Genomic DNA, 72,089 nt, shown 5'->3' on the forward strand with positions numbered 1-72,089 from the left:
CTTACACTTTTCCAGTCTCAGCACAGAAACCACCTCCTCCAGATGTTTTCTGTCTATCCCACTTTCCTTGTCTAACTTGTATACCAGCAAAGTAAGCAAAGCACATGCCAAAGGATGAATTTTACTATTTAGTGAACGAAAAATACATGTTGACTTTAAGCAAAATCTACTTTCCTGAAACAACAAAACTCTCATGGTTTTCAAAATATTTCGTTATGGTCTTTACTCTTCACCACAAACTAGTTCTTTTCATAGTCCAAGGACTAGTAACTCAAGAGAGTAAGTGGAAGTAGGTACAGGAGAAAAAGTATTATTTTCTTCTTAATTCATGCCTCCAGAGGCCTAAAGCATTCCATTCCCATTTGCTGGAATTTTTCCTGTCTCTTCATCACCCACCCACCCCAAAATAGCTGATTCTCTTCCCCTTAACAATAACTATACTGACTTCTAAATAATTTACTTCTTAGAATCAGAAATTTACACAGAAGAGACAGTGCCATTGCAAATATTTAATGTATGTTTATACACCCCACATAAATTGTGCCCCTTCTAACTTTCACACAGGAAGCATCTTAGAGGTACTAGCCTGTTGGTTGGAGTGGTCATATTCAGTAACCCAATTGCAATCTAAAATGTGTGGAGTAGGAGGAAGTGAGGGTAGTGGAATTAAAGATTTATCTAACTGCAAGAACACCAAATTTCTGCAGATATTAGAAATATAAAATATTCATGGAAGACTCTGACTTTTTCCCATTATTTTAAAATTAAAGGTGAAGCATTTTCAGAATGTGAAATGCCCTGAAATGCTGGAAAAATTGTAGGCAAGTTCAGGGAGCCTAAGGCTTCTGCTCATAATCATGCAGTCAGTGTCAGCTGATAAGACTGAAATGGCAAGATTCAGTCCTGAAAATGCGTCACCAGTTGTGAAGAAAGCCTTTGATAATCTGGAGAAAAGGCAAATGGGCCAGGGTAAGCTGTAGCAACATCCCACCAATATGAAATTTACCAAGAGAAGAAAATAGCCCACTTGCAGCAGGAGAACTTTGTCTGGACGGCAGTGGTTTTTCCTACAACAGAAATTTCAAGCTTTTAAGTTTGTGAGCTCAACTCTGACGGTGGCTATGTTTTTGCTTACATTAGCAGTCTGGGGTTCAGATGGGCTGGTTCAGCAGCTAGTTTCCAGCTCTCTTATCAGACAGTGGTTCTTACCACGATCATATTAACAAGGTTCTATAATGAAAAGTGAAAAGCTACAGTTTACTTTCAAAATTAGAAATCCTAAATAAGAATATTGTTTATTTGTCCATCTGTAGTATTCTACCTTGCAAAAGCTAGACTATTGGCAAAAGTAGAAAAGTAGTCTGGTGTTTGAAAACTATTATCTGAGACCTGCCCACTGAATTCTTCCCACTAAGTACAACAAATATGTCTACCATTGTGTGTGTGTGTGTGAAAATGGATTGTTAAGCAGCAACTGTTTGTCTTATTTGAGTCATCAGTGAATTATTCCTCTGCATCTAGCAGAATCTCTGTGAGTTAAGAGTTTCATTGAGCCACCAGATTTCCTTCCAATCAGGGATAGGTAGTTTTTATTTCTCCCAGTATACTAATTGTTACCTGTTCATTGAATCCCAAGCTGATATTAGGGCCATTATAATGAACCCTTGAATTGGACTGAGGTATATACATTTTCCTGTCCCCAGAGCCCAGCACAGGACTGTGTCTCCTTTTTAATTTAAGCTTATGTCTAATTTTTTTTGTCTTATTCTCATTGTTGACACAATTTATTATGGCTTTGAACAGCCGTTGTCTTATTTATAGCAACTAAGCCACTGACTTATTCCCGTTCAACTAGAAATTGCAATAACCTTTCTTTCCTTGGACTACCTGGAATAGAGTGAGCGTAGTCATCATTTTGAAAGCAGTCCTCAGTCCTAATAATGCAGAACCTTTACAGTTCTTTGCCCAGCACTTGAGCGAAAATGTTTGTTGTGGATCACAGGGATTATCCTCACATCCCCTGTTGCAACCATGAGAAAACACCACATTGTTATCCAAAATCAAGTCTTAGTCAGTATTGCATTCCCATTGCAAAACAGTTAAGAATTGTAGGAGTTCTGAGATTTTACCATGCTGAGATTTTTAGCAACCCAGCAGGTTCCTTTATTACAGATGCTGTCGTGGAGATGAGACTTTCGGTCAGAGACAGTGAACTTTATCACTCACAGCAAAAGCAGCCAGGGTTACCATTTGTTTCCATTCTCTAATCTTAGATGAATATACAGAGTGATATTTTGTTGCCTACAGAAGCAGTGGGCTTTTAACATGAAGAAAGTTTAAGGCATGACAAAACACTAATTTTATTAGTATCTTTATGTATAATTTATTAGAATCACTTATTTGTTAGTATTTTTACCTAGGATAAGTATATCATGACTCAAGATTTCTTGCTGCAAAAACAATCATGAGAAATGACATGGGAAAAAATGACCATTGGTTTTCCATTTTTTCTTCCACTTTTTTTTGAGATATAATTGGCATAAAACATTGTGTAAGTTTAGGTGCACAGGATAGTGATTTGATTTATAAGTATCATGAAATAAATATCATAGCAACTTTAGGGAGAATTCATTATCTCTTTTAGATACAATTTGAAAGAAATACAACTTGTCTTTTGGTTGTGATGAGAAACATTATGGTCTACTCTCTTAACAACATTCATTTAGCACATAAAGCACTATTAGTTGTAATTTTCATTTTACTATGGGACATCCTTACAACACGTTTATTTTATGGCTGGAGGTTTGTAGATTTTGAGTGCATTAATCAAATTCTCCTTTCCCAACCTCTGCCTCTGTTGACTGCAAGTCTAATTTTTTTCTATAAAAATGTTTCCTTGTTTTTGAAGTGTACTTTAATCTAAACACTGTGTTGGTTTCTCTTACACAACATACTGTTTGCAGTTTTTAATACATTTCAAGCTGCTCACCAGAATATACCTAGTTATGACTTGTTGCTATGTAAAGAAGTTTTATTGTTAATTACTAATACCCATACAGTATATTTCTTGTCCCTGACTCATTTAATTTGCAATTGGAAAATTTTCTCTCTTAATTTCCCTCAACTTTTTCTTTTCCTTACCCCATTTCCCTCCTTCTTGTGAACAACCTGTTGCTTTCTATAACTATAACTCCTTTTCTGTGTTGTTATGTTCATTTGTTTTAAATTCCACATATGAGTAAAATCATTCAGCATTTGTCATTCTGTTTCTGACTTATTTCACTTAGCATATTACCCTCTTGATCTACGAATTTGTTGCAAATGACAAGAAATTATTCTTTTTAGAGCTGAGTAATAACTCATTGTATTTTTATGTGTGTGTGTGCATATATATAGTGCATATAAATATATATTGTGTGCATGTATATATAAATATTGATAAATCTGCATTTAAGTTGGGTAGATATATATACTATAAACACACATGTTCTTTATCAATCATCTATTGATGAGCAATAAATATGCTTCTGTATCCTGTCTATTGTGAATAATGTTGCAGTAAATATAGGTTTGAATTTATCTTTTCTAATTAGTGTTATCATTTTCTTGAAATAATTATCCAGATATGGAAATGTTGGTATATATTTCATTTTTAATTTTCAGATATATCTCCATGTTGTTTTCCACAGTGGCAGCACATATTTACATTCACTCCAGCAGTGCATCATGGTTGTTTTTCTTACATCCTCATGAACACTTATGTTTGTTATCTTTTTGATAATAGTCATTCTGACAGGAGTGACATAAAATCTCATTGTGTTCTGGACTTGCATTTTTCTGATGGTTAGTGATGTTGATCGGTTGGTTGCCTTTCCCCCACTGTATATTCAATTTTTGTAATGGGATAAATGACCATAAGTGTCTGATTTCATTTTGAAGCATTCTTTGTGTTCCATTATTCTGTTTGTTCTGTGCCACTACCATATTCTTTTAATTCTGTAGCTTTTAATTGTAGTTTAAAATGAGGGACAGTGATACACCCTCTTAGTTCTTTGTCAAAGCGTTTGTGTTTTTAGTTTGTTTTCTTTTCTTTCTTTTTTTTAATTGATTTCAACTATTTTGTGTTTACATGTAAATTTTAGATTTATTTATTGTAAATTCTGAAAATGCCCTTGGTATTTTGATAGGCACTGAATTTAATTTGTTTATTTTCTTGGCTAGTACTGTCATTTAAAGAATTTATTTCCTCATCTACCAACACAGTATATCCTTTCATCTGTTTGCATTATCTTCAATTTCTTTTGTAAATATTATACAGTTATCTGAGAACAGGTCTTTTAACTCCTTGGTTGGAAACATTTCTTGATTTTTTTTTGTTTTTTGTAATCCAGCTGTAAAAGTGATATTTCTCTCACTTTCTCTATCTATTAGCTTGTTGTTAGTGTGTAGAAATGCAAGTTTTCTGTATGTTAATTTTACATTCGGAAATTTTACCAAATGCGTTGATAACTCCTAGAAATTTTGTGGCACCATTTTTAGGATTTCTGTTTAAAGTATTTCATCTGCAAACAGATACTTTTACTCCTTTTCTTAATTAGTTATATTTTATTTACTTTTATTTTGGATAGCTATGGCTAGAATTTCCAGTACTATACTGAATAAAAGTGGTAAGAATGAGCATTCTTGTCTTCTTCCTTCTCTTATTGGGGATGCTTTCAGCTTTTAATCAGTGAGTGTCATGTTAGCTGAGTTCTTGTCATATATGACCTTAACTATGTTGAGGTATGTTTCTTTATACCCACTTTGAGGAGAAATATATTCTTAAAAAGATACCAAATTTGTCAAAACATTTTATGACTCTATTGATGTGACCATATAATTTTTATTCTTCAGGTTGTTAGTGTGGTGTATCATACTGATTAATTTGTGGGTATTTAATCAATTTTGCATCCCTAGAAAAAAATGGACTTATTCATATTGTATAATCCTCTGAAAATATTGTTTGATTTGCTAACAATTTAGTGATGATTTTGCATCTATGCTTATCAGTAGTATTTAATCTCTAATTTTTTGAGGTATTTGTTCCAGTTTTACTAGTGGTGTGATACAGAAATGTGGGGTAGAAAGCCTTCCTTCCTCTCGAAATTTTTGGAATACTCTGTGAAGTATAGGTGAAACCTCTTCTCAAAATGTTTGGCAGAAATCACCTGAGAATCTGTGTAGGCCTGTAATTTTGTTTCTTGGAAGATTTGGTTTAATTACATATTCAATTTCATTAGTGATAATCTGTTCATATTTTCTTTCTCATTCCATTCTGGAGATTAGTTCTTTCTAAGAAATTGTCCATTTCTTCTAGGCTTTCCATTTTATTGGCATATAATTTGTTGTATCATCTTATGATGCTTTGTATTTCTTTGAAATAAGATGTAACTTCTCATTCATCTCTGAGCTTATTAATCTGTAACTATCTTTTTTGCTCTTGTGTATGGTTAAAGTTTATCAACTTTATTTATCTTTCAAAAGGCATTATTTAGTTTGATTATATGTTTCTATTTTAATCTTTATTTTATTTAATTATGTTCTGTCCTTTCAGCTGTCTTTCCTTCTAGCAAAAAGTTTGTTTATTATTTTCTACAACATTTGCTGGTAACTATATTTTATAAGAGAGAGATATTTCCTATTTGTATAAGTGGGATTATTTTGCTATAAGCATCCCTATTAATACTGCTTGTGCTATACCCCATGGATTTTGTTTTGGTTGTCATGTTTTATATATATTTTTTCTTTCAATTATTCAGCAATCCATTTGTTGTTAATATTGCATGATTTATCCTCCACACTTTAGTATTTTTCTCAGGTTTTTTCTTTTAGCAAATTTTCATTCTCACAGAATCCATAAGTTTCTTCAAAAAACAAGGAGAATAATACTAAAATTTATACATAAATCTGAAAGACCCAAATTTTCTAAAAGTATTTCGAAAAATGAACAAAACTGTGGGCATTACCCTCCCTGACTTTATAACATACTACAAAGCTACAGCAATCAATACATCAAAATATGGTACTTAAAGAAACACATAGATCAGTAGAACAAAATAAAGAGTCCAAAAATAAACCCGCACACCTAAGGTCAATTAGTCTACAATGAAGGAGGCAAGAGTATACAATGGAAAAAAGGCAGTCTCTTCAACAAGTAGTTCTGAGAAAAGTAGACAGTACATGTAAAATGAAGATGTAAGAGCACTTCCTTCCAAAGTATAAAAAATGAGGTAAAAATGGATTAATTTCCCAAATGTAAACACAAATTTATACAATTTCTGACCAAGAACAGGAGCAGAAGTGACTCTGAGATAAATCATAGCAATGTTTATTTTTGATTTGTCTTCAAATTTCAAGCATAAAGGAAAACTAACAATTACAGTTTTTAGTTTACTGAGGAAAAAATAGATGTATTATGTGACACAGGGATTCTAATTCTTGTATATGTGTGATGTGCAAAACCTTTTCCAGAGCAAAGGAAACCTTCAACAAGACATGATATCAGACAGAATAGAAGGAAAAATTTCAGACAATGAGACCAACAAGATGTTAATATTCATAATATATATATAGCATATTAGACAAAATATTTAATAAACAAAGACCCCAACTTAAAAACAGTTGAAGGATCTTCATGGAAACTTTTCAAAAACAGACATGTGGATGATTTTCATGCACATAAAAAGAAACATATTGTTGCTATTCATTAGGAAATTAAAAATCAAAACCAGAATGAAACATAATCTCACAACAACCAAAACGGCTTTTAATAAAAACTCTACAAATGACAAATATTAATAAGAATATCAATAAGAGGGAACCCAGGTGCACTGTTGGTGGAAATATAAATTGATGCATCCACTATTATAAAAGTGTGGACAGTGCTAAGGAAACTAGAAATAGAAACATTATATGTAGCCACAATTCCAGTTTTTGTTATAAATCTGATAAAAATGAAAACATTAACTTTAAAGGATAAATTACCCACAGAGTTCTTAACATCATCATTTATAGTAGCCAAGGATAGAAGCACAACTCAACTGCCTATCAACAGATGATTGGCTCAAGTAGATGTGAGATATAGATAACATAATAAATACTAAGTCACTGTCATATTAAAAAATAAAACTCTACAATTTGGAAATATGTGAGTGGACCCAGAGATTATTGCACATAGTAAAATAAGTCATACAGAGACAAACACACTATGTTGTCACTTAAATGAGGAAAACAAAGATATAAGAGAAATAATCATAAAAAAACAGAAACAGAATCACGTATATATGTGTAGTGTACCAAGTAGTGGTTTCCTGTGGGGACAGGGAAGAACGATGGAGAAGACAGAAATGTGCAAGATACTGGTAATAAATTAGAAAACCAAAAGGGCTATATTTACAGCACAGAGAAATATTTTAATAATTTAATTGATTTTAAAGATGTTATATGGATATATTATAGTAAAATGTGTATGTGGGTGTAAAAAACATTGAAGAAAAACCCCAGGAAAAACAAAATATTTTGTAGTTCTATGATATTAAAGGATGTGATTTGTTCACTTTCTTTACTGTTCTTATAATGTCCTTAGTAGAATTTAAGCTTTCATTTGAAAAAGTATATACTTTTAAAAGTGACATAAGTTTAAATTATTTTTGTCTCTCCCCTTACATCTACAGTCAGTAAAGCATTCACATCTGAAGAAAAATAACTACAACACAAAGCAATAATCCAGAAGGCATGTGAACAGGTAAAGTTTGATGGACTAAAATACACAAATGAGGCTGAACTAAGGGAAGAGCAGATTTGGTGTCTGCAACCAAGGCCCACTGACTAAGATATCTTAGTCCACAAGTTCAGAGAACCCAGTAGAAACAGAGTCACAGTGGTTCGCACAGATTCGACCTCCAACTTCACCAGTGCTCATGGTCACATGTAATTAGGAGGGACCCACAATGGAGACAGAATTTCCATCCTTCAGACGCTCAGACATTCATGACACTGTCCCTACTCCCCATTCACAGTGGTGGAGACATGTTACCTTGCAATACTGGACATGGCAAAGGCACTTGCCTGATTCCAAATACCCACCTGTCTTTACATGTTTCCTCACTGAGTACACTGAGTTTCAAGGGATATCAAATAAAAGGAAGGGTTCACAGTCCCAGTGACAAGACTGGCATTAACTACCAGAGAAGTCTAAGAAGTGACAATGAAAACATATCTTTATCCAGAAAATAGTGACTGGAAAGTGCCAGTTTGAAATATTATCACAGGTAGCTCAGGTAAGTAAAACAAAATCTGTGCAATATTGCAAACAACCAGAAAACAAAAACAAGGACTCCAACTCAAAATCTGTTATTTAGTGTCATCAGAGAAATAACTTATCAAGACCATGACAAATCACAGTAACATTATAGGGCGTGCACACACACAGATAGACACACAAAGTCACCGACACAGACACAGTCAAACACGCACATGCAACTGCACACACAGACGCACACAATGTCAACCCTGCAGCAAACAAACTTAAAGTCATGGTATATTGCCACATTACTAATAGAGAATCCAAATAGGTGTCATACAGAATCTCAATACAAAAAACAAAACTAAGAAAGCAGTTTAGTGAGCTCAGGAATAAATGAAATGATGATAAGGAATACATTATCAAAGAGACTGAATCTATAAAATAACCAAATAGTATTGGAGGACCAGGAGAATTTAATAAATGAGATGAAGAAAGCAACAGAAAGCATTGGAAGTAGACTGTCTTTGTGGAAGAGAGATTAGCAAACTCACCAATACAAAACTAGAAATGATAGGAGAGGGCAGAGATTCAAGATATTAAAAAGTGAGGGAATTCTACAATAGCCATCAGACTTCTTCAGGAAGTACACATTAGACTGGAATCCTGGAGGGAGAAGAAATTTAGAAGGCAGCTAATGGTTTATTTAAAGAAGTAATAGTTGATAAATTTCCGAACCTGTGTAAGAAGCTGATATACATGTCCGTGAGCCAACACCAATAACTATAAGAAAAAGGGACCTCCTTCAAGATACGTCATATGCAAATTGGCAAGTCAATGACAGAGTAAAATTTTAAAAGCATCCAAAAAAGTTATGATAATCTACAAATGAACCCCCATTAGGCTATCAGCAGATTTCTGAGAAGAAAACATAGGCCAAGGGTAAATAAAATTACATTTTCAAATACTAAAATACAAAATGTCTCACCCATTAATACTTACACAATTATCACTTAGAGATACAGTGAAAATAAAGACTTTAACAGACAAACAATACCTGAATGAGGTAAAATAAACAACCGAGATAACTTATAATAGGTGTAAAAAAGAAGCTTTCCAAGAAATATAAAATGGCAAAAATATGCAAAACATTGACCAAAATGCTAAGGAGAGACCACGAGAAATTTGCAACTGTTTCTTTGGGTATGTTTTTAAATGCTACTATAATATATGGATTAAAGAGAGAAAAATAGGAAATCAGTTGCAATAAATATAGATACTTCAAACTGGTTACATGTTCATAGCAGTAAAAGAAATAAATTGAAACAGTAATCATAAAAGGTAAAGATTAAAAATAAAATAATATTTAAGGAAGCTTCTATCAGCTGATAAAGGACTAAATTACACATGAGATGTTTTATTTTTAATTGAAGAAGAGTAGATGTAGTATATTGTGTAGTTTCAGAAGTAAAGCATAGTTATTTTTACCAGTTTGTAGATTTTATTGCATTATGAATTATTAAAATGATTGTAATATACAATTATTTTAAGCCATTGTGTATAATTCCCTGACCTATGCAGATTATTCTTGTTGCTTCTCTCCTTTATTTATACTAGTTTGTATCTGTCAATGTCCTACCATTAAATTCTCTTTTCCTTCTGCTTTGGTAAACATAAATATTTTCCCATATCTTTGAGCCTGCTTAAGTCTTGTCTATCTAATCTCTTTACCTCTCCATCATGTCTCTGTCTATTTATCCATGTATCTATCTATCTATCTATCTATCTATCTATCTATCTATCTATCTATCTATCTACCATGTATGTATGTATCTGTCCATCTATTTATCTGTCATCTATCAAAAGATAGCTATAGATTGATGTAAACTGATAATTGTTATTCTTTATATTCCACATATAAATTATGTTATATTCTTTTGTCTTTTTCTAAGTTACTTCACTAAGCACAATATTTACTAGGTTCATTCATGATGCTGAAATAACATAGTGTTATACTTTTTCATCACTGAGTAATATTCTATGGCATATTTATAGAAACATCATATCTTCTTAAGTCCATAGTCTACTGTGGACTCTTGGATTGCTTCCCTGTCTTGTATATTATAAACACTGCTTTTGGGAACATTGGTTCCTCTCAATTTAGGGTGTTTCCCCAGATTTTTTCTATGAGAGGCATTACTGGGTCATATGGTAGTTAACTTTTTAGGTTTTAAAGAAATCTGAATACTGTTTTCCATAGAAGTTGTAGCAATTTACATTCCTGCCAAGAGTATACAAGAGATTTGTTACCACAACATCATCTCCAACACTTACTATTTGTAGACTTTTTGATAATAGCCGTTTGACCTATGTGAAGTGATAACTCATTTCAGTTTTGATTTGCAATTACCTAATAATTAGTTATGTTGAGCAATTTTATCACTTGCCTGTTACTCATCTGTAAGTTTTCTTTGGAAAAATATTAACTCAGGTACTCTGCTCTTGTTATTGATTGGGTTTTTGTTTTTCACCTTGTGTTGTGTAATCTAAATACATCTTACATCTATTAACATACATCTATTAACCCCTGGTCACTTGCATTGTTTGCAAATATGTTCTCCTATTACACAGGCAGTGTTTTCACTTCATTGATATTGTCCTTAGCTGTGCAGAAATTTTCAAGTTTGTTTAGGTCCCACTTGCTTATTTTTGCTTTTATTTCTTTTGCCTTAGGAGATTGATATAAGAAAATATTCCTATGATATATATCCAATAGGGTTTCACCTATATTCCCTTCTAGACGTTTTATATTATCAGGTCTTATATTTAGGTCCTTAATATACTTGGAGTTTATTTTTGTATATGATGTCAGGGAATGCTCTCATTTCACTGTTTTACATGTAGATGTCCAGCTATCCCAACACCATCCATTGATGAGACTGTCTTTTCTCCATTGTGTACTCTTGCCTCTTTTATCATAGATTCATTGCTCATAGGTGTGTGGAATTATTTCTAGGCTCTCTATCTGTTTCTAATTGATTATATCTCTTTCCCAATGCCATACTGTTTTTATTACTGTAGGTTTGTAGTATAGTAAGGTGTCCGGGAGGGTTATACCTCCAGATATGTTGTTTTCCTCAAGATCATTTTGGCAATTTTTAATGGTTTCATGTAAAACTTAGAGTTATTTAATTTCTGGTTCTGTAGAAAATACTACAGCTTCATAACAAGAATTGCACTTGATCTGTAGGTTTCTTTGTGTAGTACGGCCATGTTAACAAGACATCTTTCAATCCAAGAGCACAAGACATCTTTCCATTTCTTTGAAACATTTCAATCCAAGAGCACAAGACATCTTTCCATTTCTTTGAAACATTTTTAATTTCTTTGTCAATGTTGTGTAATTTTCAGTGTGTAGATATTTCACATATGTTGCTACATTTAATCCAAAATATTCTGGGGAATGGGGTTTTAAACATTATTGCTTTCAATGTCCATTTTATGGTATTTCTTCATTAATGTGTAGAAATGCAAGAGATTTTTTTACGTTAATCTTGTACCCTGCTCCCTTAATGAAATTATTTATTGTTCATAATAGTCAGTGTGGAGCCCTTAGGACACTCTATGTAGATTTTTATGCCATCAGTACTGGTGAAAATTTGGCCTCTTTTTCCATTTTGCGTTTCTTTTACTTTTTTTCTTTTCCTCTTCCTTTCTTGTATTAGTGTGGAACACAAGTGGTGACAGTAGGAGCCCTTGTCTTGTTCCCGAATTTACCCAGAAGGCTTTCAGCCTTTCCCCTGAGTATTATAAATTGTTATAAATGGCCTTTAGTATGTTGAGAGATGTTCCCATTTTACTCACTTTCATGAGAGTTCTGAAGGTTAATGTATGTTGAATTTTCATGTGCTTTTTCTTTGTGTATTGACATGGTCTTGTGAATATTGTCCTTCCTTTATTAGATAATTGTCATACTGATTGAATTGTGTATGTTGAACCATCCTTGTGTCTCTGGAAGGAATCCAACTGATCATAATGTATAATCTTTTCTATGTATTGCTGGATCAATTTGTTGATGTTTTTTGAGGATTTTTGAATATATATTCATCTAGGATATTGGATTTTCATTTTCATTTTTTTTTGGTATTTTCTTTGACTGGTTTTGTTATCAGTGTAATGGTGGCCTCATAGAATAACTTTGGGAATTTTCCTTCTATCTTCATTTTTTAAAATAGTTGGGGGGAAAGTGGTTTTAGGGAATGCATCCAGGCATTTTGTTCAAGGGGTGTTTTTAAAATTACAGATTTTATTTAACTTATACTGATTGCTCTTTTCAAGTTCTCAGTTTTCCCTTACTTCACTGTTGGCAGGCTGTACATTTCTAGAAAATTGTGCATTTCTTTTAGGTAGTCCAGTTTGTTGTCATGTAAAAGCTCATAGTGCTTTCATAACCGTTTTTTTTTTTGTATTTCTGAAATATCAGATGTTATTTCTACTCTTTCATTTCTTATTTTGTTTTGGTCCAGTCTCTGTATTTCTTGATAAGCCTGGCTAAATGCTTACATGTTTGTTAAATTTTTAAGAAAAATTAAAGATGTTGATGATATGAATTGTAATTTATTTTTCAACTTTTACTTTATTTATTTTCAACTTAATCATTAAAAATTTCTCTTTCTATTGCCTTTGGGTTTTGTTTCTTTTATTTCTTGTTATTTTTGGTGGTATGCTTTGTCCTTTCTATGAGGTTTTTCTTGTTCCTTGTAGAAGCCCTGGCTTCTTCTCAACTTCCCTCTTAGATTTGTCTTTGCTGCAACCCATACATTTTATGAAGCTGTGTTGTCATTGTAATTTGTCTCCAGGTATGATTTTATTACCTCTTTGATTTCATCATTGAACATGTTTTATTTTATTTTTTTAAAGGATGTGGTTTGACCTCATGTTTGTGCTTTTCCTATTCTTCTTTCTACAGTTGATTCATAGTTTCATACTTTTGTGTATGTAAAAATACTTGCTGTAATCTATATTTGCTTAAAGTTCCTGAGGCTCATTTCATGACATAATGTGTGGTTAATTCCTTAGACAACATCCTGTGCACACTTGAAAAGTTTATGTGTTCTGCTTTTCTGATGCAGTGTCTAACATTTCAGTTAGGTTCAAATGATCTAATATGCTATTAAGACCTCTGTTTTCTTACAGATATTCTTTCTGGATGATCTGGCCATCATTATAATAAGGTCTTAAACTCATCTGCTATTATTGTTTTATAATGAATTAATTCTTTGTTGTCTACTAAAATTTCTTTTTATACATAGGATCTATGGTGTTGGGTCCATATATAATTTAATGAGTGTAATACCCTATTTTTTTTATTGATCTCTTTTTCTTTATATAATCTCATGTTTCTTTCATTTTGGCCCTTATTTTAAAATGTATTTCCTATGAGTTGAGCATTGCAATCTGCACTTTCTTGTCATTTCCAGGGAATATCATTTCCATTTATTTCCAGACTATGTTTATCTTCCACCATAAAGTGAGACTTTTTTGGGGGGGAGGCAAAGATGTTAGAGCAGAAGGATGCCCGTAGCTCACCCTTTCACACAAATGCACCAAGACTCACATCCACAGACCCACTCAGCTAACCAGAGGACCTGCAAAACTCTGCCAGAACATTGTCCTCTTCAATAGATAAAGGTGCGAAAAATCTGGTAGGAGAAATGAAGAAAGAAAGAAGAAAAGGCAAAACATAGTGGGACAGATCCCATGGGGAGGGAGCAGCAAAGAAAGACTGGTGCTCATTCACTGTATCTCCCCTCTACAACTTAGAGTTTGGCAGGACGGAAGGGGAGCCTCCAAGGTTTGACCTTTACAAAGTGTAATTTGACTGACAATTCTAAGTTAACAGGCACAGAGGATCACTCTGAAACACAGCCAAAAATGCACCCCAGATGCAGGGGACAGGGCCTTGCTGCCCGAGCTGGGAGGAAGATGGGGATGGCTGCACTGAGGCATCCCAGTGGAATGGAAAAGGCTTTGTGCCATTGCTGTGGGTGCAAAGGGCAGAACAACCTGGGCCTTCCATAAAACGACAGGGCAGATGTGCCCTTTTGGGGGGAAGGGTACTATCCCCATCTCTGGAAATCTGCAAAAAGTTCTAGGTGAAGAGAGTTGGGGCTAAGACACAGCCACCATAACCTCTGGTGTTTTGCACCCAGGTGACAGTGGGGGCAAAACCTGCATCTACACCTAAGAACCTAGATGCCTCAAGAGCCAGATGGAGACTTGCCTACAGCCTGAAGCAGATAGGATACTACTGTCCTGGTTTCTCAGAGATCTTGTCCACCAAGACAAACAAGGAGCTGGATTTTGGCCCAGAACAGGGACAGGGCAGATACTCAGTCTACCCTGAGCCCACTTCTGTTGTGCAAACCCGAGGCAGAAAGTACAGTGTCACAGTGCAGCAGAGTGACCGGCACCCTGAGGGTGCATGTGGCCCCCTACATTTTGGGCTGGAATGCAGCCCCTGACCATGGTGTTGGGAAAGGTTGTGATGCCCAATCCTGCCTTGTCAGTCTGCAACATCTGACTGCAGCATCAGGCAGGGCAGTGATAAGCCAGCCCATAGTAAAGAGAGCTGAACCTGACCCAGTGTTGGGTTTAGGAGCTATCTGCTTGCCGACATGCCCTGGGAGCACCACAGATGAGGGCTCCAATGGAGGGTCTCAGGAAACAGCAGGCTGAGATTCCAAAACAGGATGAATACAGAAAAATTTCACAGTCTCCAGGAGGACACTGACCACCCCCATGTTTTAATCTGTTTTACCTATTCCATTTTCCATTACCCTCCTAATTTTTACTTCTTATGCAATTATATATACCCCCATTTAAATCCCTTTGAAATTTTTAAAAATATTTTTATTATTATTATTTATCAGATTTCTGCTTCAACTTGCTTTTCTATTATTCATTATACAATGTCTTCAAAGCTTTTGTTCTCCCTTCTTTAAAATTCTTCATCTCTCTCTCTCTTTTTTCCATTTTCTAACTTGTATTACTACATAGGTATTAGGTAGATAAACTCTTTTAGGACCGCAGTAGATAACTGATACTCCATAAATCACAGTGCCAGAGAGGTAGGTGCAAGATGAAGAAGCTGAGAAACCATTCACAATTAAAAGAACAAGAGATATCCCCTGAATTAATGATCAGTGAAATAGACATCAATATCCTACAAGATCAAAATTTCAAAAAAATAGTGATCTTATTATTGAAGGAAATTAAAGATAGTGTTTAGAGATATAAAATATGTTTAAAATGAAATGAAAGGTATAAAGAAGAGCCGAGTAGAATTAGTAAACCCATTGACTGAGATGAGGAATGATATAAAAGCATCACAAAGCTGACTAGACAATGCAGAGGAAAGAATTAGTGACTTAGAAGACAGGACAATAGAAAGCACACAATCAGAATAGCTACAAGAGAAACAATGAGAAACAAATGAAAAATGCATGAGATCTATGGGATATTATAAAGCATGCCAATCTTGGTATGATAGAAGTCCAAGAAGGGGAGGAAAGATCAAAGGTGATTGCAAAGCCGTTTGAAGAATTCATGACTGAGAACTTCCCAAACATAAAGAAGGAATCAGATACTCAGGTACAGTAAGCTCAGAGTGTCCAAAACAGGAAGAACACAAATATACCCACACCAAGACATATAATTAAGATGGCCAGAGCCAAGGATAAAGAAATGATCCTAAAGGCAGCAGGAAAATAGCAAAGAGTGAGATACAAGGGAATCCCCATAACTCTCCCAGCTAATTTCACTACACAAGTACTACAGGCCTGAAGGGAGTGGAAAGATATATTCAAAGGCCTGAGTGAAAAAAGATATACCCTAAGATACTTTAATAAGCAAGTCTATCCTTTTTGGTAGAAGGAGACATAAAGAATTTCACAGACAAGAAAATGCTTCAAGAGTTTAGCAACACTAGACCCATGCTAGAAGAAATATTGAAAAGTCTACTCTAAATAGAAAAGAAGCAGGATGCTTCAGAAATGTGAAATTCACAGCTGGAAACGTGATAACTCATGAATTACAAATAAAATATGCACAAAATTTTAAAATAAGATATCCAAATCATTGAGAGTCAGAGAGGGAAGCAGGAAAATAGAACATTTTTTTTTTAGTCTTTAAAAATTCTTTTGTTTTTGGTTAAATGGGATTGAGATCATGTTTCTATCAGTTTAATAAAAGCAGTTATAATAATGGTCTAAAAGACTTATAATGAAGGGTGACAACAAGACTAAAACATATCAGGGAGTCACTAAAACAAAATAAAATTCATGAAAATACAAAGGAAAATGACCAAACCATAAAAGGAAGGTGATATGAACAAAGAGGAAATAACAAATCAACAGCAAAGATAAGGTAAAAATGGCAATAAACAGAAACCTATCATTGATTACTGTAAATGTTAATGGAATAAATGCTCCAGTAGAAAGTCAAAGAGTGGCATGCTGTATAATGAAGCACGAACCTTCAATATGCTGCATACAAGAGAACCACTTCAGATAGAAGGACACATATACATTGAGAGTGAAAGGATGGAACAGGGAATTACATTCAAATAGGAAATCCAAAAAAGCAGGTGTTACAGTACTGATTTCAGACAAAATATTCTTTAAAACAAAGGCCATAAAGAAAGATAAAAAAGGACATTTTATAATGATTGAAGGAGTGATTAAAAAATGAGAATATCCCACTCGTTAATACATATGCATGAAAAAAAGGAGCACCTAAGTACATAAAATTATTACTTACAGATATAAAGGGGGATAGTGATGGGAATCTAATCATATTTGGAGAATTCAACACTGCATTAACATCACTGGAAAGATCACTGAGACAGAAAATGAATAAGGCATCAGAGAAGGTAAATAATACAGTAGAAATATTACACTTGGTGGATATTTTCAGAGCATTGCAACCACAAAAAATAGAATATACAGCCTTTTCAAGTGCACATGGGGCATTTTCCAGGATTCATGATATACTTGGGCACAAAAGAAACCTCAGCAATTTTAAGAAGATAGAAATTATCTCAAGCATCTTTACAGACCACAAACCCATGAAGCTAGAAATCAACAACAGAGAAACAAAGGGGAACAAAAGGAAAACACGGAGATTAAAAAATATGTTAATAAAAAAACAATGGGTCAATGAAGAAATCATAGCTGAAATGAAAAATACTTTGAGACAGAAGAAAATGAAAGCAATACCACACATAATTTATGGGTCACATCAAAAGCAGTGCTCAGAGGGGTGTTTACAGCAATACAAGCCTTCCACAAAAAGAAGAACAATTTCAAAAAAAATTTAAACCACCAGCAGAATGCACTGGAAAAAGAAGAACAAAAAACAACAAAAGGCAGCAGAAAGAAGGAAATCATAAATATTGGGGAGGAAATAAATAAAATAGAGATTAAAAACACCATAGAAAAATATCGACAAATCCAAAAGCTGGTTTTTCAAAAAAGTAAGTAAATTCAACAAATCTCTGTCCAAACTCGAAAAGAAGGAAAGAGAGAGACCACAAATTAGCAAAATAAGGAAGGAGAATAGAGAAATAACAACAAATAAAAAATACAGAATATCATAAGAAAGTATTATTAAAAGTATATGGATAACCTAGACGAGATGGAAAAGTTTCTGGAAACATACTGTCCACCAACACTGAATCAAGAAGAAACTGACCCCTTGAACAAGGAGAGCACTAGAAATGAAATCAAAATAGCAATATGAAAGCTCCCTACAAATAAAACTCCAGGACAGGACGGATTCACTGCAGAATTCTACCAAACATACAAAGAAGAACTCATACCAGTCCTTCTCAAACTCTTCCAGAAGATTGAAAAGTAAGGAATACTCCCAAAGTCATTCTATGAAGCCACAATCACCCTGATACCACAACCAGGCAAAGACACTACCAAAAAAGAGGATTCTAGATCAATATCACTGATGAACACAGATGCAAAACTCCTCACAAAAATTGTAGCAAATAGAATCCAACAACACAGATGAAAGGTTATACATCATGACCAATTGGGGATTATGCCAGGGACACAGGGGTGGTTCAACATATGCAAATCAATCAGTGTAATACAGCACATCAACAAGAGAAAGGAACAAAACCACATGATCTTCTCAATAGATGCAGGAAAATTATTTGATAAAATTCAACACTCAAGTTTGATAAAAAATCTCACCAACATATCTCAGCATCATGAAAGCTAAAGATAAACCTACAGCCAGCATAGTACTGAATGGTGAGAAAATTAAACCTTCCCACCAAAATCTGAGACAAGACAAGGATGCACACTATCACCACTCCAACTCAATATAATCATGGAATTCCTAGCCACAGCAGTCAAATAAGAGAGAGAAGTAAAAGGGATGCAAATTGGAAAGGATGAGGTAAAATTCTCACTATATGCAAATAATATGTTACTATATAGAGAAAACCCTGCAAGATCCAACCAAAAACTACTACAGCTGAACGGAGAATTCAGCAAGGTAGCAGTTTACAAGATTAAGGTTCAAAAATCAGTGGCATTTCTTTACGCTAACGATTCAGATAATGCTAAAGAGCTACAGTAAAAATGACAGCACTGTATTGGTAGGAAAACAGACATATAGGCCAGTGGAACATTATAGAGAGCCTAGAAATGAACCCACAAACTTTTAGTCAATTAATCTTTGACAAAGGAGGCAAGAAAATACAATGGAATTGAGACAGTCCCTTCAGGAAATGGTGTTGGGAAAACTGGACAGCGGCAGGAATATCAATGAAGCTAGAACACTCCCAATGAAGCTAGAACACCATACACAAAAATAAACTCAGAATGGGTCAAAGACTTAAACATAAGACAAGATACAAGAAACCTCCTAGAGGAAAATATAGGCAAAACGTTATCAAACTTACGTCTCCAAAATTTTCTTGCAGGTGAAATATAAACAAGAATAAACATGTGAGACGTAATGAAACTTACAAGTTTCGGCACAGTTAGAAATCGGAAGTGAAACAAAAAGACCACCTACGGAATGGGAAAATAATTTGCATATGAAACCTATAAAGGCTTGATCTCCAAAGTATATAAGCAGTTCATCCAACTGAATAAGAAAAAATAAACAACATAATACAAAAATGGGCAGAAAACCTAAACAAGCGATTCTCCAAGGAAGACATACAAATGACCAAAAGACACATCAGAAAATGCTCAATATCTCTGATTATCAGAGAAATGCAAATCAAAACTACAGTGAGGTATCACCTCACACTACTCAGAATGGCCATCATTCAAAAATCCACAAATGACAAATGCTGGAGGAGCTGTGGATAAAAGGGAACAGTCCTTCACTGCTGGTGGCAATGCAGTATGGTGAAGCCACTGTGGAAAACAGGATGGAGATTCTTCAAAAGCCAAGGAATAGACTTATCATATGACACAGGAATCCCGCTCCTGGGCATAAATCCAGAAAAAACCCTATTGTAGGATGACACCTGCACCCCAATGTTCATAGCCAGCATTATTTACAATAGCCAAGATGTGGAAAAGTCCAAAATGTCCATCAACAGTTTATTGAATAAAGACGAGGTGGTATATTTATACAATGGAATGCTATTCAGGCTTATAAACTGACAGCATAATGCCATTATCAGCAACATGGATGCTCCTGGAGAAAATCAGTCTAAGTGAAGTAACCCATATATAGAAAGAGAAATACCATATGAGATGGCTCATCAGTGGAAACTAAAAACAAAACAAAACAAAAAACAAAAAAAAAACAGAAATTCAAAACAGAAATAGACTCATAAATATAGAATACAATGTTTTGGTTGCCAAGGGGGCACGGGGCAGGGAGAGATAGACTGGGAATTCAAAATTGTAGAATTGATAAACAGGATTGTACTATATAGCACAGGGAAATATAGAAAACATCTTACGGCAGCTCACTGAGGAAAAAATGGGAAAACAAATGTGTTATGTTCATTGTAACTGAAAGATTGTGCTCTTCACTGGAATTTGAGTCAACTTTGTAAAATGAATATAAACGAATAAAAAAAGTTAAAAATAGAAGAAAACATGATCCTAAATATTACAGGTGTAAATATAAATTAGAGAGCAAAAACACTATGCAAAAGAGTAGTAAAACACCAGATTTTGTTTTATGTTTTCTTTTTAAGGTAAGCAAAATCAAAAAACCTCTAACCAGGTGCACCAAGAAGAAAAGAGAGATGCTCCAAAGAAATAAAATAAGAAATAAAAAGAGAAATAATAATTGTTACCTCAGATATACAAAAAAAGGATCATTTTGTCAACACATACATGCCAATAACCTGGACAACTTAGAAGAAATAGGCAAATGTCTAGAAAGAGACAGAGATAAGGAGAAACAAATAATTTGAACAAACTAATTACTAGAAGAAAGTTAGAATCTTCATTTAAAAAAATCGTTAAACATTAGTGCAGATATGAACAGCTGTCGTGGAGTACTGTACAAAAATACAAAACAGGACTTATACTGTTCAAACTATTCAAACATAGTGAAGATGTGGGAAACTCCCAAATTAATTCAATGAAGACTTCATCAATGTGATAGCAGAGCCAACAAAGTACAGGCAAAGAGAATTTCAAGCCAATATATTTGATTGATTTAGTTGCAAAAGTTCTACCAAATATCATTAGCAAACTGCATGCAACAATAGCTAAAATGAATCATGCACTATGATCAACTTGGATTTATTGCAGGGTCACAAGAGAGGTTCAACATACACAAATCAGTTTGATACACCAAATTAACAAAAGAAAAAGTGAAAATGATGTGGTCACCCCAATAAATCCATAAAAAGCATTTCAAAAAATTCAACATTTATTCATTAAAACAACAACAACAGCAACAACAACAACAGCAACAACAACAACAACAACAACAGCAACAACAACAACAGAAACCTCTTACAAAAGTAGGATTCAGGAAATAAATCTCAACATAACTAAAGTCATTAATTACAGACCCACAGAAAATATAATATGTAAAAGTGAAAAACTGAAAGCCAAAATAAGAAATAAGACAAGGATGCCCACTCTCAAGATTTCTATTAAACACAGTATGGGATGCCCTAGCAACAACAATTGGAATAGAAAAAAATGTATTCAAATTGGATTGAATGTAGTACAACAGTCATTATTTTAGATGACATAATAATCTATATAGAGAACTCTAAAGATTCTCCACACCAGAACAACTAAAACTAATAAAGACATTTACCAATGTTGCATGATTCATGATTAATATAAAAAACTGTCACATTTCTTTAACAATGAAATATTCCATAATTTAAAAAACCATATGAAATCAGATGAAAAATGAAAAACCTATTAAAAATCAAGATAAAAAATCATTAGGACACTGATAAAGAAAATTGAAGATGATGCAAGAAATGGAAAGAAATCTCAAGGTCCTAGCTTAGAGGAAATAATATTGCTATAATATACATACTACAGAAATGTGTACAGATATAAAGTGATTCAGATCGAAATACATGATATTTTCCATAGAAATAAAAACAGTCCTAATATATGTAAGGAACTGCAAGAGAACCAGAACTGCAAAAGGAACAATGGGGAAAAGAACAAAGTTGGAAGCATAACCCATAACCCTCCCAGATCTCAGACAATATTACAAAAATACAGTAATCAAAACAGCACAATACTGGAAAACAAACATCTATATCACTGGAACGGAACACAGAGGTAGAAATAAAACATCACACCCATGGTCAACTAAATAATGACAAAGGAAACAAAAATATACAATGCCTAAAAGACAGTCTTCAGCAAGTGATGTTGAGGCAATTAGACAGCTACATGTAAATCAATGAAATTTGAACACTCCCTCATACAGTACAAAAATAAACTCAAAATGATTTAATTATCTGAATCTAACACATGACACAATAAATCTCCTGGAAACTAACATAAGGAAAACAATAGATAAATTGTACTGAGATTTTCTTATCTCACTCTCCCAAGCTGAAAACAATAAAAGCAAAATAATCAAATTAGTCTGAATTAAAATTAAAAGCTTATACACAGCAAAATAAACAGAATGAAAACATGAAATTCCAAATGGGAGAAAACATTTGGAAAAAATGCAATCAACAAGAGGCTAATTTCTAAAATACACACATCGTTTATAAAACTCCATTTCAAAAATCTACAAACAACCCAGCCAGAAAATGAGCAGAAGACAATTCTCCAAAGAAGACACACAGATGACCAACAGGAACATAAAAACATGCTCATATTGCTAATCATTATACAAAGGCAAGACAAAAATAAAATAATGTTTTACCTCACACTAGTGAGAAGGGTTGTCATCAAAATGTCTACAAATAATAAAGACTGTGGAGGTTGTAGAGAATAAGGGACTCTCCAACGCTGTTGGTGGGAATGAAAATTAGTGCAACCACTTTGGAAACAGTACGGAAGTTCCTTTTAATAATAAAAATAGACCTATCTTATGACACAGTAATCCCACTCCTGGGCATATAAAACATAAAACCTGAAAACAACGAATCCTAGGGTAAAACAAAAGAAGTACACTTGACTTAATTTGATTTTTCATATGTCTCCTCTGGCAGGGGAAGCAGAAGCAAAATTAACAAAAGATGATTGTATCAGTCTAAACAGATTTACACTGCAGAAGAAATGATCAATAAAATGAACAGTCAACCAAGACAATGGGAGAAAATATATGCAAGTGATATTTTCCTGTCAAGTGTTAATATCCAAAATATATGGCAAACTCATACACCACAACAAAATAAAGACCAAACAATTCAATTAAAAAAAGTCCATAGGTACTGAATAGATAGATCTGAATCAATTTTCTGTAGAAAACATACAGTTTGCTAAATGACACATGAAAATATGTTCAGAGTTATAAATTATTAGGAAAGTCATAAACCAAAAATGAGACAACACCTCACACTTGTCAGAAGGCTCTCAACAAAAGGAAAAGAAATAGATATTGGTGAGATTGTGGAGAAAAGGGAACACCATGGAAACTGTTGATAGGAATGAAAAGTATTGATTCCATAACATATAAACATCAAATTTTCTTCATCCAGTTTTCTGTCAAGGGATGTTTGGTTCGTAGGCCCCTGTCTGAAGGCTCTAGAGAATAAGCCCATGGGCTGAACTAATAAACAAGCTGTGAGGAGTGTTACATATCCAGGCTGGAAAAGAAATGGCCTATTCAATGTATCCTGTATGGTTGGCTGGATAGCCTATGCTGGATAAGATACTCATAGGAGGACAACGTAAGACAGGCAGAGCCGGCTGGATAAGAGATGGCCTACTTAATGAAGTTCTGTGATGAACTTTAAAACAATCCTTGATCATTTAACATCCTATGCTTACTGCAGGAGCATGGGGACATAAATAGCTTACGATTATTAACATTGTTATAACTTAGATGATATGTGAGGCATTGTGCATGATGTATATAAACCCTTTTCCTAAGAATCAATAAACAGAGAACTGCTTCGCTTATCTCCACACAGTGTTTGTGTGTATATTATATCGTGCCTCTGACAGGTTTAATTTAATTTGTTGGGAGTAACTTAAAAAGATGTTGCATTATATACAATACTCTTTCTGCACCTATTGAGATGATTATGTGAGTTTTATTTCTCATTCTATTAGTGTGGCATGTCATCTTTATTGATTTGAATATTTTGAAGTTTCCTTAAACCCAGGGATAAATCCCTTTACTCATGTATGTGTATGATACATTAAAAGTTTTATTGAATCCATTTTGCTTGTGTTTTCTTGAGAATTTTGGCTTATATGTTCATGAGGGTTATATTATATATATTGCATATAATGTCCTTTCTAGCATTTTATGCAAATATAGCTGGCATCATAAATCTAGTTTGGAAACTTTCACCCCATCAAATTCTTGGAAGATTTGGGGAAGAATTGGTGAAAAATTGTCTTCAAATATATGACAGAATATACCGGTAAAGACTTTTTGTAAATATTTTCTGGTTTCAGAGGTTTGGATTACTGATTTGCTCATACACAGTTTTGCTATATTTAACTTTCTAATTACTTCTTGATTCAGTATTGGAAGACATATTTCTGGGAATTTGTCTTTTGTTCTAGGTCATTCAAATTGTTATCTAGTGGTCATTTTTTATGATGCTATGCATCTCTACAACATCAGTGTTAATATCTTCTCTTCTATTTCAAATTTTATTTGTCTTTATTTTCTTAGCCAACCTAAACTTTTGTCCAGTTTATGTTTAAAAGAATCACACTTAGGTATATTTTTTGTTATCTTTTCAATTATTTCTCTTGTTATTTGCCTTACTCTCATTCATTCAATTTTCTTCTTCATTCTTTCTGTTTTCTCCTAGGTTCTTGATGTGTAAAGTTAAGTAGCGTGAATCTTTGTATTAAATTCATTAGTAAATATTATTTATTTATTTATTTATTTATTTATTTAATTTGTCTATTTATTTACTTATTTATTTTCTTATTTACTTATATATTCATTTATTTATCATTGAACTACTTCCATTTACAACGTGTCAATCTGTGGTGCATAACACAGTGACCCACTTCATGCATATGTTTGCATGCCTATTAAATTTAACTTCACGATATTTAACATGCTGCCCTGTGTCATACAATAGACATTTTGAAAATATTTATTTTTATATATAGTGGATAACATTTATAAATCTACAGCTCCCAAATATATCCTATCCTTGACCATTTCGGCAGTTACCATAAGATTATTATGTAGATCTGCAAGTGTGTTTCATAGTTGTAGATGAAATCATAGTGTTCTCATCCAAATTTTTTTTTTAGGTTTCTCCATGTGTCATGCCATGTATAATTTTTCTTTCTCTTTCTGGCTTACTTCAATTAGAATGACACATTTTGGGAGATATATTTTGCTGCAAATGTCATTGTTTTATCAATTTTTATGGCAGAATATTATTCCATTTTGTAAATAAGGCATAAATTCTGTATACTGTCATCTGTTGATGGACATTTAGGGTGCTTCCATGTCATGGCTTTTGTATATAGCACTGCTAAGAACATTTGTGTGCAGGTGACATTTTGAATTAGGGTCCTCTTTTATATATACCCAGGAGTTGGATTGCTGGATAAGTTAAATATATTTTTATTCTTTTGAGGAATACCCATCCTGGTTACCACAATGACTTCAACAAACTACATTCCTACCAACAGTGTAAGAGGGTTCCATTTCATCATAGCTTCCCCAGCATTTATTGTTTTTGGACTTTTTATTGACGGCCATTGTGACTAATGTGAGGTGATAATTCATTATAGTTTTGAATTGCCCTTCTCTGATAATGAGAGTTAGCAATTTTTGTTCATATTTCTATGTGGCATTTGTATGTCTCTAATGGATAATGTATTGTTTAGGGCTTCTGTGCATTTTCAGATTGGGTTTCTTTTTTTTTGTATTACTATTAGGTTGTATGAACTCTATATTTTGGAAATTTAGCCTTTGTCAGTTGCATCATTTCTAAATATTTTCCTTAATCCTGTAGTTAGTCATTTTGCTTTGTTTATGGTTCCCTTTGCTGTGCAAAAGCTTATAAGTTTAATTAGGTCCAATTTTAATAATTTTGCTCTTACATCCATTACTTGGGTAGACTGTACTAGGAGATCATTGCTGAGATTTATCTCAGAGTGTTTTGCCTATGTTTTCTTCTTGGAGATTTACTCTGTCTTGCCTTACATTTAAGTATTCAAGCCATTTTGAGTTTATTCTTGTGTATGGAGCGAAGGAGTGTTCTAACTCCATTGCCCTGCTTGCTGCTATCCTGTTTTCCCAACACCAGTTGGTGAAGAGATGGTCTTTTCTCAGTCATATTCTTGGCTACTCTGTCAAAGATTAATTGAACATAGGCCTGTAGATTTATTCCTAGTCTCTCAATTCTGTTGCATTGGCCATATGTCTGTTTCTGTACCAATATCATGTCGTTTTCATTATTGTAGGTCTGCAATAGTGTATGGAGACCAGGAGGGTTATTCCTCCAGCCTCTTTCTTTGTCTTCAATATTGTTTGGAAAATTATAGATCTTTAGTGTATCTATATAATTCTTATGATCATTTGTTTCAGTCCTAAAAAGAAATGTTTTGAATAATTTGATAAAAACTGAGATTAAGTCTGTGGATTGCCTTGGGCAGTATGGCCATTTTAACAATATTATTTCTTCCATTAAAAGACCATTGGTTATCTTTTCAATTCTTAAAATCCTTTTTGATTTCCTGAAACAATGATTTCCTGCTCTCCATGTATAAGTCATTCACCTACTTGGTCAGAGTTATTTTTAAGCATTTTATAGTTTTGGGTGCAGTTATAAAAGGGGTTGTTTCTATACTTTTTTTTTCCTGTTGATTCAATGGTAGTGTAATGAAATCTAATTGGGTTTTGTACATTACACTGTCTACCTTGCCCAATTCCTTTTTTACCCTAAGTATTTTTTGTGAAGCTTTTACAGTTTTCTATATATAGTGTCATATCTGCATATCATGACAGTTTTAACTCTTCTTTTACAGTCTGAATCATTTTATTTATTTTTCTTGCTTGATCGTTGTGGCTAGGAATTCCAAGACTATATTGAAATTGTGAGAATGTGCATCCTTGTATTGTCTCAGGTTTTTGTGGAAAGGGTTCCAGTTTTTCACCATTGAGTATTTGCTGGCTAAATATTTGTCATAAATAGCTTTCATTATGTTGAGATATGGTCCTCCTATGCCCACTGTGATAAGAACTTTTATCACAAATAGGTGTTAAATTTTATCAAATGCTTTTTCTGCATCTACTGAGATGATCATATCATTTTTGTCTTCTCTTTTGTTGATATGGTGTATCACAATTGTTTGATTGATTTGCAAATGGTAAACCATCCTTGTGTTCCTGGGATGAACCTAAAGTGTAAATGGTGCATGATCTTTTTTTACATGCTGTTGGATTCTGTTTATTAATAATTTCATAAGGACATTTACATCTATGTTTATCAATGATATTGGCCTATAGTTTTCTTTTTGGGGTAGTGTCTTTTTCTGCTTTTGGTATCAGTTTGATATTGGCCTATGGTGTCAGTTTGGGAGTACTCTCTCCATATCAATCTTTTGGAAGAGTTTGAGGAGGACTGGTATGGATTTTTCTTTGTATGTTTGATCAAATTCCCCAGTGAAGGTAATTGGGTCTGGATTTTGTTTGCAGAGAATTTTATTTTATTGATATTTCTATTCGATTTCTGGTGATCTGTCTGTTCAAATGGTTAATTTCTTCTTGATGCAATATTGGTGGGCTGAATGTTTCCAAAAACTTCTCCATTTCTTCCTGGTTGCCCAGTTTGTTTACATACAGTTGCTCATGGTAATCCCTTATGATATTTTGCAAATTTGTTGTACTCTTTGTATTTTCTCCATTTTCATTTCTTATATTATTTGTGTTCTCTCTCTTTTCTTGTTGGTGAGCCTGTACAGAGATTTGTCAATTTTGTTTACTATTTTAAAAAATAATTAGATTAATTTTTTTCTATTTTTTAATCTCTATTCCAAATCTTCCTTCCATGGTCTTTATTTTTTACATCATTCTGTTGACTTTTGGTTTTGTTTGCTCTTCTTTTCTTGATTAGTTTACATAGAATGTTAGATTATTTATTTGAAATTGTTCTTCTTCTTTGACGAAGGCCTTTTCACTATGAACTTCCCTCTTAAGCCTGCTTTAAGTTTTCCATAGAATTTGTGCTGTGTTTTGTCATACTTCTCAAGATATTTTGTAATTTCTTCTTTGACTTCATCAACTCTCCCCCTTGTTTTAGTACCATGTTTTTTATTCTGGATGGTGTCATTTTTTCTCCCTGTTTTTCTGTTTCATGGTATTATACTCAGAAAAGATGCTTGAAATATTTTTTATCTTCTTAAATTTGTTGAGGCTTTTTCAGAGCCTGAGTTCATAATCTTTCCTAGAAGATGTTCCATGTGCACAGAAAAGAGTGCATATTCTGTTTTGGGGAGAATTACTGTTTTAAAAATATCAACCATCTCCAATTATTTTATAATGTCTTTTAGTATCTTTGTTCCCTTATTAATTTTCTGTGTGAAAGACCAGTCCAGTGATGTAATGGGGAGTTATAGTCTCCAACTCTGATTGTGTTCCCAGGGATTTCTGTCTTTTTATCTATTTGTATTTGCTTTATATATTTAGGGGCTACTATATTGAGTGCATATACATTAATGAGTATAATACCCCCATTTTGCATTGTTCCTTTAATCATTATATCATGTCCTTGTTTATCTTTCTCTATGGCCTTTCTTGTAAAGTCTCTATTGTGTGAAGTCAGTACTGCTAGTCCTGCATTCTTCATATGTACATTTGAATGGAATATATTTTTCCATCTTCTGACATAAATTTGATGTGTGTTCCTCTCGCAAAAGTGGTTCTCTTGTATTCGTCATAATGTAGGGTCTTGTTATATTATCCCATCTGACAATATATATCTTTTGATTGAAGTACTAAATCCATTAACATTTGCGATAATTATTAATAGACTAGTGTTTATTTCCATTTTTAACTTCATTTTCCAGTTGATTGGTATTTCCTTTTTGTTCATTTCTTTTTCTTTTTGTGGCTTGATAAGTATTCTTTTATAATCTTGGTTTCTTTTTTGCTTTGTGAATTCATTGTAAGCTTTTGACTTATTATTACGTTGTTTTATATTTATATTGACCTATGATATTTCTGTTTATTTTAACTGATAAGAATATAACTCAAACCCATCCTGCAGAGAATAGAAACAAGAAGAAAACACTCTGTATTTTCATGTTTCAGTCGGTGACGCATAAAATTTTGACGACCTGTTTTACAACATCATATTTATTCTGTTGTAAGTCATTGTAGCTATTTCCTTTCTAATTATACCTTTCTCTTTTCTATAGCTTCCTGCTTGTTTTTTATTTAGAGTATATCTTTCATTATTTCTTTTTCTCTTGCTTAATTCTTTTAGTATTTGCTTGTGTGGAAGCTATTTATCTCGCCTTCTACACTAAAAGGTAGCCTTGCTTGATAAAGTATCTTAGATTACAGCTATTTTCATTCAGGACTTTGAATATGACTTGCCACTGCCTTCTGCCTGTTGTATTTGTGCAGGAAATGTATTTACAAATACAATGTATTTAATTATATATATGTAAAGAAAACCTACAAATAAGTTAACAAATAAGGAGAAAACTTATACATTAAAAAACAGAAAATATTGATGAATGAAATTAAAACTGGTCCAAAGAAATGAAAAAAATCTCTTGTGTTAATAATGTGAAACAATGTGGTTGCAACAACCCTACTACCCAAAGCAATCTACATTTAGTGTGATTCATGTCAAAATACCCATGATATTTTTCCATTTAATAGAACAAATAATTTCAAAATTTATATGTAACCACAAAGATCATGAGTTGCCAAAATAATCTTCAAAAAGTGTATTAAATATAATGGTGTAAAGTTCTCTGACGTTAAATAGTCCTACAAAGCTTTAGTATTTAAAACAACATGATACTGGCTCAAAAACAGACACCAATGAATTGAAGAGAATAGAGCAACCAAATATAATCCCTCACACCTATGATCTTTTAACCCATGATAAAGGAAGCAAGAGTATAAAATGAAGAAAAGACATTCTCCTCAATAATTAGTGCTGGGAGATTGAACATGTAAAAGATAGATTAGAATATTTCCTCACAATGTATACAATCCATGAGCACAGAATATCTTTGTATTTATTTTGTTTGCTTTTATTTCTTGCACCTGTAATTTATACATCTATGCTTAGATCTTTTATTTCACTTATCAAATTTATTCGTATTTTAATATTTTTGGTATTAATTTACACACAATTGTTTCCCTAATTTCTCTTTCTGATAATGTGTTTTTAGTATACATAAATGCAACGGATATTTGTATATAGATTTTGTATTCTGCAAGTTTACTAAGTTTGTTCATTATTTCTAACAGTCACTGGAGGAGTATATGGAGTTTTCTATCTATGCATAATTATGTCATCTGTAAAAATTTTACTGCATTTTTACAAGTTGGATGCCTTTTATAATTTTTCTTGACTACTTGTTCTGGCTAGGACATCTAGTACTGTAATTTAGGACTTCTGAAAATGAGCTACTTCTTCTTATTACTGGGCCAGATGAAAACATTACTGTATGTTAATATTGAACTTGATGTTAGTCATGGGTTTCCCATATATGGCTTTTATTATGTTTAGTTACATTCAATCTAGAGCAAATTTGTTAAGAATATTTTTATAAAAAAAGGTAATATCCAATCTGTGAATAATTTTCCTACATATTTTCAGATTGTTATTTTTGAATTCTTTGTTTTCTAATGGACGGTATCACATATATTCATTTACATATGTTAAGTAATATTTATGAATGAGGACTAAACCCAACTTAACTATAATTTCTAATACTTATAACGTGCAATAAATTCAGGTTGCTATTATTTATTTAGAATGGAATTTACAGATACTGAAGGAAAATTTTACATTGTAGCTTGAGGGTACATTTATTTATTTAAAAATTTTATCTCCCATTTTGAATTTGGCTTATGTTTAACGGAATTTATTTCTAAATAAGTATATAAGTATTGGTAGAACTGGATTTACTACAGTTTACTGATACAGAACATAGCTATTATTACAATTAGTGCACAAGACACTTGCCTTAAAATGCCGTATTTTACTTACAATGACAAATGTTTCAGGACTGAGAAATATGTTGCTTCCTAAAATGCATTACCTGGTCTTTTCCACCCCAACCCACATACACTGTTATTTCTTTGTTTTTTGATTGTTTGTTTCCCCCTTAATGGAGGCACATTTATTGAACCCAGGATATTGTGCATAAGAGTATTAATCAACATCATTTTGGAACACATAACAGAAGCCCCAAGGGTATGTATTATATAGATGACAAGAAAATTTATTAGTTCTATGCACTGAGAAACCTCTGAGTGAAAGAATGGCAAAAACAAACATTTGTAAATATACAATAAGATTGTCTCTCTTGTAATTTTAAAGTAGTATATTAAATTACATTTGTTTTACTTATAGCACTGAATTACAATTTAAAACAAAAATGCCACCCTTTGGGATTTCTTAAATTTTAATGATTATTTTAATCTAATTTTATTTCATAAATATTTATCATTTATTTATAAACATAAAAAATAAACATATTTATTCTTCACATGTTTTGAATATAGAGATACATTTTGTAAAATACACAGATAAATAACTACTTCCATTTCCAAATCAAACTAAGTTTCACTTTAATTACAAATGATGATGAAATCATTATACCATTTCTTTACAGTTTTTACACAAATTTCACTTTAAATTCCAAAACTTTAAAATTACTATAGATATTTTGTGCATTATTTATACTCTGTTCACCAATCTGGTATAAATTTGTGTACAAAAGGATGGAGATTGGTTTTATTTCATAGACCCCAAAATTAAATTATTTAAAAAGATTTTGTGGGAATAAGATTTGCAGATAACACTATAAACATAAGCATCCTATGTTTCATTTTAACTGGATGAATGAGAAGTAAACAGTGGCTGAATGTTACTCTTGGGTTGGTAGGAGATCAGTCGCTTTGTGATGTGACAGCTACTCAGGTTGAGAACCATTGTGATGGCCTAGCAGTTTATCTGTGCAAGACTGCCAAAGCTGCATTTGTAGCTGCAGTGCTCAAAATCATGCTGATTAGAAAAGTAGCTGTGGAAAAATTTATTTGAGATGGCACATGTTTCTTCAGAAATTCAAGATGTGTCTCATAAAGATGAACAAACTGGTTCAGGAAACCCCGGTAGATCTCTATTGTGTGATCAAACATTCTCTGGGGACTTGGACTTGAGGTCTATGATTGAGGAAAATATTTTCCAGACTTTCTCTGAAGAATCCATGATAAAAAGACCATGTTACACACATTGTGTCTCTGAACCAGATGAAGATAATAATTTTCGTTCTCTGACATTTCCCAGAATACTCTGGAAAATGACTGGGAGTGACCAATTTAAATCCATCTGTTGGGATGATAATGGAACCTCTGTAGTGATTGATGAAGATGTCTTTAAGAAGGAAGTTTTGGAAAGAAAGTCCCCTTTCACTATATTTGAAACTGGAAGTATGAAAAGTTTAGTTAGAGAGCTTAAGCTTTATGGGTTTAGTAAAGAGTGGCAGAATTTTCAAAGATCTGCTTGTCTAGCTGACATTCTGGCAGAAGAAAAATTAGTCTCTGTTTTAAGCAAGATATTCAGAAATATTAGTTACGACTTGGTAACTTATATATAAAAGTTTATTTTGTACATCAATCTATGGTAATATAAATGTAAAGCTAGATTTTGAAAATTGTATAGAACTACTAAGACTAAAATCCTTTATTTTTTCAAAAAAATGAGGACAGTGCCTTAAGTAGTCAAGATTATGAGAAACTTTGCTTGCAACTATGAATCACACCAGAAATCTAAATAAAGGTATTAAAGTTGCTTTAAAAATTGGAATTCACCGTTGCTGCAAATGTTAACTTCTTAAATTTGATGACTATAAAATTTAAATTTGTATTTTCCAAATAAGGAACTTCAAAATATCATCAGCATTGTTTATATTTTGATGATATTTTCTATGCACAGTAAACGTGAAATCTGAGGTTTTATTAGTTAGGCTTATTGTAGTCTTGTATTTTGGTTTAAAATATTACTAAAATTTTTCTCCTTTGGTTGTAGCTGCAATTCTATCATTATCCAAATTTTAAACGAGTCTGTCCCCAGCTTTTAGTGAGAATAAAAAGAAGAGTTGGGATTAAAAATGCCTCTCTGGTATCTTCATTGGATGAAGATTTCAAAAAGAAGCACTTTAAATCAGGTGGTAATGTGGAAAATCTTAATTCTGGTTTTGTGGCTGACACTAGTGGAGAAAGTCCATTTTTATCTCCTGCAAATTTAAATATGAATCTAATAAGTAAGCCGCCTACTAGCCACATTATTGGTGATACAAATACCCCGATCAGAGGTGATTTTTCTCCTCCATCATCAATATCAGTTAGACCACGAGTGCAAATTGCAGTGGATCAACGTGCTATTTTAAGTCAGTTTACCACTGTCCACGGGCACTCTCAAAGCAGCTTCAATGAAGCAAATGACACTGTTGTGAACTTCATTACAACTACAACTTCTAATTCTCAATACAGCATCTTGTCTCCCATACAGAGCAATTGTTATGGACTGATGTTGGAGCCTTCTACTTTTCCAAATAGATATCACAACAAATCTGCCAGTGAAGGTCATTTTTCTAAACTTCAACCAGGGAGCAACCCATGGTTTCCAGTGCCAGGGATAGCTGATACATCAACTACCTCTCTTTCAAAGCCAACTCATCAACCATCTTCAGTTTATCAACGTCATCCTAATTAAAACTGATCTACCAGAGGACTACCAGATTATGCAAGATAACAAAGATTAAAATTGATGTTGTCAAATGTCCACAAATATCTGCAAATTTCTTATTTGAACAATAAACATAGATTTGTACCTGTATTTTCCTTATTTGTTTTAAATGGAGTTAAAATTTAAATGTGAGACTAAGTAACCATTTAAGAAAAAAAATATTTGATTGATTTGATCATTTGATGGAACAATATGTAAGTAAATTTAAATAATTTCTTGTAAGGAAGAAGAGAAAATGGAAGAATTTGGAAAAAAACTAACACATGGAGAGAGACAAATGTACTAAATGGTTTCTGGTTCATCCTTGAAAGTATTAATAGTGTTAAGTTAGGATAGGTTGGAACAGAAGGTAAATGTAGGACAAGCCCAGGGATCATGGTCTCTATTGTGTCACTCCTGGAACCATAAAGTTCACATAATGTAGTCTCAGATGGCATATTAAGCATGTGGTAGAATTTAAGAAGCAATTTTATCTATGGTCTTCTTTGTGCTGTTCTCAAAACATTCCAATTGGTGGTTTCATTTCCTGAACTAAAGAGTCTACAGTATATTAACAAGTCAATAATTTATGTTGCTTTTACGTTCCAGCTAAAGACAAGCTTATGTCCTCAGGTTGGCACTTAATGCCTATCCATCTCTAAGCCCAGAAACTCAACTTAGTTTAGTCATTCCTTAATAAATCTGGTATCTGACTTCCTTGGAATATCTTTATGTTTCACAGTATCTGGAGATATATCCAGGCAAATGCTTGTCAACAATGTAAGCTCCAACCTTACCACTTTTGTTCCAGCTCATCCATGGACTTTAGGTATCCTCCTTTTACCTTCTTAGACTTTCCCAGTCTCAGCATGAAACCACCTCCTCCAGATGTTTTCTGTCTATCCCCCTTTCATTGTCTAACTTGGATACCAGCACTGTAAGCACAGCACATGCCACAGGATGCAATTTAATATTTAGTGAATGAAAGATACATGTTGACTTTAAGGAAAATCTACTTTCCTGAAACAACAAATCTCTCATGCTTTTCAAACTATTTCGTTATGGTGTTTACTCTTCCCCACAAACTAGCTCTTTTCATAGCCCAAGGACTAGTCACTCAAAACAGTAAGTGGAAGTAGGTAAAGTAGACAAAGTATTATTTTCTTCTTAATTCATGCCTCGAGAGGCATAAAGTATTCCATTCTCATTTGCTGGATTTCTTCCTATCTCTTCATCACACACCCACCCAAAATAGCTGATTCTCTTCCCCATACCAATAACTATACTGCCTTCTAATTAATTTACTTCTTAGAATCAGAGATTTGTCCAGAAGAGACAGTGCCATTTCAAACTTTTAATGTAGATTTATACACCCCACATAATTTGTGCCCCTTCTAACCTTAACACAGGAAGTATCTAAGAGGTACTAGACCCTTGGTTGTGGTGGTCGTATTCAGTAACGAAATTGCAATCTAATATGTGTGGAATAGTAGGAGGTGAGGGTGGTGGAATTAAAATTTGTCCAACTGCAAGATTACCAAATTTCTGCAGATATTAGGAAATATAATATATTCCTGGAAGACTTTGAGTATTTCCCATTTATTTAAAATAAAAGGTGAAGCATTTTCAGAATGTGAAATGCCCTGAAAGGCTGGAAAAATTGTAGGCAAGGTCAGGGTGTCTAAGGCTTCTGGTCATAATCATGCAGCCAGTGTCAGCTGATAAGACTGGAATGGTAAAATTGAGTCATGAAAATGTGTCACCAGTTGTGAAGAAAGTATTTGATTATCTGGAGAATGGGCAAATGGTCCAGGGTAAGCGCTTGGAACATCCCACCAATATGACCTTTATCAAGAGAAGAAAGAGACCACTTGCAGTAGGAGATCTGTGTATTGACAGCAGTGGTTTTTCCTACAACAGAAACATCACGCTTTTAAGTTTGTCAGCTCAAATCTGATGGTGGCTATGTTTTTGCTTACATTAGCAGTCTGGGGTTCAGATGGGCTGGTTCAGCAGCTAGTTTCCAGCTCTCTTATCAGACAGTGGGTCTTACCGTAATCATCTTAACAAGGTTCTATACTTATAAGCCAAAAGCTACAGTTTACTTTCAAAATTCAAAATCCTAAAGAAGAATATTGTTTGTTTGTCCATCTGTAGTTTTCTCCCTGGTAAAATCTAGACCATTGGCAAAAGTACAAAAGTTGGCTGGTGCTTTGAAAACTATTCTCTGTGCACTGCCCACTGAATTCTTCCCAGTAAATACTACAAATCCGTCTACCACTGTGTATGTGTGAAGATGGATTGTTAAGTTTGTCTTAGCTGAGTCATCAGTGAAATATTCCTCTGCATTTGGCAGAATATCTGTGTATTAAGAGTTTCATTGAGCCACCAGATTTTCTACCGATCAGGGAGAGGTAGATTATATTTCTTCCAGTATACTAATTGTTAACTGTTCATTGAATCCCGAGCTGAAGCTAGGGCCAAGCCTCTGAACCCTTGAATTGGACTGAGGCAGGTACATTCTTCAGTCCACAGAGCCCAGAACAGGATTGTGTCTCCTTTTTAATTTAAGCTTACATCTAAGTTATTTTTCTTTTAATTCTCATTGTTGTCACAACTTATTTTGGCTTTGAACACCCGTTGACTAATTTATAGAGACTGAACCACTGACTTATTCCTGTTCACCTAGAAATTGCAATAATCTTTCTTTCCTTGGACTACATGGAGTAGAGTTTGCATTGTCATCATTTTGAAAGCAGTCCTCAGTCCTAATAATGCAGAACATTTACAGTTCTTTGCCCAGCTCTTGAGCGAGAATATTTGTTGTGGGTCTCAATGATTATCCTCACATTCTCTAATGCAACCATGAGAAAACACCACATTGTTATCCAAAATCAAGTCTTTGTCAGTATTGACTTCCCATTGCAAAACAGTTAAGAATTGTAGGGGTTCTGAGATTTTCCCATGCTGAGATTTTTTGCAACCTAGCATGTTCCTTTCTTACTGATGCTGTCATGGAGATGAGACCATCGGTCAGAGACAGTGAACTTTGTCACTCAGCAGAAGAGCATCCATTTCCTAATCTCAGATGAATACACAGAGTGAAATTTTGATGCCTACAGAAGCAGTGGGCTGTTAACATGAACAATGTTTAAGGCATGGTAAAACTAATTATATTAGTATCTTTATGTATTATTTATTAGAATCACATATTTATTAATATCTTTACCTAGGATAAGTATATCATAACTCAACTTTACTTGCTGCAGAAACAATCATGAGAAATATCATGGGAAAAATGAATATTGTCTTTCCATTTTTCCTTCTGCATCTATTGAGATATAAATGGCATAGAACATTGTGTAAGTTTAGGTGTCCAGGATATTGGCTTGATTAACAAGTATCTTGAAACAAATATCATAGCAACATTAGGGAGAATTCATTATCTCATTTAGATTCAATATTAAAGAAATACGATTTGCCTTTTGGTTGTGATATAAAACCTTATTGTCTACTTCCTTAACAACATTCATATATAACATAAAGCAGTATTTATTGTAATTTTCATATTACTACGGGGCATCCCTTGAACACGTTTATTTTATGGCTGGAGGTTTGTAGCTTTTGAGTGCATTAATCAAATTCTCCTTTCCCAACCCCTGCCCCTGTTAACTACAAATCTAATTTCTTTCTAAAAGTATGTTTCTTTACGAAGTGAACATTAATTTATAAACTGTGTTAGTATCTCTTAAACATCAAACTCTTTGCAACTTTTAGTACACTTCAAACTGATAACCAGAATATATCTAGATATGATATGTTGCTATTTAAAGATATTTCGTAGTTATTTACTATTCCCCATACAGCACATTTCTTGACCCTGACTCATTTAATTTGCAACTGGAAAATTTTCTCTCTTAATTTTCATGAAATATTTCTTTTTCCTCACCCCATTTCCCCCATTCTTGTGAACAACCTGTTTCTTTGTATATCTATATCTCCTTTTCTGCTGTGTTATTTTCATTTGTTTTAAATTACAAATATGAGTAAAATCATATATCATATGTCATTCTATTTCTGAATTATTTCACTTAACATATTACCCTTTTGGTCTACAAATTTTTTGCAAATGAAAAAATTATTCTTTTTATAGCTGAGTAATAACCCATTGGAATTTTATCTGTGTGTGTGCATATATATATATACATATATATTTATATATACATGTAAATATAGATTAATCAATAAAATCAAAGATAAAAATATAGCTGTGTAGATATATATATTATAAACACACATTATCTTTATCCATCATCTATTGATGAGCAATTAATTTGCTTCTATATCCTGTCTATTGTATATAATGCTGCAGGGAATATATGTTTGAATTTATCTTTTCTGGTTAGTGTTTTTATTTTCTTGGAATAAGTATCCAGATATGGAAATGTTGGATTATATTTCATTTTTAATTTTTCGAGAAAACTGCATACTGTTTTCCACAGTGGCAGCACAAATTTACATTCACTCCAGCAGTGCATCAGGTTTGTTTTTCTTACATACTCACCAACACTTATATTTGTTATCTTTTTGATTATATTCTTTCTGACAGGGCTGACATAAACTCTCATTGTGTTTTGGACTTGCATTCTTCTGATGATTAGTGATGTTGACCGGTTTCATATGCCTGTTGGTTACCTTTTCCCCACTGTATATTCATTTTTTGTAATGGTCTAAATGACCATAACTGTCTGATTTCATTTTTAGGCATTCTTTGTGTGCCATTATTCACTTTGTTCTGTGCCACTACCAAATTCTTTTTATTACTGTAGCTTTGTATTATAGTTTTAAATCAGGGAAAGTGATACATCCTCTTTGTTGTTTATAAAATAAATTTGTAGTTATGGTTTGTTTATTTCTTTTGTTATTTGTTTTAGTGATTTCAACAATTTTGTGTTTACATGTAAATTTTAGAATTATTTATTGTAAATTATGAAAATGCCCTTGGTATTTTGATAGGCACTGAATTTAATTAGTGTATTTTCTTTGCTAATACTGTCATTGAAACAATATTATTACCTTATCAATGAACACAATATATACTTTCATCTGTTTGCATTATCTTCAATTTCTTTTATAAATATTTCATAGTTTTCTGTGTACAGTTCTTTTACCTCCTTGATTGGATATATTTCCAGGTTTATTTTTTTTGTAATGCAACTCTAAGTGAGACAGTTCCCTCACTTTCTCTATCTGTTAGCTTGTTGTTAGTGTGCAGAAATGCAAGATTTCTGTATGTTAATTTTACAATATGAAATTTTATCAAATGCATTGATAAGCCCTAGTAGTTTTGAGGTGCCATCTTAAGGATTTCTGTTTAAAGTATGTCATCTGCAATCAGATACTTTTATTCCTACTCTAAATTAGCCATATTTTATTTACATTTATTTTGGATAACTATGGCTAGAATTTCCAATACTATTCAGAATAAAAGTTGAAAGAGTGTGCATTCTTGTCTTTTTCCTGTCCATAAAGGAGATGATTTCAGCTTTTAATCAGTGAGTGTCATGTTAGCTGAGTTCTTGTAATATATGATCTTATCTGTGTTGAGGTATGTTTCCTCATGCCCAATTTGAGGAGAAACTTACTCATAAATAGATACTGAATATTTCAAAACATTTTATGACTCTTTTGAAGTGAGCATATTATTTTTTTCTTCAATTTGTTAGTGTGGTGTATCATATTAATTAATTTGTGGGTAATGAATCGCTTTTGCATCCCTTGAATAAAATGGACTAATCATACTGTATAATCCTTTTACTGTATTTTTTTCATTGCTAACATTTTAGTGATGATTTTTACACCTATGCTTATCAGTAGTATTTAACCTGTAATTTTTTGAGGTATTTGTTCCAGTTTTAATAGTAGTGTGATACAGAAAGTTGGGGTAGGAAGCCTTCCTTCCTCTGCAAATTTTTGGAATTCTCTGAGAAGTATAGGTGATAACTCTTCTCTAATTGTTTGTCAGAATTCACCTGTGAAGCTGTCTAGGCCTGGAATTTTGTTTCTTGGAAGATTTTGTTTAATTACTTATTCAAATTCATTAGTGATAATCTGTTCATATTTTCTCTTTCTCATTCCATCCTGGAGATTATGTCTTTTTAAGAAATTGTCCATTTCTTCTTGGGTTTCCATTTTATTGACATATAATTTGTTGTATCTTCTTATAATGTTTTGTATTTCTTTGATATAAACTGTAACTTCCATTTATTTATGAGCTTATTTATCTGTATTCTGGTTTTACTCATGAGTCTGGTTAAATTTTATCAATTTTATCTATCTTTCAATAGCCATTATTTAGTATGATTGAATGTTTCTATTTTTAATCTTTTTATTCGTGTATCTTATGATCTTTCAGCTGTCTTTCCTTCTACTAACAAGTTTGTTTCATATTTTGCTACATCATCTGTTTGTACGATTATGTTATAAGAGAGAGATATTTCTTATTTGAATAAGTGGGATTATTTTGCTATATTCATCCCTATTAATACTGCTTTTGCTATACCCCATGGACTTTGTTTTTGTTGTCATTTTCTTTATATATATTTCCTTTGATTTATACAGCAATCCATTGGTTGTTTAATATTGTATGATTTATAATCTAAATTTTAGTATTTTTCTTTTGTTTTTTCCTTTAGAAAATTTCTATTCTCCCAGAATCCATATGTTTCTTCACAAAACAAGGAGAAAAATAATAATATTCAAAATCAGAAGACACAAATTTCCTAAAATTATTTTTGAAAAATGAACAAAGCTGTGGGTATTACCCTCCCTGACTTTAGAACATATTACAAAGCTACAGTATTCAAAACATCAAAATTTATCACTAAAAGACACACATAGATCAATGGAACAATATAAAAAGTCCAGAAATAAACCCACACACATATGGTCAATTAGTCCACAATGAAGGAGGCAAGAGTATACAATGGAAAATTGGCAATCCCTTCAACAAGTAGTTCTGGGAAAACAGGACAGTACATGTAAAAAGAAGATGTATGAGCATTTCCTTCCATAGAATACAAAAAAAATGGATTAATTTCCTTAATGTAAAACCTGAAACTATACAATTTCTGACCAAGAACATGAGGAGAACTGACTTTGAGATAAATCATAGCAATATTTATTTTTGATATGTCTCCTAATTAAAAAAAGGAAAATTAATAATAGTTTTAAGTTTACTAAGGAAAAATTAGATTTTCTACGTGATACAGGGATTCTAATTCTTGTATAAGTGTGAAGTGCAAAACCGTTTTCAGAGCAAAGGAAACCTTCTACAAGAAATATGACAACACATAGAATAGAAGGAAAAACTTCAGACAATGAGACCAAGATGGTGTTAATAGCCATAATATATATGTAGCATATTAGACCCAATATTTTAAAACACATGCCCCATCTTAAAAACACTTTAAGGGTCTTCATGTAAACTTTTCATAAACAGACATGTGGATGATTTTCATGCACATAAAAAGAAACATAATTTTGCTATTCATAAGGGAATCATAAATCAAAACCAGAATGAAATATAATCTCACAGCAACCAAAATGGCTATTAGAAAAGTCTTCAAATGACAACCATCAAAGGATAAAATGGAGCCCAGGTACACTGTTGGTGGAAATAAAAATTGATGCATCCACTTATATAAAAGTATAAACAGTGCACAAATAACTAGAAATAGAAGCATTATATGTTGCAGCAATTCCAGTTTTTGGTATAAATCTGTAAAAACATGAAAACATTAACTTTAAAGGATATTTTACCCCCAATGTTCTTTACATCATCATTTATAATAGCCAAGGATAGATGCACAAATCAACTGCCCATCAAGAGATGATTGGCTGAAGTAGATGTGAGATATAGGTAACATAATAAATAGTCATTGCCATATCAAAAAATAAAATTCTTCAAATTGGAACAATGTGACTGGACCCAGAGAGTGTTGTATATATGAAAATAAATCATACAGACAAAAACACTTTAAGTCATAACTTACATGAGAAAATTAAAAATATAAGTGTAATAATCATAAAGAAACAGTAACATAATCACATATATATGTGTACTGTTCCAAGTAGTGGTTTCCTTTGGGGACAGACAAGAAGGATGTGTAAGACAGAAATATGCAAGCTACTAGTTATAAATTAGAGGAGCAACAGTGCTATATTTACAGCACAGAAATATTTTAATAATTTAAATGATTTTAAAGAAATTATAGGCATATATTTTAGTAAAATGTGCGTGTATGTGGGAAAAATATTGAAGAAAAGAACCCAGGAAAATAAAATATTTTGTAGTACTATGACATTAAGGGGGGTGATTTGTTCAATTTCTTTATTCTTCTTATAATGTCCTTATTATAATTTAAGCATTTAAATGAAAAAGTATATACTTTGAAAAAAGTGACATAAGTTTAAATTATTTCTGTCTCTCCCCTTAAATCTACAGTCAGTAAAACGTTCACATCTCAACAAAAATAACTACAACACAAAACAATACTCCAGAACGCATATGTACAGCTGACGTTTGGTGGGCTAAAACACATAAAGGAGGCTCTACTGAGGGAAGAGAAGATTTGGTGCCTGCAACCAAGGACCACTGACTAGGGTATCTGAGCCTACAGGTTCAGAGAACCCAGTAGAAACAGGGTCTCAGTGGTTCACACAGCTTCAGCCTCAAACTGCACCAGTACTCATGGTCACAGGTAACTAGGAGGGAGCCACAATGGAGACAGGAATTCCATCCTTCAGACACTCAGACATTCATGACATTGTCCTAACTCCCAATTCATATTGGTGGAGACAAGTTACCTTGCAAAACTGGTCATGGGAAAGGCACTTGCCTGATTCCAATTACTCACCTGTCTTTGCATGTTTCCTCAATGTGTACACTGAGTCTCAAGGCATATCAGATAAAAGGAAGTGTTCACCATACCAGTGACAAGAGTGGCATTAACTACCGGAGAATTCTAAGAAGTGACAATGAAAGCACATCTTTTATCCAGACAGTAACGACTGGAAAGTGCCATTTTGAAATATTATCAGAGGTAGCTCAGGTAAGTAAAACCAAAAATTGTGCAATATTGCAAACTACCAGAAAACAAAAGCAAGGTCTTCAACTCCCAATCTGTTATTTAGTGTCATCAGAGCAGTAAATTACCAAGACCATGACCAATCACAGTAAAATTATAGGGCATGGTAACATACAGATACACAGACACAGACACCAAAACAGACACAGTCACACACGAGCACACACACGCACACACACACAATGTCAACCCTGCAGCAAACTTAAAGTCATGGTATATTGCCATATAATTTAGACTCCAAATAGGTGTCATACAGAATCTCAACACATAAAACAAAACTCAGATATAAGTTTAGTGAGCTTAGGAATAAATTAAATGCTGATAAGCAATACATTACCAAAGAGACTGAAACTATAAAATAACCAAACATAATTGGAGGACGAGATGAACTCAAAAACTGAGACGAAGAATGCAACAGAAAGCACTGGAAGCAGACTGCCTATGTGGAAGAGAATTTACCAAGCTGACCAATACAAAACTAGAAATGATAAAAGAGGGCAGAGATACAAGATATTAAAAAGTGAGGATATTCTACAATAGCCATCAGACTTCTTCAGGAAATGCACTTTAGTGTGAAATCCTGGAGGGAGAAGAAAGTTAGAATGTAGCTGATGGTTTATTTAAAGAAGTAATAGTTGATAATTTCCCAAACCTGTGTAAGGAACTGATATACAAGTCCGTGAGCCAACAAAACACCAATAACTTTAAGGCAAAGAGACATTCAAGATACGTCAGATGCAAATTGACAACTCAATGACAGAGGAAAATTTTAAACGCAGCCAAAAAATATTATAATAATCTACAAAGGAACCTCATTAGGCTTTCAGCAGATTTCTCAGCAGAAAACATTGGCCAAGGGTAAATAAAATGACATTTTCAAACTCCTGAAATAATAAACCTCTCACCCAAGAATACCCTACCTTGCACAGTTATCACTTAGGTATAAAGTGAAAATAAAGTCTTTACCAGACAAAAAAAACCTGAATGAGATGAAAAAACAAAACTGAGACACCTTATACGGGGTGCAGAAAAGAGCTCTACTAAGAAAAATAAGAGAGCAAAAATATGCAAAACATTGAACAAAATGCTAAGTAGACACCATGAGAAATATGCAACTGTTTCTTTGGGTATGTTTTTAAAAGCTTCTCTACTATATGTATTCAAGAAAGAAAAATAGGAAATCAGGGGCAATAAATATATATACATCAATCTGGTAACAACTTCACAAGAATAAATGAACTAATTTGAGACAGTAATATTAAAAGTTAAAGAGTAAAAATAAATCAATATTAAAGGAGCTGCTATCAGCGGAAAAAGGGCTAAATTATACATGAGATGTTTTATTTTTAATTGAAGTACAGTTGATGTAGTATATTGTGCAGTTTCAGATGTACAGTTAAGGGATACCAACCTCTTTGTGGATAATATTGCATTATAAATTATGACAATATTTTTAACATTAAATTATTCTAAGTTATTGTGTATAATTCCCTGATCTATACAGATTATCTTGTTGCTTCTCTCCTTTATGTATTCTATATTATATCCCTCAATATCATACCATAAAATTGCACTTCCCTTCCACTTTGGTAAAGATAAATGTTTTCCCATATATTTCAGTCTGCTTCAGTCTTGTCTATCTAATCTCTCTTTCTTTCTACCATATCTCTATCAATCATTCAATCAATCAATCAATCTGTCTATCTGTCTATCTATCTATCTATCTATCTATCTATCTATCTATCTATCTTTCTATCTATCATCTATCTATATATCTATCTATCTCTCTATCATTTATTATCCTTCTATCTATCTATTTATCTGCCATCTATCAATAGATAGCTATAGATAGATTTACATAGATATCTGTTATTCTTTAGATTCCAAACATAAATTATATTATATAGTTTTGTCTTTGTATAAGTTACTTCACTAAGCACATTATTTACTAGGTCCTTTCATGACGTTGAAATAGCAATGTGTTATACTATTTCATGGCTGCATTTTATACCATTGCATATTTATAGAAATATCATATCTTCTTAATTCCATAGTCTACTGTGGACTCTTGGATTGCTTCCCTGTCTTGCATATAATAAACAGTGCTGTTTTGAACATTGATTCTTCTCAATTTATGGTGTTTTCCCCAGATTTTTCTGAGGAGAGTTATTAATGTTTCATATGGTATTTGTCTTTTAGGTTTAAAGAAATCTGACTATTGTTTTCCATAGAAGTTGTTCAAATTTACATTCCTACCAAGTGAATTCAAGAGAATTCTTACTTCCACATGGTCTCCAACACTTTCTATTTGTAGACTTTTAGATAATAGCCATTTGAGAAGTGTGAAGTGATACCTCTTTGTTGTTTTGTTTTGTAATTACCTAATAATTAGTAATGTTGAGCAATTTTATCACTTGCTTGTTGCTCATCTTTATGTTTTCATTGGAAAAATATTAGCTCAGTTACTCTGCCCTTGTTTTTGATTGGGTTTTTGCCTTTCACATTGAGTTGTGTAACCTAAATGTATGTTGCATCTATTTACCTACATCTATTAAACCCTGGTCATTTGCATTGTTTATCGATATGTTCTCCAATTACACAGGCAGCGTTTTCATTTCATTGATTGTGTCCTTAGCTGTGCAGAAGTTTTCAAGTTTGTTTAGGTCCCACTTGCTTATGTTTGCTTTTATTTCTTTTACCTATGGAGACTGATATAAGAAAATATTCCTATGATATATATCCAATAGTGTATCACCTATATTCCCTTCTAGCAGTTTTATAGTATCAGGTCTTATATTTAGGTCCTTAATACACTTGGAGTATATTTTTGTATATGATGTCAGGGAATGCTCTAATTTCACTGTTTTACATGTAGATGTCCAGCTTTCCCAACACCATCCATTGACGTGACATTTTATCCATTGTGTACTCTTGCCTCTTTTATCATAGATTCATTACTCATAGGTGTGTTGAATTATTTCTAGACTGTTTTATTGATTATATCTCTGTGCCAATTCCATGCTGTTTTTATTCCTGTAGGTTTGTAGTATAGTAAGGTATCTGGGAGGGTAATATCTACAGATTTGTTGTTTTTCTCAAGATCATTTTGGCAATTTTTAATGGTTTCATGTAAAACAGTTATTTTTTTCTACTTCTACGGAAAACACTATAGCTATCTAACAGGAATTTGCTTAAATCTGCAGGTTTCTTTGTGTAGTACGACTATGTTAACAATACAAACTCTTTCAATCCAAGAGCACAAGACATATTTCCATTTCTTTGAATAATTTTTAATTTCTTTGTCAATGTTTTATAATTTTCAGTGTGTAGACCTTTCCCATATGTGGTTACATTTATTCCAAGATATTCGAGGGGATGGATTTTAAATAGTATTGCTTTCAACGTCCATTTTAGGGTATCTCATGATTAATGTGTAGAAATGCAAGAGACTTCTTTACATTAATCTTGTACCCTGCTCCTTTGTTGAAATTATTTATTATTCATAATAGGCAGTGTGGATCCATTAGGACTCTCTATGCAGATTGTTATGTCATCAGTACTGGCGACAGTTTTGCCTCTTTCTTTCCATTTTGCATTTCTTTTACTTCCTTTTCTTTTCCTCTTCCTTTATTGTTTTACTGTGGAACAGAAATGGTGAGAGTAGGAGCCATTATATTTTACCCTAATTTACCCAGAAGGCTTTCAGCTTTTCCCCCTGAGAATTATAAATTGTTTTAAATGGCCTTTATTATGCTGGGAGATGTTCCCATTATACTCACATCCATGAGAGTTCTGATCATGAATGTATGTTGAATTTTGTCAAATGCTTTTTCTGTGTGTATTGACATGGTCCTGTGAATTTTGTCCTTCTTTTGTTAGATATGTGTCATGTTGATTGACCTGTGTATGTTGAACCATCCTTGTGATTCTGGAAGGAATCCAACTGATCATCGTGTATAATCCTTTCTATGTATTGCTGGATTAATTTGTTGATGTTCTTTTGAGGATTTTTGAATGTATATTCATCAAGGATATTGGATTTTCATTTTTTTTTTTGGTAGTGTCTTTGGTTTTGTTATCAGGGTAATGGTGGCCTTATAGAATAAATCTGGGAATTTTCCTTCCTCCTGCATTTTTTGAAAGAGTTGGTGGGAAAGAGGTTTCAGTGAAGGCACCCAGGCATTTTGTTCAAGGGGTGTTTTTAAAATTAAAGATTTTATTTAACTTATACTGATTCTGCTTTTCAAGTTTTCTTTTTTGTCTTTATAAAGTGTTTGTAGGCTACACGTTTCTAGAAATGTATCCATTTCTTTAAGGTCGTCCAGTTTTTTGTCACATAACTTCTCACAGTGCTTTCATAATCTTTTTTTGTATTTCTGTAATATCAGATGTTATTTCTACTCTTTCATTTCTTATTTTGTTTGGGTCCATTCTGTGTATTTCTTGATAAGCCTGGCTAAATGCTTACCAGGTTGTTAATATTTTTAAGAAAAAAACCCTTGATTTTAGGACATTTAATTTATTTTTTGATTTTTATTTCATTTATTTTCAAAGTACTCATTAAAGAATTCTTATTCTAATGCCTTTGGGTTTTGCTTGTTTTTATATCAAGTAATTTTGGGTGTTATGCTTGGTCCTTTGTGTCAGGTTTTTCTTGTTCCTTGTAAAAGGCCTTAATTGTTCTAAACTTACTTGATAGATTTGTCTTTGCTGCATCCCATACATTTTATGAAGCTGTGTTTTCATTGTAATTTGTCTCTAGGTATGATTTTATTACCCCTTTGATTTCATAATTGACGTTGTTTTATTTTTTTAAAGGGTGTGGTTTAATCTCATGTTTGTGCTTTTCCTGTTCTTCTTTCTAGAGTTGATGCATTTTTTCATAATTATGAGTATGAAAAAATACTTGCTGTAATCTATATTTGCTTAAAGTTCCTGAGGCACTTTTCATGACATAATTTGTGGTTAATTCCTTAGATAACATCCTGTGCACACTTGAAAAGTTTATGTGTTCTGATTTTCTGATGCTATGACCAATAAACCAGTTAGGTTCAAATGATCTAATATACTATTAAGACCTCTGTTTCCTTACAGATATTCTTTCTGGTTGAACTGGCCTTCAGAATAAAGAGGTGTTAAATTCATCTACTATTATTGTTTTATAATCAGTTAATTCCTTCATGTCTACTAATATGTCTTTATATAATTTGGATCTGTGGTGTTGGGTCCATATATAATTTAATGAGTGTAATACCCTATTTCAATATTGATCTCTTTTTCATTATGTAATCTCATATTTATCTTTCATTGTGGCCCTTATTTTGAAACGTATTTTGTATGAGTTTATCATTGCAATATGCACTTTCTTGTAATTTCCATGAAATACCTCTTCCATCTATTTCCAGGCTGTGTTTATCTTCCACCATAAAGTGAAACTTTTTGGGGGCAGAGGCCAAGATGGTGGATTAGAAGGATGCTCGTTACTCACCATTTCCCACAAATGCACCAAGACTCACACACACAGACCTACTCAGCTAAGCAGAGAACATGCAGAACTCTGCCAGAACATTGTCCTCTTCACTATGTAAACATGTGGAAAAGCTGGTAGGAGAAAAGGAAGAAAGAAAGAAGAAAAGGCAAAACAGAGGGGGTCAGGTCCCCCAGGGAGGGAGCTGCAAAGAAGGGCTGGTGCTCATTCACTGGGTCTCCCCTCTCCAACTGAGAATTCGGAAGGATGGAGGGTGAGCCTCCAAGGCTTGGGTCTGTACAGAGTATAAGTAGGCTGACAGAACTAAGTTAAACAAGCAGAGACACCCAGATCAAAATGCAGCCCGGAAGCTGCGGGCAGGGCCATGCTGCACAAGCTGGGTGGTAGATGGGAATGGCTGCACTGTGGCAGCCAGGGGAAATGGAGGGGGCTGTGTGCCATGGCTGTGGGTGCACAGGGCAGAAAAATCTGGGCCCTCCATAAAACAATAGGGCAGATGTGCCCTGTGTGGGGAAGGGTGCATAACCATGTCTGAAAACCCACAAAAGTTTCTAGGTGAAGATAACTGGGGATCAGATACAGCCACCATACCCTCTGGTACTTTGCACCCAGGCAGCAGTGGGGGAAAAATCTGCATGCACCTCTGAGGACATAGCAACCTTAAGGGCCAGACGGAGACTTCTTTACAGCCTGAGGCAGATAGGACACTTTTGTCCTGGTTCCTCAGAAAACTTGATTCACCAAGACAAACAAGGAGCTGGGATTTGGGCCAGACCAGGGACAGGGCTGTTCCTCTGTCTTCCTGGAGCCAACTTCTGGTGTGCAAACCCGAGGCAGACAGTACAGTGACACAGAGCAGCGAAGTGACCAGCACCCTGAGGGGGAGTGTGGCCCCTCACTTTTTGGGCTGGACCGCAGCCCCTGAACATGGTGCCAGGAGATGGTGTGATGCCCACTTCTGCCTGGTCAGTCTGGAACAGCTGACTGCAGCATCCGGCAGGAGAGTGACAAACAAGCCCAAGTCAAAGAGAGCTGCTCCAGATGCAATGTTGGGGGTAAGAGCGATCAGCTTGCCGACAGACACTGGTAGCAGCAGAGTGAGGGCTCCAATGGAGGGCCTCTGATAAAATGAAGATGAGATTCCAAAACAGGATGAATACAGAAAGATTTCACATTAAATATACACAGTCACCAGGAGGACACGGACCACCCCAAAGTTTTAATCTGTTTTTAACTGTTCCATTTTTTATTAACCTCTTAATTTTTACTTCTAAGGCAATTATATACACACCCATTTTAATCCCTTTGAAATTTTTAAAAAATAATTTTATTATTATTGTTTTTCAAAACTCTGCTTCAACTTGATCTTCTATTATGAATTATACAATGTCTTCAAACTTTTGTTTATCCCTTCTTTAAAATTCTCTGTCTCTCTCTCTCTTTTTTTTCCTAAGTTGTATTACCACATAGACATTAGGTAGACAAACTCCTTTAAGACCACATTAGATAACTGATACTCCATACACCACAGTGCCAGAGAGGTAGGAGCAAGATGAACAAGCAGAGAAACCATTCCCAATTAAAAGAACAAAAGAAATTCCCTGAAAGAATGATCAGTGAAATAGACATCGATATCCTACTAGATCAGGAGTTCAGAAGAGGAGTGATCAAATGACTGAAGGAAATAAAGTATTTAGAGATACAAAATATGTCAAAAATGAAATGGAAGCTATAAAGAAGAAATGAGTAGAATATGTAAACTCATTGACTGAGATGAGGATTGATCTAAAGGTGTTGCAATGTTGACTAGATAACGCAGAGGAAAGAATTAGTGACTTAGAGGACAGGACAATTGACAGCACCCAATTAGAAGAGCTACAAGAGAAACAATGAGAAAAAAATGAAAAACGCATAAGGAATATATGGGATAATAGAAAGCATGCCAATCTTGGCATGATACAAGTTCCAGAATGGGGGAAAGATTAAAGGGTATTGCTAAGGTGTTCATAGAAATAATGACCGAGAACTTCCCAAATTTAAATAAGGAATCAGATATCCAAGTATAGGAAGCTCAGAGTGTCCCAAAAAGAAAGAACCCAAATACACCCACACCAAGACATATAATTAAGTTGGCCATAGAAAAGGATAAAGGAATGATCCTAAAGGCAGTAAGAGAATAGCAAAGAGTGAGTTACAAGGGAATCCCCATAAGGCTCCCAGCTGATTTCACTACAGAAATACTACAGGCCAGAAGGTACTGGCAAGATATATTCATAGTCCTGAATGAAAAAATGCTATATCGTAGGATACTTTAACCAGCAATGGTATCCTTTCTGGTAGAAGGAGATATAAAGATTTCACAGACAAGAAAAAGCTACAAGATTTTAGCAATACTAGACCCATGCTAAAAGAAATATTGAAAGGTATACTCTAAAATCAAAAGAAGTAGGATACTGCAGGAATGTTAAACACACAGCTGGAAAGGTGATAACTCATTAATCATAACTAAATTAAACATAAAATTTTTAAAAAAGACATATAAATAATTGAGAGTGGGAGAGAGAGGCAGGAAAATAGAGAATTTTTTTGTCTTTCTTTTAAAATTTTTCTTTCTCAGTAGAATGGGTTTGAGATCTTGTTACTATCAGTTTAATAAAAGCAGTTATAATAATGGTATAAAAGACTTCTATAAAAGGGTAACAAAAAGACAAAAACATATCAGGGAGTCAGTGAAACTAAATAAAATTCACGATAATTCAAAGGAAAATGACCAAACCATAAAAGGAAGATGAAACGAACAAAGAGGAAATATCAAATCAACTGCAAAGATAAGGTCAAAATGGCAATAAATAAAAACATATCATCGATTATTGTAAATTTAATGGACTAAATGCTCCAGTCAAATGTCATTGAGTGGCAGGCTGCATAATAAAGCAAGAACCTTCAATATGCTGCATACAAGAGACCCACTTCAGGGAGAAGTATACATATAGATTGAGAGTGAAAGGATGGAAAAGGGTATTCCATACAAATGGAAAAGCCAAAAAAGCAGGTGTTGCAGTACTGATTTCTGACAAAAGAGTCTTTAAAACATAGGCCATAAAGAAAGATAAAGAAGGACATTTTATAATGATTGAAGGAGTGATACAAGATGAGGATAGCACACCCGTTAATACATATGCACCAAATAGAAGAGCACCTAAGTACATAAAATAATTACTAACAGATGTAAAGGGGGATTGTGATGGGAATCTAATCATAGTTGGAATTTACAACACTGAATTAACATCACTGGACCTATCACTGAGACAGAAAATGAATAAGGCAACAGAGAAGTTAAAAAATACAATAGAAATATTACACTTTGTGGATATTTTCAGAGCATTGCCCCCCCACAAATTAGTATATACAATCTTTTCAAGTACACATGGGACATATTCCAGGATTCATGATGTACTTGGGCACAAAAGAATCCTCAGCAATTTTAAGAAGATAGAAATTACCTCAAGCATCTTTTCTGAACACAATGCCATGAAGCTAGAAATCAACAACAGAGAAACAAATGAGAACAAACGGAAAACATGGGGAGTTAACAATATGTTACTAAAAAACGAATGAGTCAAAGAAGAAATCAAAGCTGAAATGAAAAAGAACCTTGAGACAAAAGAAAAGGAAAGCAATACCACACAAAATTTATGGGACACAGCAGAAGCAGTGCTGAGAGGGTAGTTTATAGCCATACAGGCCTTCCTCAAAAAAGAAGAACAATCACAAATTAACAATTTAACCCACCAGCAGAATGAACTAGAAAAAGAAGAACAAGAAACCCCAAAGGGCAGCAGAAGGAAGGAAATCATAAATATTAGGGAGGAAATAAACAAAATAGAGATTCGAAAAATAATTGGAAAAAAATCAACCATTCCAAAAGCTGGTTTTTTGAAAAAGTAAGTAAAAGCAACAATCCTCTGTCCAAACTCAAATAGAAGAAAAGAGAGGGAGCACAAATTATCAAAATAAGATAGAATGGAGAAATTACAACAAATAAAATACAAATACAGTATGTCATATGAGAATATTATGAAAAGTTTATGGAAACAAACTGGATAACCTAGAGGAGATGGAAAGTTTTCTGGAAACATACTGTCCACCAAGACTGATTCAAGACATAACTGATCCCTTGAAAATGCAGAGAACTAGAAATTAAATCAAAATAGCAATATAAAGCCTCCCTAAAAATAACAGTCCAGGACCGGATGGCTTCACCGAGGAATTCTACCAAATATAGAAAGAAGAACTCATACCAGTTTTTCCCAAACTCTTCCAGAATAATGAAAAAGAAGGAGTACACCCAAAGTCATTCTGTGAAGCCACAATCACCCTGATACCACAACAAGGCAAAGACACTACCAAACAAGAGAATTATAGGTCAATATCACTGATGAACACAGACACCAAAATCCTCACCAAAATAGTAGCAAGCAGAATCCAACAACACAGAAAAAAGATTATACATCATGACCAAGTTGGGATCATGCCAGGGACACAGGGGTGGTTCAACATATGCAAATTAATCAATGAACACAGCACATCAACAAAAGAAAGTAGCAAATCCACATGATCATCTCAATAGATGCAGGAAAATCATTTGATAGGATTCAACACACACTTATGATAAAAACTCTCACCAAAGTGGGCATAGAGGCAACATAACTCAGCATCATGAAAGCTATAGATAACAAACCTACAGCTAATATAGTACTCAATGATGAGAAAGTTAAAAACTTCCCACTAAAATCTGGGACAAGGATGCACAGTAACACCACTCCAACTCAATATAAACTTGGAAGACCTAGCCACAGCAATCAAACTAGAGAGAGAAGTAAAAGGGATGCAAATTGGAAGGGAAGTGGTAAAATTATAACTATATGCAGATAATATGTTATTATATATCGAAAACCCTGCAAGATCCAGACAAAAATTACTACAACTGATGGAATAATTCAGCAAGGTAGCAGGTTACAAGATTAAGGTTCAAAAATCAGTGATATTTCTTTATGCTAATGATTCAGATAATACTATAGAGCTACAGTCAACATGACAGCACTGTATTGGTAGGAAAACAGACATATAGGCCAATGGAATAGAACAGAGAGTCCAGAAATAAACCCACAAAATTTTGGTCAATTAATCTTTGACAAAGGAGGCAAGAAAATACAATGGAAAGGAGACAGACTCTTCAGCAAATGATGTTGGGAAAACTGGACAGCAGTATGTAAATCAATGAAGCTAGAACACTCTCAATGAAGCTAGAACACCATACACAAAAATCTCAGAATGGATCAAAGACTTAAACATAAGACTAAATAAATAAACTTCCTAGAGGGAAATATAGTCAAAACACTATCTGATATAAGTCTCGAAAATTTTCTCATAGAAAAAATAAAAGCAAGAATAATCAAATGAGACCTAATGAAACTTACAAGCTTCTGCACAGTAATGAAACCAGAAGTAAAACAAAAACACAACCTACGGAATGGGAAATAAAATTTGCATATGAAACCAACAAAGGCTTGATCTTTAGAGTATATATGCAGCTCATCCAACTGAATAAGAAAAAATAAAAAAAACAATCAAAATGGGCAGAAAACCTAAACAAGCAATTCTCCAAGGAAGACATACAAATAATCAAAAGGCACATCAAAAAATGCTCAATATCACTGATTATCAGAGAAATGAAAATCAAAACTACAGTGAGGTATCACCTCACACCAGCAACTACAAGAACAACATTAAAAACGACAGAATCCTCTTAGCAAATTAGGATTCAGGAAATATATGTCAACATAACTAAAGTCATTAATTACAGACCCACAGACAACATAACATGCAAAAGTGAAATACTGGAAGCCAAATTAAGGAATAAGATAAGGATGCCCACTCTCACCATTTGTATTAAACACAGTACGTGAAGACCTAGCAACAGAATTCGGACAAGAAAAAAAGTTATTCATGTTGGATTTAATGTCGTAAGTCTGTTATTATTTTAGATGACATGATAATCTATATAGAGAACCCTAAAGATTCTCCACACCAAAACAACTAAAACTAATAAAGACATTTAGCAAAGTAGCATGATTCATGATTAATATACAATAACTGTCACATTTCTTTACACTAAGAATGAAATATTCCATAATTTTAAAAAATCCATATGAAATCAGATCAAAAAATGATAAACCTATGAAAAAACCAAGATAATAAAATCAATAGGACACTGATAAAGAAATTTGAAGATGATGCAAAGAAATGTAAAAAAATCTCATGGTCTTAGTTTAAAGGAATTTATATTGTTAAAATATTCATACTACAAAAGATGTCTACATATATAGAGATTCAGATTGAACTACATGATATTTTCCACAGAACTAAAAACAGTCCTATGATTTGTATGGAACTGCAAAAGAACCAGAACTGCAAAAGTAACAATGAGGGAAAAGAACAAAGTTGGATGCATAGCCCATAACCCTCCCAGATCTCAGACTATATTACAAAAATACAGTAATCAAAAGAGCACAATGCTGGAAAACAAAGAAATATCTATATCACTGGAATGGAACACAGAGACAGAAATAAAAATCACACCTATGGTCAACTAAACTATGACAAAGGAAACAAAATTATACAATGCCTAAAAGACAGTCATCATCAAGTGATGTTAAGAAAGCTAGACAGCTACATGTAAATCAATGAAATTAGAACACTCCCAGAAGAGGCAAGATGGCGGAGTAGAAGGACGCTCGTAAGTCACCATCACCCACAAATACAGCAATACCCACATCTACAGACCCACTCAACCAACCAGAGTGCCTGCGGAAATCTGACAGAACATCGCCCTCTTCAAAAGATATAGACGCCAAAAATCTGGTAGGGGAAAAGGAAAAAAGAAAGAACAAAAGGCAAAGCAGCACGGGACGGGTCCCGCGGGGAGGGAGCGGCAAAGGAGGGCAGGAGCTCGCTCACTGGGTCTCCCCTCTCCAACTGAGAGGCCAGCGGGACGGAGGGGGAGCCTCTGAGGCTCGGACCTGTACAGAGTAGACCTTGTCTGACAGAACTAAGTTAAACGGGCACAAAGCGTTCTCCCGACACCCAGCCTGAGACGCGGGCAGGCAGCGGTGGGCAGGGCCAGGCTGCACAAGCCGGGCGGAGGACGGGGGCGGCTGCACGGAGGCAGCCCCTGGGAACTGCAAGTGGCTTGGGGCCGTGGCTGTGGGTGTACAGGACAGAAAAACCTGGGCCCTCTAAAACGGCAAGATTGATGTGCTCTCGGGGGAAGGGTGCCTACCCCCATCTCTGAAAACCCGCAGAAACTTTTCAGGGGAAGAGAGGTGGGGCTCAGGCACAGCCGCCAAATTCTCCGGTGCTGAACCCTCAGGCGGGGGCGGGGGCGGGGGCGAAACCTTCATCCGCATTGAAGGGTTTAGCAGCCTCAAAGGCCAGACTGAGACTCGCCTACAGCCCGGGGCAGATAGGATCCTTCCATCCTGGACCCTCAGAGAACTTGCTCCACAAAGACAAACAAGGAGCTGGGTCTTGGCTCGGAGCAGGGATGAGGCTGTCCCTCAGTCTTCCCTGAGCCACCCACGGAGCGCCGACCAGGGCGGAGCGCGCAGCCGCACAGAGCAGCGGAGCTACCAGCGGCGCAGGTAGAGGGAGAGCAGCCCCCGCCTGTCGGGCAAGAACACAGCCCCTGACTGAAGTGCTGGGAGGGGGCACGACCCGCCCTCCTACCTGTCCAGTCTACAACATCTGACTATGTCATCCGGAGGGGCAGTGACCCGCCCGCCCACAGCAGAGGAAAGTTGCATCTGACCCTGGGTTAGGAGGAGGAGCGATCTGCTTGCTGACAGGTGCTGGGAGCAGCACAGATGAGGGCGCCAACAGAGGGTTTATGAAAACAAGCTGAGCTACCAAAACAGGACTAAGACAGAAAGACTTCACATTAAAAGCACACAGACTCCAGGAGAACACCGACAACCCCCTTTTTTTTAAATCTGTTTTTACCTGTTCTATTTTCAATTACACCCTTAATTTTTACTTCTTAATTCATTTCTATTTCTCTTGGGTTTTGATGTCCTGTTATTGATTAGACACAGGTTTCAAATACATCTATTCATTTCCCCACCGCTTCTTTTTTTTTTTTTTAGGTTTTAAAAGGACGTCTCAACCCGATTAATACTCTTCTTCACCTTGCTCTTCTATTATTCATTATACACTGTTTTCAAACCCTCTCTCTCCTTTCTTTTAAAAATCTTTCTCTCTCTCTCTTATTTTTTTCTTTTTTTCTAAGTTCTATTCCTAAATAGGCACTAGACAGATAAAATCCTTAAGATCCAAAATAGACAACTGATACTCCATAAAGCACAATACCAGAGAGGTATGAGCAAGATTAAAAAGCAGAGAAACCTTTCCCAATTAAAAGAACAAGAGGAATCCCCTGAAAGAAAGATCAATGAACTAGACATTGATAGCAAACTAGATCAAGATTTCAAAAAAGGATTGATCAAATTGCTGAAGGAATAAAAAGAGATAGTGTTTAGAGATATAAAATATGTCAAAAATGAAATTGAAGCTATAAAGAAGAGCCAAGAAGAATGGGTAAACTCATTGACAGAGACAAAGAATGACCTAATAGCTGTGCAATGCTGAGTAGTTAATGCAGAGGGACGAATTAGTGATCTAGAAGACAGAGCAATAAAAAGCACCCATTCAGAAGAACTACTAGATAAGCAAAAAAAAAAAATAATGATAATAGCATAAGGGACCTATGGGATAATATAAACAATCCCAATCTTCACATAAGAGGGTTCCCAGAAGGGGAAGAAGAATCAAAGGGGATTGAAAAGGTTTCTGAAGAAATCATGACTGAAAACTTCCCAAACTTAAAGAAGGAATCAGATATCCAAGTACAGGAAGCACAGAGGGTCCCAAACAGGAAGAATCCAAATAGACCCACACCAAGACATTTCATAATCAAGATGGCCAGAGTCAAGGTTAAAGAAATGATTCTTAAGGCAGGAAGAGAAAAGCAAAGAGTGAATTACAAGGGAACCCCCAAAAGGCTCTCAGCTAATTTCTCTACAAAAACACTACAGGCCAGAAAGGAGTGGAAGATATATTCAAAGCCCTGAATGAAAAAATGATGCAGTCTAGGATACTTTATCCAGCAAGGGTATCCTTTAGGATAGAAGGAGAAATAAAGAGTTTCACAGACAAAAAAAAAAAAAGCTGCAGGAGTTTAGCAACACTAAACCCACGCTAAAAGAAATATTGAAAGGGCTATTCTAAATAGGAAAGCAGCAGGATGCTACAGAAATGAGAAACTCACCACTGGAAAGGTAATAATTCATGAATTACAAATAAAGAAAACATACAAATCACTGAGAGTGGAAGAGAGAGGCAGGGAAATATAGAATATTTTTTCTTTCTTATTTAAATTTTCTAAAGCGTAAGATGGGATTGAGATCATGTTACTATCAGTTTAATAAAAACAGTTATAATAATAGGTTAATAGATTTATAAAAAAGGGTAACCACAAGTCAAAAATTTACAAGGGAGTCACAAAAATTAAATAAAATCCATGATAATACAAAGGAAAATTACCAAACCACAAAAGGAAGAAGAAAGGAACAAAGAGGATATACCAATTCAACTGCAAAGATAAGTTCAAAATGGCAATAAACACACATCTATCATTAATTACTGCAAATGTTAATGGACTAAATGCTCCAGTCAAAAGATATAGAGTGGCAGACTGGATAATAAAGCAAGAACCTTCAAAATGCTGCCTACAAGAAACCCAATTTAGGGAGAAGGACACATATAGATTGAGAGTGAAAGGATGGTAAAGAATATTCCATGCAAATGGAAAAGCCAAAAAAGCAGGTGTTGCAGTACTAATTTCAGACAAAATAAACTTTAAATCAAAGGCCATAAAGAAAGATAAAGAAGGACATTTAATACTGATTAAAGGAGTGATACAAGATGAAGATATTACACTCATCAATATATATACACCCAATATAGGAGCACCTAAGTTCATACAAGAATTACTAACAGAGATAAAGGGGGATATTGATGGGAATACAATCATAGTTGGAGATTTTAACACTGCATTAACATCACTAGACAAATCTTCCAGACAGAAAATAAACAAGGCAACAGAGAAATTAAATACTACAATAGAAAAACTAGATTTGGTGGATATTTTCAGAGCATTACACACCAAAAGAATAGGATATACATTCTTTCCAAGGGAACATGGAACATTTTCCAGGATCGATCATGTGCTTGGGCACAAAAGAAACCTCAACAATTTTAAGAAGATACAAATTATCCCAAGCATCTTTACTGACCACAATGCCATGAAACTGGAAATCAACAACAGAGAAACAAAGGAGAAAAAAAGGAAAGCATGGAGATTAAACAATATGTTATTGAAAAACCAATGGATCAATGAGGAAATTAAAGCTGAAATTAAAAAATACCTTGAGACAAATGATAATGTAAGCACAACCACTCAAAACCTATGGGACACAGCAAAGGCAGTGCTAAGAGGGAAGTTTATAGCGATACAGGCTTTCCTCAAAAAAGAAGAACAATCTCAAATAAACAAGTTAACCTACCAAAGGACAAAAAGCCCCAAAAAGCAGCAGAAGGAAGGAAATAATAAAGATCAGAGAGAAATTAAACACAATTGAGATTAACAAGACCATAGAAAAATCAACCAAACCAAAAGCTGGTTTTTTGAAAAAGTAAATAAAATCGACAAACATCTGGCCAAACACACATAGAAGAAAAAAGAGAGAGCACAAATTACAAAATAAGAAAGGAAAACTGAGAAATTACAACAAACAAAATAGAAATAAAGAATATCATACGAGAATATTATGAAAAACTATATGGAACCAAACTGGATAACCTAGAGGAGATGGACAAGTTTCTGGAAACATACTGTCCACCAAGACTGAATCAAGAAGAAACTGAACACTTGAACAATCCGATCACTAGAAACGATATAGAAATAGCAATTAAAAACCTCCCTACAAATAAAAGTCCAGCACCAGATGGCTTCAACGGGGAAATCTACCAAACATACAAAGAAGAACGCATACCAGTCCTTCTCAAATTCTTCCAGATGATTGAAAAGGAGGGAATACCCCCAAATACATTCTATGAAGCCACCATCACCCTGATACCAAAACCAGGCAAAGACACTACAAAAAAAGAGAATTATTGGCCAATATCACTGATGAACATAGACGCCAAAATCCTCACCAAAATTTTAGCAAATTGAATCCAACAACACATAAAAAAGATTATACATCATGACCAAGTGGGGTTCATCCCAGGGACACAAGGCTGGTTCAACATACGCAAATAAATCAATGTAATACATCACATCAACAAGAGAAAGGACAAAAACCACATGATCATCTCAATCAATGCAGAAAAAGCATTTGATAAAATTCAACACTCATTTATGATAAAACTCTCGCCAAAGTGGGTATAGAGGGAACATATCTCAACATAATAAAAGCTATATATGACAAACCTACAGCCAGCATAGTACTCAATGTTGAAAAACTCAAAAGCTTCCCACTAAAATCTGGGACAAGACAAGGATGCCCACTATCACCCCTCCTATTCAACATAGCCCTGGAAGTCCTACCTACAGCACTGAGGCAAGAGAAAGAAATAAATGGATCCAGATTGGAAATGAAGTGATAAAAGAGTCATTATATGCTAATGATATGTTTCTATATATAGAAAACCCTAAAAGGCCCACACAAAAGCTACTAGATTTGATTGAAGAATTCAGGAAGGCAGCTGGTTACAAAATTAACTTTCAAAAATCAGTTGCATTTCTTTATACTAACGATAAATCAACAGAAAAAGAAAGTAAAGAAACAATCCCCTTTAAAATAGCACCCAAAATAATAAAATATCTGGGAATAAATGAAACCAAGTAGATGAAAGAATTATACACAGAAAACTATAAACCGTTGATGAAGGAAATAAAAGAAGACTTTAAAAAATGGAAAGATATTCCATGCTCCTGGATTGGAAGAATCAATATTGTTAAACTGGTCACACTGCCCAAGGCAATCTACAGATTTAATGAAATTCCTATCCAGTTACCCAGGATATATTTCATAGAAGTAGAACAAATCATAATAAAATTTATATGGAACCATCAAAGACCTAGAATTGCCAAAGCATTGCTGAAGAGAAAGAAAGAGCCTGGAGGAATAACTCTCCCAGACTTCAGACAATACGATAGAGCTACAGTCATCAAGACAGCATGGTATTGGTAACAAAACAGACATATAGACCAATGGAACAGAATAGAGAATCCAGAAATGAACTCACAAACATTTGGTCAACTCATATTCGACAAAGGAGGCAAGAATATACAATGGAAAAAAGACAGTCTCTTCAGCAAATGTTGGGAAAACTGGAGAGCAGCATGTAAAACAATGAAGCTAAAACACTCCCTTAAACCACATACAAAAATCAACTCAAAACGGATTAAAGACTTCAACATAAGACAAGATAAAATAAACCTCCTAGAGGAAAATATAGGCAAAACATTATCTGACATGTATTTCAAAAATTTTCTCCTAGAAGAAATAAAAGCAAGAATAAAGAAATGGGACTTAATGAAACTTACAAGCTTCTGCACAGCAAAGTAAACCAGAAGTAAAACAAGAAGAAAACCTACAGAGTGGGAGAAAATTTTTGCAAGTGAAACTGACAAAGGCTTGATGTCCAGAATATATAAGCAGCTCGTACGACTCAAAAAGAAAATAATAAACAACCCAATCCAAAAGGGGGCAGAAGACTTAAAGAAGCAATTCTCCAAGGAAGACATACAAATGATCAAAAGGCACATGAAAAAATGCTCTATATCACTAATTATCAGAGAAATGCAAATCAAAACTACAATGAGGTATCACCTCACACCAGTCAGAATGGCAGTCATTCAAGAATCCAAAAATGACAAATGCTGGAGAAGCTGTTGAGAAAGAGGAACCCTCCTACACTGCTGGTGGGAATGCAGGTTGGTGCAGCCACTTTGGAAAACATTGTGAAGATTCCTCAAAAGACTAGGATTAGATTTAACATATGAGCCAGGAATCCCACTCCTGGGCTTGTATCAACAAGGAAATCAACTTCAGGATGACACCTGCACCCCAATGTTCATAGCAGCACTATTTACAATAACCAAAACATGGAAACAGCTTAAATGTCCATCAACAGGTGACTGGATAAAGAAGATGTGATATATTTATACAATGGAATACTATTCAGCCATAAAATCCAACAACATAATGCCATTTGCAGCAACATGGTTGCTCCTAGAGAATGTCATTCTAAGAGAAGCAAGCCAGAAAGAGAAAGAAAAATACAATATGAGATCGCTCATATGTGGAATCAAAAAACAAAAACAAAAACAAACAAACAAACAAAAACAAAGCAAAAATACAGTTCAGAAATAGACTCATGGACAGAGAATACAGAATTGTGGTGAGGAGGGTGGTAGAGGGTGGGAAGGGATAGATGGGGATTTCAAAATTGTAGAGTAGATAAACAAGATTACACTGTATAACACAGGAAAATATACACAAAATTTTATGCTAAATCACAGAGAGACAAATGTGACAATGAGTGTGTATATGTCCATAAATGACTTAAAATTTGTGCTGAACATTGGAATTTGACCCAAAATTGTAAAATGATTATAAATCAATACAAAATGTTAAAAAAAAAACCCAAAAAAGAACACTCCCACACACTGTACAAATATAAACACAAAATGATTTAAATATCTGAATCTAATATATGACAAAATATAACTCCAGGAAACTAACATAGGCAAAACAAGACATAAATTGTAGCAAAATTTTCTTATGTCCCTCTCCCAAGCTGAAAACAATAAAAGCAAAATAAACAAAAAGGTCCTAATTAAACTTAAAAGCTTTTACGCAGCAAAGTAAACAAAATGAAAAGATGAAATTCCAAATGGGAGAAAACATTTGGAAACAATTCAATTAACAAGAGGCTAATTTCAAAAATACACACATCGCTCATAGAACTCCATTTCAAAAATCTACAAACAACTCAGCCAGAAAATGAGCAGAAGACAATTCTCCAAAGAAGACACACAAATGACAAACAGGAACAAAAAGTTATGCTCACATTGCTAATCATTATACAAAGGGAAGACAAAAATAAAATAATGTTTTACCTCACACTAGTGAGAAGGGCTGTCATGCAAATGTCTACAAATAATAAAGACTAAGTTGGCTGTGGAGAAAAAGGGACTCTCCAACGCTGTTGGTGGGAATGAATATTGGTGCAACAACATTGGAAACTGTATGGAAGTTCTTTAAAAAATAAACATAGACCTATCATATGACGCAGCAATCCCAATCCTGGGCATATAAAAGATGAAACCTGAAAACAAAGAATCCTAGGGTAAAACATAAGAAGTACACTCTGACATTGGACTTAATTTGATTTTACATATGTTTCCTCTTGCAAGGGAAGCAGAAGCAAATCTAACAAAATATGATTGTATCACTGTAAACAGATTTACACTGCTGAAGAAATGATCAATAAAATGAAAAGTCAACCAACACAATGGGAGAATATATTTTCAAGTGATATTTTCCAAACTAGTGTTAATATCCAAAATATATGGCAAACTCTTACCCCACAACAACAACAAAAAATACCAAACAATCCAATTAAAAAAAGTTCATAGCAATGAACAGATATATCTGAATCAATTTTTTGTAGAAAACATATGGTTGGCTAAATGACACATGAAATTATATTCAGATTTATAAATTATAAGGAAAGTCATAAACCATAAATGAGACAAGAACTGACAATTGTCAGAAGGCTCTCATCAAAAAGAAAGGAAATAAATGATGGTGAGATTGTGGAGAACAAGGAACACCGTGGACACTCTTGATAGGAATGCAAAGTATTGATTCCAATGCATATATACATCAAATTTTTTTCATCCAGTTTTCTATCAAGGGATGTTGGGTGTAGGCCCCTGTCTGAAGGCTCTAGAGAATAAGCCCATGGGCTGAAATGATAAACAAGCTGTGAGGAATGTCACATATCCAGGCTGGATAAAAAATGGCCTAATCAATGTATCTAGTATGGATGGCTGGATAGCCTATGCTGGGTAAGATCCTCAGATGAGGACAAACTAAGACAGGCACAGCCGGCTGCATAAGAGATGGCCTACTTAATGAATTTCCGTGATGAACTTTAAAACAATCCTTGATTATTTAACATCCTGTGCTTACTGCAGGAGCATGGGGACATAAATAGTTTATGTTTATTCACATTGTTATAACTTAGATGATATGTGAGGCATTGTGCATGTCCTATATAAAACCTTCTTCTAAGAATCAATAAACAGAGAACTGCTTCGCTTCTCTCCACACAGTGTTTGTGTGTATATGTTATCGTGCCACTGACAGGGTTAATTTAATTTGTTGGGAGTATCATAAAAGGATGTTGCATTATATACAATGCTCTTTCTGCACCTATTGAGATGATTATGTGTTTTATTTCTCATTCTATTAGTGTGGCATGTCACCTTTATTGATTTGAATATTTTGAAGTCTCCTTAAACCCAGGGATAAATCCCTTTACTCATGTATGTGTATGATACATTAAATGTGTTGTTGAATTCATTTTGCCTGTGTTTTGTTGAGAATTTTGGCACATATGTTCATCAGGGATAATATTCTATATTTTGCATATAATGTCCTTTCTAGCATTGTTATGCAAATAAATCTGGCATCATAAAACAAGTTTGGAATCTTTCACCCCCTTCAAATTCTTGGAAGATTTGGGGTAGAATTGGTGAATAATTGTCTTCAAATATATGACAGAATTCAGTAGAAAATTCGTCTCGTAAATTTTTACTAGTTTGGAAAGTTTGCATTATTTTTGTACTCTTACACTCTTTTGCCCTGTTTAATTTTCTTATTTCTTCTTGATTCGGTATTGGAAGACATATGTTTCTGGAAATATGTCTTTTGTTCTAGGTCATTCAAATTGTTGGCTAGTGGTAATTTCTTATGATGATTTGCATCTCTACAACATCAGTGGTAATATCTTCTCTTTTATTTCTAATATTATCTGAGTCATTATTTTCTTAGACAACCTAAACTTTTGTCCACTTTATGTTAAAAAGAAACAGAGTTAAGTATATTTTTTTATCTTTTCAACTGTTTCTCTTGTTATTTGACTTACTCTCATTCATTTAATTTTCTTCTTTATTCTTTGTTTTCACCTAGATTCTTGATGTGTAATGTTAAGAAGTGTGAATCTTTGTATTTCATTTATTATTAAATATTTTTTATTTAGTTATTATTTATTTATTTATTTACATATTTATTCATTTATTTATCATTGAAATACTGCCATTTACAATGTGTCAATCTGTGATGTATATATAGCACGGTGTTCCCATACATGCATATATTTGTGTGCCTATTAAAGTTTACTTCACGATATTTAACTTACTGCCCTGTGTCATAGAAAAGAAATTTTGAAAAAATCTATTTTTATATATAGTGGATAGCTTTTATAAATCTACAGCTCCCAAATATATACTCTCGCAGCCCTTTTTGGAAGTAATCATAAAATTGTTTATTAGATCTGCGAGTTTCAGTTTTGTAGATAAAATTGTAGTGTTCTCATCCAAATTTTTTTTAAGGTTCCACATATGTCATGTCATGTATTATTTTTCTTTCTCTTTCTGGCATTTTTCAATTAGATTGACACTTTTGGGGACATCCATTTTGCTTCAAATGTCATAGTTTTACCATTTTTCATTGCAGAATATTATTCCAATGTGTAAATATGGCATAACTTCTGAATACTGTCATCTGTTGTTGGACGATAAGGTTGCTTCCATGTCTTTTGTATATAGCACTGCTAAGAACATTGGGGTGCAGAAGTCTTTTTGAATTAGACTTCCCTTTGATATATACCCAGAAGTGAGATTGCTGGATTGTATCTTAATTCTGTTTTTATTCTTTTGAGGAATCCCCATCCTGGTTTCCACAATGACTGCACCAAACTACATTCCTACCAACAGTGTAGGAGGGTTCCCTTTCTCCACAGCTTCCCCAGCATCTGTTGTTTGTGGACTTTTGAATGATGGCCACTGTGAGTATTGTGAAGTGATAATTCATTATAATTTTGAATTGCCCTTCTCTGATAATGAAACTGAGCAATTTATTTTTTCATATATCTATGTATCATTTGTATGTCTTTATTGGAGAATTGCTTTTTTAGGGCTTCTGCCCATTCTCAGATTGGGTTTCTTTTTTTTTATTATTATTATGTTGTATGAAGTCTTTGTATTTTGGAAATTAAGACTTTGTCAGTTGCATCATTTCTTAAGATTTTCTTTAATCCTGTAGGTTGTCATTTTGCTTTTTGTCTGGTTTGCTTTGCTGTGCAAAAGCTTATAAGTTAAATTAAGTCCCATTTACTAATTTTGCTCTTACATCCATTACCTGGGTAGGCTGTTCTAGGAGGTCATTGCTGAGATTTATCTCAGAGTGTTTTGCGTATTAACTCTTCTAGGAGATTTACTGTGTCTTGCCTTTCATTTGAAACTTCAAGCCATTTTTTGGTTATTCTTGTGTATGGAGTGAAGGAGTGTCCTAACTCAATTGCTCTGCATGCTGCTATCCAGTTTTCCCAACACCATTTGGTGAAGAGATGGTCTTTTCTCTGTCATATTCTTGGCTACTCTGTCAGAGATTAATTGAACATAGGCCTGAAGATTTATTCCTAGGCCCTCTATTCTGTTCCAATGGTCCATATGACTTTTTCTGTATCAATATCATGTTATTTTGTTTATTATAGCTCTGCAATATTGTTTGGAGACCTGGTGGTTTATTCCTCCAGCCTCTTTCTTTTTCTTGAATATTGCTTTGGAAATGATGGATATTTTATGACTCTGTGTAAATCTTAGGAGTATTTGTTTCAGTCAAAAAAAATGTTTTGAATAATTTGATAGGAAATCAAATTAAGTCTGTGGATTGCCTTGGGCGGTATGGGCATTATAACAATATTGTTTCTTCCATTACAAGTTCATTGGGTATCTTTCCACTTCTTCAGATCTTTTTTGAATTCCTCAATCAATGTTTTCTAGTTCTCCATGTATAAGTCATTCACCTACTTGGCCAGATTTATTCTTAAACATTTTATAGTTTTGGGTGCAGTTAAAAAAGCGGTTGTTTCTATACTTTGTTTTCCTGTTGATTAAATAGTAGCATAAAGAAATGCAATTGGTTTTCCTACATTACACTGGGTACCTTGCCCAGTTCCTTTTTTAGCCTAAGTAATTTTTTTGTGAAGCTTTTTCGGTTTTCTATATATAGAGTCATGTCTGCTTATCATGGCAATTTTACCTCTTCTTTTCCAGTCTGAATGCTTTTATTTCATTTTCTGGCCTGATCGTTGTGGCTAAGATTTCCAAGACTATATTGAATAGAAATTGTGAGAATGGGCAAACTTGACTTGTCTCAGGTTTTTCTGGGAAGGGTTTTGGTTTTTCACCATTTAGTATTTTGCTGGCTATATGTTTGTCATAAATAGCTTTCATTAGCTGAGATATGGTCCCTTTGTGCCCATTGTGATAAGGACTTTTATAGCAAATAGTGGTTAAATTTTATCAAATGCTTTTTCTTTATCTACTGAGATGATTATGTGGTTTTTTGTCCTCTCTTTTGTTGATATGTTGTATCAAAATTGATTGACTGATTTGCATGTTCAACCATCCTTGTGTTCCTGGGAAATACCTAACTTGACCATGGTGTATAATCTTTTTTTACATGCTGTTAGATTTTGTTAGTTAATAATTTCTTAAAGACATTTACATCTGTGTTTATCAATGATATTGACCTATAGTTTTGTTTTGGGGTAGTGTCTTTGTTTGGTTTTTGTATCAGGTTGATGTTGGCCTTATGGTTTGAGTTTGGGTGTACTCTCTCCATATCAATTTTTGGAAGAGATTGAGGAGGAGTGCTATGGATTTTTTCTCTCTATGTTTGGTCAAATTCCCCAGTGAATCTATTTGGGTCTGAATATTTGTTTGCAGAGATTTTTTATTTTATTGATAATTCTATTTCATTTCTGGTGATCTGTCTTTTCAAATGGTCAGTTTCTTCTTAATGCAAAAATGGTGGGCTGAATATTTCCTGAAACTTCTCCACTTCTTCCTGGTTATCCCATTTGTTTCCATATAGTTGATCATGGTATTCCCTTATATTTTCCAAATTATTTGCAGAATTTATAGTTTCTCCATTTTCATTTCTTATGTTATTTGTGTTCTCTCTCTATTCTTGTGATGAGTCTGTCCAGAGTTTTGTCAATTTTGTTTACTATTTCAAAGAATTGTTTGATTTTTTCTATTTTTAATCTCTATTTCAATTGTTTCTTCCTTGATCGTTATTTCCCTCTTTCTGTTGACTTTTGGTTTTGTTTGCTCTTCTTTTCATGATTAGTTTACATAGAACATTAGATTATTTATTTGAAATTGCTCTTCTACTTTGAGGAGAGCCTTGTCACTATGAACTTCCCTCTTAAGCCGGCTTTAACTGTATTCCATAAACATTGCATAGTGTTTTGTCATATTTCTCAAGGTTTTTTTTAAATTTCTTATTTTACTTCATCAGCTCCCCCCCTTGTTTTAGTACCATGTTGTTGAATCTACATGCTGTCATTTTTTCTCTCTGTTTTTCTGTGATTGAATTCTAGTTTCATGTTATTATACTCAGAAAAGATACTTGAAATAATTTTTATCTTCTAAAATTTGTTAAGGCTTCTTCTGTGCCTGAGTACATAATCTTTCCTAGAAAACATTCCATGTGCACTGGAAAAGAATGTATATTCTGTTTTGGGGAGAAGTACTGTTATGAAAATATAAACCAAATCCAATTATGTTATCATATCTTTTAGTATCTTTGTTCCCTTATTAATTTTCTGTCTGAAAGACCAGTCTGGTGATGATAATGGGGTGTTATAATTTCCTACTGTGATTGTATTCCCATCAGTTTCTCCCTTTTCATCTATTAGTATTTGCTTTATGTATTTAGGTGCTCCTGTTGTGAGTGCATGTATCTTAATGTGTATAAAACCCTCATTTTGTATTTCTCCTTTAATCACCATATCATGTCCTTGTTTATCTTTCTCTATGGCCTTTCTTGTAAAATCTCTTTTGTGTGAAGTCAGTACTGCTAGTCCTGCTTTCTTGTCATGTCCATTAGCATGGAATATATTTTTCCATCTTCTGACATTCAATTGATGTGTATTCCTCTTACAAAATTGGGTCTCTTGTATGCTTCAAAATGTAGGGTCTTGTTATATTATCCCATCTGACAATATATATCTTTTGATTGAATCACTAAGTGCATTAACATTTGTGATAATTATGGAGAGACTGGTGTTTATTTCCATTTTGAACATTTTCCATTTGATTTTGTATTTCCTTTTTGTTCACTTCTTTTTCTTTTTGTGGTTTGATAAGTTTTCTTTTATTATCTTGGTTTCTATTTGTCTTTGTGACTTCATTGTAAGCTTTTGACTTATGGTTAACCTCTTTTGTATGTATATTGACCAGTTATTGTATCTGTTTATTTTAACTGATAGGAATACAAATTCTAACCCATCATAAAGAGAACAGAAACAAGAAGAAAATACTCTGTATTTTCCTATTTCACTCTCTAACCCTTAAAAATTTTGATGTCCTCTTTTTAACATCATGTTTATTCTATTGTAAGTCATTGTAGCTATTACTTTTTTAATAATGCCTTTCTCATTTCTATGGCATACTGCTTCTTTTTTTCTTAGAGTAGATTTTCATTATTTCTATTTCTGTCGCTAATTTCTTTTAGTATTTGCTTTTGTGGAAGTTATTTATCTCTCCTACTATTCTAAAGGATAGCCTTGCTTGATAAATTATTTTAGATTACAGCTTTCTTTCATTCAGGACTTTGAATATGTCTTGTCACTGCCTTCTGACTGTTGTATTTGTGCAGGAAATGTGTTTACAAATATAATGTATATAATTATATATATATATGTAAGGAATACATACAAATGAACTTAACGAATAAGATGAAAAACTATACGTTAAAAAATAGAAACCATTGATGAAGGAAATTAAAACTGATTCAAAGAAATGAAAAGATCTCTTATGTTAATGATGTGAAACTATATGGTTGAAACAACCATACAACCCAAAGCAATCTACATTTAGTGTAATTCATGTCAAAATACCCATGAGATTTTTGCATTAAATAGAAAAAAATAACTTCAAAATATATATGTAACTACAAAGATCATGAGTTGTCAAAATAAACTTGAAAAAGAGTATTAAATCAATTAGTGTAATATTCTCTGATGTTAAACAGTCCTACAAAGCTTTAGTAATTTAAACAACATGATCCTGGCTCAAAAACAGACACCAATCAATAGAAGAGAATTGAGCAACCAGATATAATCCCTCACACCTATGATCAATTAACCCATGAAAAATGAAGCAAGAGTATAAAATGAAGAAAACACATTCTCCTCAATATGTAGTGCTGGGGAGATTGAAAATGTGAAACATAGATTAGAGTATTTCCTCACATTGTATGCAATCCATGAGCACAGAATATCTTTTATTTCTTTTGTATACTTATATTTATTACACCTTTAATTTATAGAACTATGTTTAGATCTTTTATTTCACTTATCAAATTTATTCCTATTTTATTCTTTTTGGTATAAATGTACACACAACTGTTTTCCTAATTCCTTATTCTGATAATGTGATGTTAGTGTATAAACATGCAACATATATTTTATATTGATTTTGTATTCTGCAAGTTTGCTAAGTTTGTTCATTATTTCTAGCATTCACTGGAGGAGTAAATGGAGTTTTCCATCTGTGTATAATTATGTCATTTGTAAAAATTCTACTGCTTGTTTACTAGTTGGAAGCCTTATATAATTTTTCTTGACTAGTTTTTCTGGCTAGGACTTTGAGTAGTGTAATTTAGGACTTGTGAAAATGAGCTACTTTTTCTTATTACTTGACCAGAAGAAAACCTTCCTGTATGTTAACATTGAACTTGATTTTTGTCATGGGTTTTTCATATATGGCTTTTATTATGTTTAGTTATATTTTATTTAAAGCAAATTTGTTAAGATTTTTTTGTATACAAAAGTTAAGATCAGTTATGTCAATAATTTTCCTACATTTTCTGAGATTGTCACTTTTGAATTCTCTGTTTTTTAATTGATGGTATCACATATATTGATTTGCATTTGTTAAATAATACTTATGAAACAGGACTAAATCAAACTTAACTATAGTTTATAATACTTATAATATGCCATGAAATCAGGTTGCTAATATTTATTTAGAATGTAATATACACATACAGAAGGAAAAATATACATTGTAGCTTGAGTGTACATTAATTTATTTAAAAATTTTATCTCTCATTTTGAATTTGGCTTATGTTTAATGGAAATTATTTCTAAATAAAGAATATAACTCTTGGTAGAACTGAATTTACTACAGTTTACTGATACAGAACATAGCTATTATTTACAATTAGTGCACAAATCAGTTGTCTTAAAATGCCATATTATATTAACAATGCCAACTGATTCAGGACTGGGAAACATAATGCTTCCTAAAATGCATTATGTGGTGTTTTCCACACCAACCCACATATACACTTATTTCTTTGTTTTTTTGATTGTTTGTTTGCCCCTTAATGGAGGCACTGCTTATAGAACCCAGGATCTTGTGCATAAGTGTATTTATCAACATCATTTTGGAGCACTTAACAGAATCCAAAAGAGTATGGATTATAAAGATGACAGGAAAATTTATTCCTTCTAGGGACTGAAAAACCTCTGAGTGAAAGAATGGTAAAAATAAACATTTGTATGTATACAATAAGATTTTCTCTTGTGTAATTTTAAAGTAGAATATTAAATTACATTAGTTTTACATATAGCACTGAAGTACAATTAAAAACAAAATTTCCCCACTTTGAGATTTCTTAAATTTGATTGATTAAAGTTTTATAATTTTAATTCATAAATATTTACCATTTATTTATAAACATACCAAAGAAATTGACATTTATTCTGCTCATGTTTTGAATATAGAGCTACTTTTTTAAGGTACACAGATAAATAATTACTTCCATTTCCAAATCAACTTATGTTTCACTTTAATTACAAAAGATAATGAAATAGTTATAAATTTTCTGTACAAGTTTTACACAAATTTCACTTTAAATTCCAAAACTTTAAAATTATTTTATTTATTTTGAGCATTATTTATACTCTGTTCACCAAACTGGTATAAATTTGTGTACAAAAGGAAGGAGAATTTTTTTTATTTCATAGACCCCAAAATTAAATTATTTAAAA

The sequence above is a fragment of the Vicugna pacos genome, unplaced genomic scaffold, assembly GCF_048564905.1.
Source record: "Vicugna pacos unplaced genomic scaffold, VicPac4 scaffold_20, whole genome shotgun sequence".
Taxonomy (NCBI): domain Eukaryota; kingdom Metazoa; phylum Chordata; class Mammalia; order Artiodactyla; family Camelidae; genus Vicugna; species Vicugna pacos.